At 45.0% G+C, this 72,089-nt stretch overlaps 1 protein-coding gene and 3 non-coding genes across 4 annotated transcripts; 1 reads left to right on the top strand and 3 right to left on the bottom strand.

Annotated features, from left to right (window-relative positions):
• Positions 1-2,294: 2,294 nt before the first annotated feature.
• Trnai-uau (transfer RNA isoleucine (anticodon UAU)) lies at positions 2,295-2,386 on the bottom strand. Its single transcript is given in 2 exon segments — positions 2,295-2,330; positions 2,349-2,386. It is a non-coding gene; the product is annotated as a tRNA-Ile (tRNA).
• Positions 2,387-5,583: 3,197 nt separating this feature from the next.
• Trnai-uau (transfer RNA isoleucine (anticodon UAU)) lies at positions 5,584-5,675 on the bottom strand. Its single transcript is given in 2 exon segments — positions 5,584-5,619; positions 5,638-5,675. It is a non-coding gene; the product is annotated as a tRNA-Ile (tRNA).
• A 9,684-nt stretch (positions 5,676-15,359) lies between these two features.
• Positions 15,360-15,451, top strand: Trnai-uau (transfer RNA isoleucine (anticodon UAU)). Its single transcript is given in 2 exon segments — positions 15,360-15,397; positions 15,416-15,451. It is a non-coding gene; the product is annotated as a tRNA-Ile (tRNA).
• Positions 15,452-26,080: 10,629 nt separating this feature from the next.
• LOC119402902 (uncharacterized) lies at positions 26,081-49,746 on the bottom strand. The gene is made up of 5 exons (XM_037669948.2): positions 49,529-49,746; positions 46,611-46,792; positions 40,927-41,015; positions 27,238-27,321; positions 26,081-26,386 (listed from the first exon to the last, which is right to left on the bottom strand). The coding sequence occupies exons 1-5, from the start codon at positions 49,676-49,678 to the stop codon at positions 26,235-26,237; spliced, it is 657 nt and encodes a 218-aa protein (XP_037525876.1). The 5' UTR covers positions 49,679-49,746; the 3' UTR covers positions 26,081-26,234.
• Positions 49,747-72,089: the final 22,343 nt, after the last annotated feature.

Below are 72,089 nucleotides of genomic sequence, written 5' to 3'. Positions count from 1 at the left end.
ATGGTAGTGACACCCGCATTGTGATTCGAACCACCGCCCTTTCAGTTACGAGCTAAACACGTTAGCCCCTTGGCTACTGGATCGGCACAACGAAGAGTGCTTACAAGTTGGCCTGTACGTTATTGCTACCGATTACCATATAATTTAATGCTAGGGCTAATAATAATTGTTGGTCTTTACATTCCAAGGCCACAACCTGATTATGAGAGTGAGTGACTGAAACAACTTTGTTGGGTCCGCAATAGAGACGAGTAGACTGTACGTCAACTGGCTAGACCCACTCGGGAACCATTAGGTTAAACCTGACGGCCCTCGGGCCCTCGCTGATTATGAGAGACATCGTAGTTGACGGCTCCAGAAATTTCTACCACCTGCATAAGATTCTCTAACGTGCTCCTAAATCTCAGCAACTGAACTTTCTAATAGAAGTTCAGTTGTTAGTATTCGCTTGTCCTGTAGCTTTCTTCGTCTCGACCGACGTTTTTTCGCGCTATTTTCATTTTTCATACGGGCCTCTAGCATTTTGCTTCCGTCAAAACGCAGCCGCTGTGGCCGGAATTCGATCCCGCGACCTGCGGTTAGTTGTTGAGCACCATATCCACTAGACCACCGCTGCGGGTAATGCTAGGATTGCGAGTCCAAGCCTCAGTACAAGTATCACTTAAATAAATATTTTGGTTTCATTACTTAATTCTGCAGCGCCGACAAACAAAGACTAGATGAAGAGACGAAAAATTCGTGAACACGGAGTGCCACTGCAGCCGACGTTTCGAGAAGCATACTTGTCTTCTTGAAGGCTGCCCTTTGAAAAGGCATTTGTAGCCTTGAAGACAAGTCGGCGTGTCGAAACGTCGGCTCCAGCAACAGCCCGTGTTCACGAATGTTTCAGCTTTTCAAGCTTCAGTATTTCCCCTGAACTTCTGCCTTTCTAAGGACAAGATGAGACGCATGAAAACAGGACGAGCGCTCACTTTCCACTACGTATTTCATCAGAAAATGCGACGTACACACGTTGTGGGAATGGCACCCCCCTCCGTCTTGCTTGAAAGTGCCACGGGGTGCGCACTAGCGATGCGCATGGCCCATCCTGTGCCCTTATAACGCGGCCGCTGCGCGCAGCCTCCTTTTTTGACTACCTTTAGCCTCACGTAGAACCCCGGAATCCAACGCGCCATTCTTTCGAAAAGGACAATGTAAGAAAAATACGCACACAGAAATTAGAGACCACTATTTTGAAAATCCGCGGTTTTCTCTCATTTTTCGCTCAGGTATTCAGGTGCTAGTTACTGTGCCTCATTCAACAGTGCAGTGGTTCACTTGGAACAGCGAAGAATAGCAACAGACCAATAGTACCGACGTGTACAGAGCTCAACTATTTCTACCGAGCCCGACATCACTGATAATCGTTTCTACGCAGTAAACACAAGTGCGGTAATGTTTCTGAAGAAAGTTCTCATTGCTACAGCAATAACCTCAACGACCAAGAAAGGACGAAGTATATATGGAGGACAACCATCGCTGATCGATCACGTGGCGCCCTGTATACAGGGTCTGTCCGTAAAGTGATGAGGCCGGGTCTAGTAAACAAAAATTATTCGTCCAATCTGTACATATTATTTCAATTCATCAATATATATATTTCCTTTGGCGTCGATGCGCCGAGTACAAGCCGATTCCGACGCTTTAAAGGCTCCTTGAAAGTCAGCTGCCGTCACCTGAGAGATTCTGTGACAGCGCTCTGGATGGCAGGAACAGCGTTGAAACGGACACATTTGTGGTTTCTCTTGAGATCTGGGAACAGAAAAAGATCTGCGGGCTCACATCAGGGCTGATGCCAGCTGATGATACAGCCCTGACGTGGGCCCGGCAGATTCAAACGGAAGTTTATCACGCGGAAGCTTGGAATTTTTAATATTGTGAGCGCAGCAAATCAGTGACTCTTCTTTGTCATCTCGACATATCATCGTCATTCGTGAAACTTCCTCATCTGTATATATCATCATCATTGTAGAACAGCTCGAGCTCGACTCGAATAAAGCGGTTCCTCATAAGTGGTGGAGGTGCTGGGTATAAGTAAAGTAGAGTTAGTTGCACGAGTGAACGTGAACTTAGGCACTACTTCCATATCGCTGACACCTCTTCCCCGCGATAAGATATCAGAGATGCACTAGACACGGCGAACGCGTATCGCGACCCTCCCATGGTGCTTCAGTCGCTCGCCACGCTGTGTTCCAACAGGCGGCCAACTGTGACCAACCTCATAAATAAATCTAAAAAATATATAAAAAAAGGCGTTCCCCAGGTGAGGCTCGAACTCACAACCCCGGCATAGCTCACGAGAACTGTCGTATAAGTACCGTGCGCTAACCAATTGCGCCACTGGGGAGGACGGCTGCGGTCCGTGGCACTTACACACCGCTTATCTGCAGCTCTACCTGTGTGGATGTTGTCCCCTTGGCGTCTTTTTTATATTTTAGCCGGATGTATAGGTAGTTTGCTGATAAATGCCACGTGTGTTCACTGTCCGCATGAAACATTCGCAACGTAGCAGCTGCGAATGCTTCAGCAGGAACTAGCATAATTTGGCCAATTTGGCTGCTTGTTCCGAGCGAGTCGCTTGCCGAGTTAAATATAGGTACTTGACTTTATTTATAGAGTGCACTAGATTATTACGAGACACTACATAAATGTATTTTGTCCAACAACCCGATTTTACGGACCTAGACAACTCTAGTCCTATTTTACCTGGTATTACGAAAGCGGAATGAAACGCTTCGAAAGCGATGTATGCTATACAGGGGCGTAGCCAGGGGGGGGGGGGGGGGGTTGGGGGAGGGTTCAAACCCCCCCCCCCGAAATTTTTCAATTTTGCTTGCGTATATAGGCACGCACACATACAAACGCACGCACGAACATACATAAAGTATGGTTGAACCCCCCCCCCCCCCGAAAAAAATTTCTGGCTACGCCCCTGATGCTATATAGCTTTCCTAATTACATAGGCTATAGCTATAGGTATTATAACAGCACCAGTACCCAGTTTTGTCCAAACAGGTCAAAATATCTCCAAACCGAAGTATGCTTACGTCACGAAGGCTATTTCCCAGATGAGGGAAATGTACCCACACCGTCATTTCTTAAAATGGAACGAAACCTTCCAAACTAATATATGATAGACTTTTCGAGGCTATAGACTTACGGCCAATCATGTAAATGCACCCATGCCTAATTTTAATGACACAGGAGGAAATATTCCAAAACTTAAATGTGCTAGTTTTCCCATGTCTATCCCTGAGGAGAGAAGTTCACGTATACCAATTAATTTTATTCTGCTTGACGAAACATGTGAGTTAGGAAAGCGTTTGGAATCTTTCGTTCTGTTTTATTAAATGTCCAAGTTCGACAAACTGCGGGCCGCTAATAAAAAGTCCGTGGGCCGCTCGTTTGAGACCCCGGCTTACGATTTAGTCTGAAAAATTGACCCGAAATTGATTTCATCCAAGTTCGACGAAAGTTTGAAAAATCGAAAAACACAAGATTTCCAAAAGATATAGGCTTACCATTTAGTCCGAAAATTTACCTAAAATCGATTTAACCGAAGTTCGACGAAACTTCGAAAAATTGCAAAATACATGATTTCCAAAGGCTTACTATTTGTTCCGAAAATTGATCCAAGATCAACTTTATCCAAGTTTGACGAAACTGAAAAATCGCAAAAAAATCAAAGATTTGCCAAAAGCTTACCATTTAGTCCGAAAACTGACCTAAAATCGAGTTAACACAAGTTCGACGGAACTGAAAATTCAGAAAATACAAGATTTAGTCCGAAAATGCACCCAAATTCAATTTAATCAGAACTCTAGGAAACATTGAAAAATAAAAAAAAATACTAATTTATATACAGACGCATACATGCAAACGCACGCACGAACATCGATTAAGCGTGGTTCAACTCAACCCACACCGAAAAAGTTTCTGGCTTTGCTACTGTTCTGCTGCTACCCGTATTTGTCGCTATAAAGCAAAGGCTGCATCCGCGCTCAAGGCGGTGAGCTGCTAAATGCAATAGCAATCGGAGCTTTTTTGTACATTATTTATCACTCTCACCATTCGTTCATTCTTTCCTCTATACATACACGATTAGGAATGGACAAGATAAACGCACACTGATATGCACCTATCACCGGCCAGAGTGCGCTGCGTACGCCGACACCTGCCGCCAGGGGCACCAAGAGGGACGACATTTTAAACGACCAGAGGCATCATTTTTGACGTTACAATTCGACACCACAGTGGAAGTTGCCAACCTTGTCAACTCCTGTTGATTCTGCGGCTACGGTAGCCTGTGTGATTGGTATCAAAATGCTTTCATTATATGTCACACAATATGGAGAAATTCGACAATGTCCGGAATAGTTATCCCCGAACAAGCGCTCACGCTTCGACGTTCGATTCAGTGTTACAAACCGAACTTTGTCAAGCTGAAGCTCGGAATTTTTCATGTTTCTAAGCAAACTATATCGCAAAGATGTTGAACTAGAGATAAGATTAATTTCTAAATATTCTCGATCCCATTCGTCGCTGTCGCACAGAGTTGCATGGATAGGCGTACGCAAGTTTTTCCATTGGGGAGGGGGTGGGAGAGCTAAGAATAACTGCAACCCCCCCCCCCCTCCCCTCAACCCACTCCTCCATATTGATCAGGTCCGAAAGACAAGTCTCGCGTTTGGTGCAAAAAGGACGCGGGAAGCGATGGCGTGCTCCTCACAGGGGCCTGCCATTCGTCCACGGCTCTCCAGGGGTAAATGTGAGGCGTGCAGTTCTTATATAGAATGCAATATCAGAGGTTCCTATCGTCGAAAACCTGCATGGCCGTAACCCGCCTCTTTAAACAATGACGGTACATGTTCGACTGCGAAAAGGTACTGGGCAAACTTAGCGTCCCGCTTCGACAATTAGGGGGGGGGCGACTCACTCGCACCCCCCCCCCCCTTGTGATCACGCCTATGCCTGCAAGAGTGCGCCCGCGGCGGGGCATAAACCAGGCGCTGCATGAACAAATTGGCCATCGGTGCGTGAGCGCCACCATCTTGCTTGAAAGGAAACAAAAACAAAGAAAAAGTAGCCGACGCGCGCAGTAGATCACGTGATTTTCTGCTGCCAATAGCGGGGCAGCATGCGCCCCAGGCATCGTGCGGCATATGTTTCAGACATGCGTGCCCGATATTGGTGTCATGTGTCCAGCATTCCAGCCCTGATGGTATATGGGCGACCAGTAGCGGCATCAGTCTAGGGTGCAGCCTTTTCTGTCTATATAGTGGTGCAGCTCTCCCACTCGTATAGAAAGGTTGAGCTCAACCGGAGTGCACGCATTCGGACACTACTTCTATAACGCCGGTACCTCTTCCCCGCGATAAGCTATCAGAGATACAGATGTAACGGCGAACGCTTATCTCGACCCTCCAATAGAGCTTCAGTCACTCGTCACGTTGTATTCCGACCGGCGGTCAGCTGTGAAAAGTTAGTGTTACGAGTCCCCCGCTTTGAGTATATAACCTCATAAATAAATTAAAAAGAAAGGCGTTCCCCAGGTGAGGCTCGAACTCACAACCCCGGCATAGCTCACGAGAACTGTCGTATAAGTACCGTGCGCTAACCAATTGCGCCACTGGGGAAGACAAATGCGCTGAATTGTACCTGGCTGAACATTCACGCCGCTTATCTGCAGTTCTGCGTGCGGGGCAGTTGCGTCTTTATTTTTTTTTATTTCAGCCTGATGCATAGATCGCTTTTGAGGAAATGCCGCGTTTGTTCGCTGTCCGCCTGAAATATTCGCTCTGGGTATGTCGCTTCCCGAGTTACATCTGTCTACCTGTCTTTTTTTATGGAGACACTACATAATTACGAGACGCTAAATAATTACATTGAGTTCAATGCATCAATTTTACGGATAAAAAAAAAAACGACGAGAATTTTCTAACAAGACTCAAGGCTCGATTACCGTCGTGGCACAATTGTCTTTTCTTAAAAAAGTGTTAAGTATAGCTGGCGCACCACGCGCAAGCACATTCATTATTATGAATGCACCATGAACCGCACCATGGCTCCCAGTCGGGATGCATGCTTGCTATGCTCCTGCCCGTTTTTCGGTAAGCAGCAGTTTTTCCACTGTGAAAATTGCTCTAAACGTGTTCATGCGAAGTGTGTAACCTGGCCTGATGAAGAGCTGCAACTTCTGAAGTCTGGATCGCGCTCGTTTTGCTGCAATTTATGTGATCTGAGCCGGGCTGCTGGTAAGCCTAACGAAGACAACTCGGCGGCGTGCAGCGATGAGCCCTGCAGCTCTCAAACCGGTTCCCTCTCCACGTGTGCCCCTCCGGGTGGTGACCTCGCCGGGCTGCGCCGCCTCCTCCTCGACGCGTTGGAGGGAATCTCGTTCCTCAGTGACGAGGTATCCCAACTACGCGAAGAAAACGAGCGCCTCCGTAAGGATCATTCCCGCGGTGTTGAACAACAAGCCCGTGTGGTCGCCTCCCTTCGTGCAGAGGTCCGCTTCCTGCGTGAGGAGCTGACGCGCCGCACGGCCGCCGTGTCAGTGAAGGCACCTGTGATCCCTCCAGAGCAGGTGACCGGTGGCCGATCTGTGACCTCCAAGCAACCTGCGTACTCTGAACAACCTCTGTCCAAAATTCTTTCATCTTCGAATTCGCCGCCATGTGACGTAGACACGTCCGAGCGTGTCAGTGTGATGCCTGCGACAGCCTCTTCTGCAGCGGTGACTGAGGGTGCAAGAAAGAAGAAACCCGCCTCGTTTGGAGCATTGAAGACATCCACTATATCTGTAGCTCAGCGGCCACAACGGCCCCAACGGCCAAAGGCCATTTTTGTTACGAAGCTGAGCCCGGACACCACTGCTGCTGACATCAAAAAACATATTGCTTGATTCGATATGTCTCCCATTTCCTGCCGGCGATTTCAAACAAGATTCCAGTCATATTCTTCATTCTATATCGAAGTTGACGAGGAAACGCTACAACGCCTGAATGACCCTTCGATGTGGCCCCTCGGATGCCTCTTCAAGCCATTTCGTGGGGAGCTGCGCGATGACATGCTTCATCCCTCTGAGCAAGTGACTGGAATCGAAAGTGCCGTGTAACGTAGACATATTCTACCAAAATGCTCGGGGTCTGCGTACCAAGACACTGGAGTTTTTTCTCTAATGTTCTTTCGTCTTCTTTTCTTATTATCGCTATTTCTGAAACCTGGCTCGGCACTGAAATTCCCTCATCGGACTTTTTTCCCCCGACCTACACCACCTTCCGCCGTGACCGAGATTTCAGTGAAACCAAACAGAAAGGCGGTGGCGTGCGGATTGCCATTGACAATTCACTGAAATCCGTTAGACGGAAAGACCTAGAAACTATCGAAGAATCGATCTGACTAGAAATCAACCTTGAGCGCCGTGAAAAATTGTTGATTGGATGCTTCTATTTACCGCCCAGCATTTCCCCTGCCTCGTTTCACGATGTCATGTCTTCTATTGAACTTGTGATATCTTCTCATAGTGGGCACAGAATTATTGTTCTTGGGGATTTCAATGCACCTGGAATTGACTGGAGCACGCTTACTTTTTCTCATTACAATCATTTCATAGAGAAAAAGTGCAGCCTGCTCTTGGACTTTCTGGCGTTTAATTCCCTAGTGCAACATAATTCATTCGTCAATTCCAGTGGCAACGTCTTAGACCTGTGTGTGTCAAACGATCAACCCCTTGAAGTTTCCCGCTCCAACATCTCTCTTGTACGTCCGGACAAATTCCACCCACCACTTAACGTAAGATTATCTGCATCAGCCGAAACAACGAGCTACAGCAGTTACGTAAACAAATCTCCAAGATTTGCGTTCAAGCGAAGTGATTACACGGGCCTCTATCATCACTTGTCCACCGTTGAGTGGTCACAGGTTACTGACAAACCTAATGTTGATGACCAGGTTGATCGGTTTACGGAGCTTGTACTGAGCAGCATGCTTAATTTTATTCCCCAGTATACACCTAAACAACGTAAATATCCCCACTGGTTCTCATCTGAACTTATCAGTGCACTGAAGCATAAAGATCACGCACACAGGAAATCTAAATGTTCTCCATACAGCGAGTGGAAGGAAGAGTTCAGCTTTTTTCGAACTCTCTCTAAACGCCTATATAAACGGGATCATAGTTCGTACATTCAATTCTTAGAAAAAAGCGCCTCTGACAGGCCGGCTGAGTTTTGGAAGTATGTACGTAAATGGTCTAGCAAAAGCGGAGAGTCCTTCAGACTACTAGACTCAAATGGGGTAGAAGTGCATGCCGTCGCTGACTGTTTTGCCACACATTTCTCATCCGTTTATAAGGCCTCAGACTCCAGCACTGATATCAGACAACAGCCCAAGGCAGTTAGCTCATCCAGTGCTTTGTCGCTGGATGAAAATCTTATCAGCGAATGCATTAAGCGCTTAAAACCATCCTTATGATGTGGCCCAGATGGCATCCCCTCCGCCATACTAAAAGCATATGGTACTATATTTGTCCCAGTACTGACTACGATATTTAATAACTGCCTGGACACTTCCACATTTCCTAGCATGTGGAAAACTGCTCGTGTTTTCCCGGTATTTAAGTCGGGCTCTAAGACAGATGTTTCTAATTATCGCCCGATTTCTCTACTATGTGCCACATCAAAGATCTTCGAACTGGCTCTTCACAAAATATTGTCTTTTAGTGTGAAAAACTCACTGATTCCAAATCAACATGGTTTTCTTGCTGGCCGCTCAACTACCACAAATCTTGCTAGTTTCATGACGCAGATCTCCACACCTATTTCTCAGAGAGGACAGGTTGACGTAATCTACTGTGACCTGAGCAAGGCTTTTGACGTAGTCAGCCACACACTGATTATGGTTAAACTTGCGAACTTTGACGTTGACTTGTCGATTGTGAATCTCTTGCACAGCTATCTGCTCAATAGATCTTGTTATGTTGCCGTAAATGGCCAAACGTCTTCTTTGTATAAAGTGACTAGTGGGGTCCCTCAAGGGGCGGTATTAGGCCCACTCCTATTTTACAGCGAAAGCTGTTATGAGATCATTTCACCGGCCGTTTTTGGCGCCGTAGTTGTCCGCCGCCGCCGCCGCCGGTGTCCGTAACCAGTATCGCTCGAAATAAGAAAAAAAAACTAATAAGAAAAAAATTCCAGGATGGAACGAGGTTCGAACCTGGGTCCTCTGCGTGGGAGCCCAGTATTCAACCTCTGAGCCATACCGGTGCTTGAAACTGCTTCGCTAAAAGGTCCTATACAGGCTTCATGTCGGGAAGGAACCACATTAGCATATGCAATATAGCGTGGTAGAAGAGTAAAATAAGCGCCAAGCGTAGCACAACGCGAATTCTGTAACCAGGCGTCACACAATGCGAATTGCGCAACGAGCAGGTTGTTGAATGCTTCCAACCCATTACAAAGGACCCTGCCATAATTCTTCATCATCAGGCACAGCATCAACAAAGTGCGCATAATGCCTTACATGGGTTTAGCAGGTACCAACGCTCTCCGTAGAATGACAAAAAATGGCAGAGTGCCTGCTGGCCTACTTCTCAAAAATTACAATTATTTATAGCGTAGTGGGTTCCTCGCAAGTGCACTTGGATTGGTTGCCAAGGAAGCCCATAAGCGCATGATACACTTCCTCTGTGTCTCAGTAAAATTAGAATGATTTATAGCGTAGTGGGTTCCTCGCAAGGGCACTTGTATTGGTTGCCAAGGAAGCCCATAAGCGTATGATCCATTTCCTCGGGGTCTCAGTAAAGTTCTTCGCTCCCTCCCCCCCCCCCCCCCCCCCGTCTCTTTCCCACGTCAACGTATGTTATACAGCATGACGGGAGAGGAAAATAGTGACCGGGCGTCACCCAATGCAAATTACATAACTGGTGGGCCGTTTAAAGCTTCCAATTCATTACAAAGGGCTGAGTCATAATTCTTCATTGTCATCAGTCGTCGCTTCAACAAAGTGCACATAATGCCTAACAGACGTGTAGCTGGTGCCTCGCTTCTCCGCAGAATGACGAATAATGGCTTAGTAGGTGCTTCCAAACTTCACAAAAATTGTGATTTATGGCGTAGTGGGTACCTTTCTAGTGTACTTGTATTGTAGCCCCAAGAGAGCTTAACGGGCTCTAGAAACGCCGCACTTCCAGCTTTCGCTGTGACTGTGCTGCGGTTTTAGCGCAGGCCTGGCGTTTTTAATTTACGTTAATGATGTTTCTTTTGCCATTCGTAATTCTTCTTTCCTCTTGTATGCCGATGACATCAAGATATTTAAGGAAATTCATTCAGTTAACGACTGTCGCTTGTTGCAGTCAGATTTGTGTTCTTTTTCCGAATGGTGCAACGGCAATAACCTTTCTCTAAATACCTCAAAGACAAAATTCATGTCTATCACTCGCAAAACATCTAGCGTGTCATTTCAATACTTTGTCAATTCTGTGCCGTTATGCAAGGTTTATGAAATCAGTGATCTTGGTGTTGTTGTTGACAGCGCGTTAAACTTTTCTTCTCACGTTAAGCGTGCTGCTATGCGGGGCCTTCGTTCTCTCGGATGTGTTTGTAGAATATCTCGAGAATTCAGGTCTCCCATGGCCCTACACAAATTGTACACGGCAATATGTCTTCCGCAACTTGAGTATGCGTCCGCGATATGGAATGGCATTGCTCAATCCAGCGGTAACACCATTGAACGAGTCCAGAAAAAATTCCTCAGCATATATAACCATCGCTTTGCTAAAAATGACTCTGGATCTCGTTCAAATACTGCTGAGTCATTATCACTGCCATCACTTCACTGCCGACGAAATCGTTCTGATCTCTTATTTCTCTACAAGCTAGTCCACGGTTTCATATCCTGCCCTGTACTTCTCAATCGTGTAAATTTTCGAATTCCGCGTAAGTTAACCAGAGAGAACAGACCGTTTCATGTACCCGCCTGCTTCTTCAAACACTCTACCGTTCACAGAATACAAAGTCTTTATAATATTAATTTTCTTGGTCTTGACGTTTTTCATAGTCCACATTCACTGTTTTTATCCGAGCTTTGCATTGTTTTGACATAGTATGGCACAGTGTACAAAGTCTTCCCTTCTCCGTCTTTCCGCATAGTTGTATATGTGCAATCTAATTTTTTATTCCCCTTTAATATTTCTCATATTGTCTTATTTTACTCCTCCCCTTTAGTGTTCATTTCTCTTTGTCTACGTGTTTTTGCTCTTTTTATTTCTGAAGACTGTCTGTATTGTATTGTTTATTTTTATTGATTTTATTTTTACGTGCGCCTGCACAAAGACCTCACGGTTGTTCCTGGGCACGTTAAATAAATGGTTGATTGATTGATTGATTATTAATATTATTATTATTATTATTATTCTTCTTATTATTATTATCACTGCCATCACTTCACTGCCGACGAAATCGCTCTGATCTCTTATTTCTTTACAAGCTAGTCCACGGTATCATATCCTGCCCTGTACTTCTCAATTGTGTAAATTTTCGAATTCCGCGTAAGTTAACAAGAGAGAACAGACCGTTTCATGTACCCGCCTGCTTCTTCCAACACTCTACCGTTCACAGAATACAAAGTCTCTATAATGGTAATTTTCTTGATCTTGACGTTTTTCATAGCCCACAATCATTGTTTTTATCCGAGCTTTGCACTGTTTTGACATAGTGTGGCACAATGTACAAAGTCTTCCCTTCTCAGTCTTTCCACATAGTTGTATATATGCAATCTAATTTTTTATGCCCCGTCAATATTTCTCGTGTTGTCTTATTTTACTCCTCCCCTTTTGTGTTCATTTCTCTTTGTCTACGTGTTTTTGCTCTTTTTATTTCTGAAAACTGTCTGTATTGTATTGTTTATTTTTATTGTTTTTTTTTGCGTGCGCCAGCACAAAGACCTTACGGTTGTTCCTGGGCACGTTAAATAAATCATTGATTGATTGATTGATTATTATTATTATTATTAATATTATTATTATTATTATTATTATTATTATTATTATTATTATTATAGACCTTTTTAAGCATCTCTCTGCCTCTGCCAACGTTAAATATTTCACAGTATACAAAGTGTTCATATTGCTTATTTTCGTGATCTGGATGTTTTCTAACGGGCTTCGTGCTGTTTTAATGCAGTGTCAGAGATTTTACAATTCCTTTTCTCCTTGTTTTGTCTTTCAGCTTGCCTTGAACTTTGTTGTATGTGACTTGTATTTATCATTGTCCTTTCATATTTCTTTTGTTGCGTTAGCCTATTTTACTTGTTGTCCTGACTTTTAAGCTTTTTAACACGAAAGTGTTTTATGCCGGGGTCCACCAAGTACATCCGTCACGGATATGACGTTAATAAAATGGACGCCAACAGGCGAGAAAGAAGAAAAGCCAAGAAAAAGATCCCCCGCTGGGAATCGAACCCACGATCTTGCGGCCGCGACGGCAAGCGCCCGACGCCCTACCGACTAAGCTAACTCGGTAGTTGCTGGACACGGCGCGAATGCGCCTTATATCTTTCCCACATTCTCTTTCGCACGGTGCTCTCTGTTGGCGGTGTAAGTAGGCGGCGCGGAGCGGGGCGGTGCCGCCGTCTGTGAGAGGTGAAAAGAAGTAATGCTTCACGATCGACACTTACTAGCGCTTACTCCGAGATTGCGCGCGATATCGAAGGTCATGGTTAGAGCGTCTCTATACCAGAGAGGTACACTGACCGCGCTGGCGTCGCCGAGGCACCCTTGACGCAGCTACGTTCGTTACGTTCTTTCTTTGCATTTCGCTTCGTGTTATCGTGCGTCGGCTCATCGGAGTAGTGCAGCTTCCACATGCACCAACGGGATTTCTTCGCCGACGACTGCTTCGATTGCGAGAGCACCGACTAACAAAACTGCTGCAATACGCGTCGCAGAAAGGACGCGATTTCGACGGGCGAATATCGTACCTTGGTGGAGCGAGACTAGCGCCTGCGAGACAGAGCACAGCGGGACGCACGCGTTTGCGGCTCAGGCTACGAACCTCTACCTCCCGTGTTCCAGAAGCGTAGTGTGTGGTAGTGTATGCATGAGCGCAGGCGTCAGTCACCCATTGCTAGAAAGCGCACACCGTGTCGTTTCTCTCCTTAGTTGACGACGCTTTGAAGAAGTGCATACCGGGTACCAATGTTGATTATGAGCTTGTCGATATCATCCTTACGCGGGATTCACGATTTGTTGCGTCCAAATATATGTTCACAACGTCAGCTACCACAACGGTTTAATCATGATCGTGGGCGTTAGTCGTCGCGACAGAGACATGCCGTCAACATGGGTGCATCCACGTCAAGACGGTGCTGTAGCTGCCAAACAGGAATAGACATTGTACAAGTTCTCATAGATCACTACAAAATAAGCACTGCTTCTGCGAAGACACGTTTCACTTTCGTGTTATACCGATTCCTATGACGGAGGGATCAGCCATGTTTTTTTTTATATATTTCTCTCCTTTGTTCGCGTTTTGTCCTTTAGAGTGTCTTTATTTTAACGTTTACGACTAGCTTTCTTTTGCGTGTGCCAAGCACAAGGACCTTACGTTTGTACTCGGCTGAATAAATGAGTGATTGCTTGATTATTCATGCTTTATTTAAAACGAGGAGTCAATTAGTAGTTTTCCCAACGCTATAGACTTGCTTCTTATTAGTGAATTGTACCCACGCTCTATTGTATTTACAATGAGAAGAAACAATCTGCCACCAAAAAAGGATAGCTTCCTAAGGCTTCCTTTGAGACCACTGGTCTCAAAGTCACCTCAGCTGGCGCGTAGTCACGAAACTCTCCCGATGGGCCAGGACAGTGAATAAGGCTGGATCCTGGTCAGGGGGGGGGGGGAGGTGAGTTTGAAAAAATGTCATTTATCATTGCCATTTGAAAGAAGACCTTTCCCACATCTCATATATGAGTCATTTGTCAAGGAGGTTTTAGGGCAGGTTTCTTGAAACATATCGATTATAGTCATCCTCCAGGATGACTATAATCTGGACTCTAATTCTGAAAAGCACGAGCTTTTGTTCCATGGTTATCTTTTAACACATGGTAACCGCATTTGTTGGCTCACGAAAAATTAGGCGTGGCTTTGCTATCGCAAATACAATGCCCAGCGGAGCTGAGGGGAAGCCTGAGCAAAGTTGTGCAAAGCTAGGCGAATGAAAGCAGAATCAAAGCTAAGCAAGGTTCCTCCTCTCCCTAGCCACACTCATTCGTTGCCGTGACACTCCATTGCTTCGCTATGCTTTATCTTTACTACGAAAAACTGCGTGGGGACCCTTTCTGCGTGGGGACCCTTTCCCTTGTGCTTATGCGAAGCTTTCCCTCACGCTGTACACGTGCCTACTCTCCCGATTTGGCGCTGCTGCGAACATCGCTGGGCGCGGACCAAGCCCATAACCTATTTTATTAAAATTGGAATAAACACTGGGAAACCAAAATATCAGGCTCCCCGAGGCGACAGGTTAACCATTGCTGGTAAGAAATACCCCCGTGTCTACTTTTAATAACACTGAACGAAACATTCTAAAAGCTTTCCTAGCGTACTGTACATGTTTCGTCAAACAGAATAAATTTAAATGGTACATGTGAACTTCTCTCCTCAGGGATAGACATGGGAAAACTGGCACATTTCGGTTTTGGAATCCTTCGTCCTGTGTCATTTAAATCCGGCATGGGTGCATTTATATAAAGAATCGCGAATCTGCAGCCTCGGGGAATCTAACACATTTTAGTTTGGGAAAGTGTTGTCCCACTTAAATAAAATTGGGTATGGGTACATTTTCCTCATTAGGGGGTAAGTCTGTAGCCTTCGTAACTCTAGCATACTTAGGTTTGGAGCTATTTCGTCCTACTTGAACAAAACTGGGCATGGGTGCTGTTATACTATACGTAGCTAGCCTATATGACTAGGAAAAGTAACATATTTCGCTTTCGGAAAGTTTCATCCCGCTTTCATAATATTAGGCAAAAAATGACCAGAGTTCGTTCGGTCTGTAAAATGGAGTTTTGGGCGAAATGTAATTATATAGTGCCTCGTAATTATCTGGTGGAGCTATAAAGTAGACAAATTTACCTCGGCGAAGCATGCGCAGCTGCTACCTTGCGAATGTTTTAGGAGGACAGCGCACAAACGTGGCATTTATTGGTAGTATACGCATAAGTCAGGCTGAAAGAAATAAAAGAAAGACAACTGAAGGACGCAACTTCCACGCAAGTAGAGCTGCAGATAAGCGCTATGCCTACAAAGCAGCGCATGCCGTCTTCCCTAGTGGCGCAATTGGTTAGCGCACGGTACTTATACGACAGTTCTCGTGAGCTATGCCGGGGTTGTGAGTTCGAGCCTCACCTGGGGAATGTCTTTTTTGTTAATTTTTTTTAAGATTTAATTATGAGGTTATGTACTGTGCGCCGTTGGTTGGTAATACAAACTTTTCACTGTTCGCCACCGGTCGGAACCGATCATGGCGACCGACTGTTTGAGGGTCGCCATAAGCGTCTGCCCTGATATGTGTATCTGATCGCTTATCGCGAGAAATCGCGCGATATACCTCTCACACACAAGTGTTCTCTTTATAAGACACAACATTGCGCCGGTAAAGTCCATCTTTAACTATAACCTATGTCGCCAATATAAATCTACTTTAATGAAAAAAATAGCACTCTACAAACTCTAGCAGGATTACAGGCCACCTTAATAAAGTACAATATACGCAAACCAGAGAAATGACAAATTAGGAAATGTCGCACTAATTACGGTAAACAAATGCTTCGGTACACGCTACCAGCATTAATAAACAGAATTAGCAAAGAGCACCTTCTTAACATCACAGAAACCTTTTTAACACAACATTGCGAAGCCGGAAAACTCTGATTTCTAAAGGATATAGGCTGGAAGACTATAGAATTTTCAAAGACTGTAGGCGGAAAATTGTCGCAAAATCGATTTTATTCACGTTCAACACAACTTTGAAAAAGTGAAATGTGCAAGGTTTGCAAGGTTTAACCCGAAAATTGACCCAATATCGATTTCATCGAAGTTCGACGAAACTTTGAAAAATCGAAATGTACAAGATTTATAAAGGTTATAGGCTTGTCATTTAGCCAGAAAATGCACCCAAGATGAATTTCAACGAAATACGACTAAAGTTAAAGCACAACAGGGCCCATATTCACAAAAACGTCTTACACTAAGCATTTTCGTAAGATAATATTCCAGCCAATCACGATGCAGGACATATTATTAGCGAAGCCGGTTGACCAATGGGAAAACGCACTTACGAAAAAGAAGTTTTGTGAATTCGACCCTACATGGTTAGAATTTCTGGAGCCCTCCACAACGGTGTGCCTCATATCGGGGTTTCGGCACGTAAAACGCCACATATTATTATTAAAATTCGACGAAACTGAAAAATAAAGAAAAAATGGCTAAAAACTCGCACTAAGCCGCGCAATGCTCGATACGCAGCGAAGCTGATCGGTCTTATGCTTATTTATTGCTGTATCTAGGCAGAACTTGGTTGTAGCGAGGTTAAACTTGGCTTGAACTTGGCTGTAGCGAGGTTGAACTTGGCTTGAACTTGGCTGCAACGTTGTTGAACGTTTGCTCTAACTTAAGGATTCTGTACTGCCCCCTGCCGTGTGTCAGCCTTCTGATGTTCACAAAGGGGATCCGCGGCGAAACCATACGCTCCTCGACCTCGTTTAAGCGAGGGAAGTGCGCAGGCTTCGGCGAATACTTGAACCCATTGCTGACGCTGAACTGTGGCACTCTCCCTCGAAGGATGGTTTCGCGGCAAGTTCTGCAGAGCCGCACATCTTCCAGCTCGGTCGGAGCGACGGGGAAGAGCTCCTGCAGCGCACGCAAGCCATGGCAGTGCCTAAGAGCGGACAAGTTTGTGTTGAACCAAAAAAGTTGGCATACTTGACAAGAATGACCAAATTGCAACGAAGGGAACTCACGCTGAAACCTTGCGTCGGTGTCACCGGTAGAATCGCGGGCTCGCTCCGCTTCTCGGTAGGCTGGATCTCGCCGTCGAGCACGTTTATAAGAAGCATTCACCTCGCGTATGCTAGCCCTGTAATCGAGATGTTGCCGACGCTGCCTCTTCTGTTCTCATGTTCAGGCCTTCCAATTCCCAGTCATTCTACTGTATTCCGGATCTGCTCGGTGCCGTCGATTTCATTCTCGCGTAGCGCCAAGCCTTGCATCTTTGTTCGTTTGTTTGTTCCTCCAACACTATGGCACATACCCACTCTAGCGGATTGGCCAAGAAATCGTAGTTTAAGATTTAGTAATTTTAAGAATGTTGAATGATACAAAAAAGCAAATAAAATAATATATTAGGTATTATATCAAATAAATACCGTAATAACTGTGCGATTTCGCTAGTAGACCCGAAAGCCTTATTAACCTGATCAGAACAATTTCGAATAAAGTTGTTGGATTTTAACGCATTTTTGAACTCCTTTGCAAATATTTGTTGAATTCAAGATTAAAATGGTGTTTAGTAGCATGAGTAAAATTACACACCGCACCAAAGGCATCCCTGTGGCAATGTCCTAAACTTGAGGCACCGAAACTTAGCACAATTTCTGCAGTGAAGCTTAAGCCTATCCATGAAAGAGGAGAAATGAAAAGTCGTTTTCTAATAACTGAATATCTGCGACATGACAAAAATAATGTTGCTGTATTTTCTATTTCTTCCCGGAATTGACAGGGGGGCGATAACATCAGACCAGTCCGGTGTAAATACTATAGATTTATGGGGGGACACGGCATCGAAGTCTGGTGATCGTAATTTATGATTGTTGAGATTGACTTCAAAGAGAGTTCCACGGGAATTTTAGGTGCTGATTCCATCTTATCTGTGCGAATTGCTAGTTTTATATATATGGTTGCTAGAACACACAGTAATTTTCAGTGCTTAAGCTCACGCGGAACCAACGAGCGTAACATCTTTAGGGCTCGTGATTTGCGTGAAGCTGTAAGAGCTGTGCATACAGAAAAAGAAATTTGTTATTATGACCGCACTGTTCTCGTCCGTCGGGAGGTTTCGCAGCGCCATGATGATAGCCATGACATCAGCTTCAAAATCAAAAACAGCAGTGAAATCTGGCAGCCTCACGGCGAATGACCATCGAAGCGACTGGGAGACAATACCTACACCTCCCCTTTCATCATTCACGGAAGCATCTGTGGCTATTATGTTATCGGTTCGGGCACGTACAAGGTAATCTTGTAACTTGTTCTTTGAGAATTTGCGAAATTAAAATTTAGAATATGGAGGAAAAATCTTATCGTATTCTATCCTAATATTCCTATTTGAGCTATTTCTTACAAGTATCTCTCTAATGTTCACATTTATAGTTTCCGTTTTCTTTTGTACAAAAATTATCTGGGGTGTGTGAAACCATTGCCAATAAGCGAGAAAGGGGGAGTCTGGGTCACTGATAAAGATATATCCAGATCTTCTTACCGGTAAGCTATAAAATTTCAGAAATGTTTGTGCAGTTAGTATGCGGAATAGACAAAGCAAAGCAGTGTTGGCAGGCGCGCTTTCTGATAAATAACATTATTAGCTGCAAACCTAGGAAGCCCCAGACACAAGCCCAGAGCTTCTCGCTCGAAGAGAACCAGAGGCTTAGTTTTATAAGCAGGAGCGCCCGAGAATAGTATGCATCCGAAGTCCAGTATTGGGCGCATATACGTACATCTTGTATAACATTATCATGGCGTCCCTACTAACACCATATTTTCGAATACTCATTCTGCGCAATAACCCTAAAGCCCATTGCGTCTTGGCTCCTGTGTACTATATGTGTGGACTCCAGCTGAGGTTTTCATTGTAGATAATGCCCAAATATTTGAAAGAGTCTACTTGTGGAATGGGTTCCTGCTTATACGCTATACAGACTGAAATTGAAGCTGTTAGTCGAAACACCAATGGTGCACTCTTGCTTTCGTTTAATGACATTGAAATCGACTGAAGCCATATTTCCAGCATATTCATGTATATTTGTAATTTTCGCTGTAACGCGTAAATGTCGCTGTCAGCCGTGAAGAATGCGATAGCATCTGCATAAATATAGGCATAGACGTCCTGGCAAGTTGGCATGGAACTCATTAATATATTAAATGATATTGGACATAGAACTGCTCTTCGAAGAACTACGTGATTCTGTTTAAATTTAGATGAAGAGCAGCCATCTTTGACGCAATAAAATTCTCTTGATTTGAATAATTCTGCTTAACACGCAGTCATATATTGTGGGAAATTTAAACTCTGTAGATTGTTCAGTAAAATAGAATGCTCAACGCTGTTATGTTCTTTAGCAATGACAAGTGTCACAAGTGCAGCGTATTGTCTTCGTTTTCTAGCAAGCTGTATGCGGCTCTCTAAGTCTGCATGTGCACATCATATTGAGCAATCAGTGCGATAGCCTACTTGATTTGGTTTTAATATTGAATTATCTTCCATCCAGCTAGTTACTCTGCCACGCAGAACCCTCTCTATGAGCTCGGTCATGTTAGAAGTCAGAGATACAGAATATTTTCTATGCTATAAGCTGAACCTTGTTTCTTAGGTACCGGCATTGCCTTCGTTATTTTCCAGTCATAATGAATCCAGGCATGGTTTAAAGAATAATTTATGACGTTAAGGATGTCGGAAGTATATAAATTGAATAGAATTTTGATTATAGGCATTTTAATTCCATCGAGGCCGGGAGCTGAGGAGGGTAATTGTCTAATCACGTGGGACCATTGTAACCATTCAGCCATTATAAATCCATCGTTATTGTAGTTTTGGCAATTGTTTGCCATAGTAGATGCGAATCTACTCTCCAAGCCTTTAGCAGTTAGCTCTAGAGGTTTAGTCATTTCCTCTGATGAGAAAATTTCATATTCCATATTTATGGGGATGGCAGGATTTTCCAAGTTCTCATATATCGAAACAGTGCTTTCTTATTTGTAGCTTTCTAGAGGAAATCATGTCTGCTGTGATACTCTTCTTTAGCTTGGGCGACGGTGCGTTTAAAACTAGCTGCAATAAATTTATAATCTGACCAATCTTGGGGGGACTGATTATGTCATCGATGCCTGTCGTCGTCGATGACCTCGTGAACAATCATCATTCCACTCATTTTTAGGCTCTTTAATATTTGCATTTAACTTCATAGCGTTGGTTTCGTTACTCTCTTCAGAGTGAGAAGGCAAAACTGATTTTAGGTCATTCTTAAATTTATTACAATTTACAAAGACTCGGACGCGAGAACATGGTGGAATTGTCCGGCAAGAAATCTTAAAACTTATGGGAAAGTGGTCACTGTTTGTGGCACAGTCCGGCCCTGCCGAGGAAGAGCTAGAAATAGCCGAACTTACAAAACGTAGATCTAAGGCTGAACGAGACCGATTGCGAATAAATTTGGGAGTTCTAGCATTGAGGCACGGTAGATTGTTGTCTATTGACCACTACCACAAGCGTTTGCCACACTGATCGATTCTAAAACCACAACTCGCATGATGTGAGTTAAAATCTCCGACTACAACTTTTCCTTACAACATGAGCTTACAGCCATATCCAAACGTCGCGTGTCTTGTACACCCTCAGGAAAGTATAAGTGAACTAAGGAGAAAGGTAAGCAACCTGGTAAAGTAATGACTACTGCAAAAATTTCACATTCAGGAGACAGTATATTTGCACTGAATTGTCGCCTTTAGACTAATTCTGCTATTAATAAAGAATGCTAAACCTCCACCTCTCGGTGGACAGTATAGGCGGAAACATCGGTAGCTGTTAAAATGAAAAGAATTATGTACGGAAAGCCATGTCTCTTGCAATGCAATAATATCTTGGTCGACTTTAGAAGACAAATACAGTAAATATGTTATTGCAGAGTGAATTGATCGACAGTTCCAATGCAGAATTTTGAGTTACCCTATAATTTCGAGAGAAATGATTCGGCGCCTGCCTCATATAAAATACTTTACTTTAGAAAATATTTCTTTGAGAGGCTGTCGTTGTCCTTCAGGTATTTTTTTCTTTGAATGTTGCGGTAAGCTCGCTTGCTTTGACAGGGTATCTAGAACGTTTGAGCGATCTAGGGTACAAGTCCATTTCGTCCGAACCCTGTGCTTCTTCATTTCTGTCTTCACTTTTTCGAAGAATGGTAAGTTGGGCGAATTGTTAATGATCCATTATGTGGCTGCGCAAAAAACGGACGGTAACACAAGAGGAGAGGAAAGCACAAACAGGCGCAGACTATCAACTGAAGCTTTATTGCAAGAACAAGGCAATATAAAGGGCAGGATAAAAAGCAAGAAATGGCAAAGGGGGAGGAGAAAAAGCCAAGAGGGAAGCCGAGTCGATCGCGCGCTCCAACCGGTTTTACAAGCATCCGTAATCAGGGTCTTTCGTTTTGTAGATGACTATTGCTTTTTTTTTTCGTAAGGGAACTCAAGATATGTCGGCAAGTATTCTTAAGAGTTTTGAGCAGTTTGGTCTTTGCCTAAAGTTTACTTCCGAATGCTTAAAGGACCATTGCATCCAATTTTTGGATCGACAGCTGCAGTTCTCGACCACGCATGTCTGTTGGTTCTACGTCCCTAGGTCTGTCAAACCTGTGTTGAACTACTAATCGGGCCATACCCAACTGGTAAAAGATGTCATTGCACTCTCTTGCTTCAGTTCTGCGCTGAAGAAATCCTACGCTCATTTAGTTGAAACCAGTTTTTCTGGGCAAAAACTGAGTCAAGCTGGCATCCCACGAGATGTATTGGTAAGGGTTTGCGAGAAGTTGATCAAGAAGATCAAAAAAGATCCCGTTGATGGTTGCAACTTGGCAGAGAAGGCGCAGCGCAAAACAAATTTGTCGTTCTTCCATATGTGCATGGTTTTACGCACCGCCTAAAAAAAGGTCGCATCACGATATGACGTCTAAGCGGTAATTCCTGCCAGGAACAAGCTATCCACTTTATGTGCCAAAGTAGACCGACGTGTGGCGAATCGACAAATTGTGCAGCAGGATAAGTGCAATGTTAGTCATGTTCATAACTATGTATCATGTATCACCAGTGTTGTCTACTCCATACCTCTGTCTTGCAATCGTGTATACGTGGGCCAAACGGGACGATGTCCAAATGTTAGACTTAGGGAACATTATAATTCTCTGAAAGGCCACTCTGGCCTTCATTTAGCAGCGCATTGTAAGAAATGTGGCTGCTTACCGCTCTTCAGTGACACTTCTGTATTGTTCCGCCACAAAAATCAAAGAGCGCGTGAACTAGCTGAGGCCGCGCACATTCATAAGCAGTCTGAGTCAGCTGCGTGAGTGTTCCCTCTGTTGCTATACATGAAAAAGAGTTAAGTTATCTTGGTCCGGTATGACGAGCATGCTATAGTTACCTACATCCTTTCAAAGAATGGTCATAGCACCAGCACTTTACACACTGGAGAGGTCGAGGTGATAGCGGTTCAACTCTGTAAATAAGAGGCCACGCCTTAATTTCAGTTGGACGACTCGACCCGGCAAATATTACGCTTACGGACTCAGTTGGGACCTTATTCTTATTACGACACGTCCACAACTATACACTAAAATCGCATCAGCCTCGGCAAACATCTCTAATACTTCAGATGGAGTCATGTTAACATCAACGTCACGAGCAAAGCCTTTCACACGTGCTAGGTGAGGTGGAATAAATGCGCTCACCGGAGTGTTAGCGAACACCGAGCAATTTAGCAGAGCTTGTATGCATAGCTGGTCTGACAAAAAGAAGAGAATACCACCCCTGCCAAACTGGCGGACCTCCGTGATACTTTGAAAGTGAGCTGTAGCGGATGGCAGTTCATAGTCTGCTTGTGCCCTCTTGTACGACTTCATCGTGACCTTTCCTGCTGCAAGAGTGCGTCGCCTACAGTGCTGGCGGTACCGTGAGTGACGTCCGACGGGCTTCATAGACTCTGAGTGAGACAGTGAGGACGCGCCGATTACTCGCGTCTGCGTAGGTTTGGAACTTTAAGGAGAAATGCTTGTGTGAAGAGTAATTGTATTGTTTGGCCGTCGAGAATATATGTAGTCGTTACCATTGCGTCGTTGATAAATGTTTTCTTGTCCCTGACTTGGCTGTCTGTGTCTTGTGGCCCAGAACCACTACAGTTGGTGAGCCTGCTAGGATGGCTAACATCTGAAGCAATTACTGAAATGCAGCCTCAGACATGGAAAAGGAAAAAAATGTTTCCACTTGGCCGGCATTTGCCTTGAGAATGCCGAGCTCAGAGAGTGGGCAGCAGAAGTGTAAGTTCAGGCTCGTGATGAATGCGCTAAAGAACGCGAGGTCACGAAAGCGAACGCAGAGAGGCAACAGAAGCTACTAGAGCAGCAGCAGAAAGTACAGGAGCTGGAGATGAAGATCCTAGAGCTGAAGCTTCGATTTCAGGAAAGCAACAGCAGGTTATAGTTAACTGAGGCTGATGAACAAGGAGGATCTAGCATGAGCATCCGAGTTATAATGGAGGTCTGCAGTCCTCATAAACTGATAGCGCCCTTGAATGAAGTACGGGATAATTTCGACGCGTACCTGCAGGGATTTAAACGTGTCGCAACATGTCAAGAGCGGCCCCGCGAGAAATTGGTACAGTACTTTCAGGACGTTCGTTGTTTTCATACACTTGTTTTTAAGGTACTTGATAGGCTGTGTATATATTGGCTTTGCGTCTAAAATAGGTCCTAAAAATTTATGCTCTGTTTTAACAGACCGACGCTGACCCGTCATATCAATATCGGAATCAGGGTGCAGGCCTCTCTTTCTAGAGAAAAGTGCGCGCGTGCTCTTTTGTGGATTTAGTCTGAACCCATTCTCTTCAGCCCAGTTGGAGACTTTGTTGAGACCTAGCTGACCCTGACGCTCACAAATTGTCAGGGAGCAGGATTTAAATCCTATGTTGAGTAAAATACGTTACGTGGGATGCACATACGTAATGGGAATTCATTTTCACAATAAAATGAGTACAACTGAGCATTTCATCTTGTGGCATCCGGTTTCCTGCACAAACTGTTTTGATAAAGCATTGCCCACTCGAACATGAAATGTGCGATTCGACAGGTAACTTTCTATCACACTTAAGATGTTACCACGTACACCCAAGTGTGGGAGGTCTATTCCGAACCGTCATGTGGTATCGTAAGCCTTTTCCATATCAAGGAATGCAGACAAAAATAACTGCTTGTGGACAAAGGCTTCATGAATCTGTGTCTTAATGCGTATTAAAAGCTCAGTCGTGGATCGACACTCTCTAAACCCGCACTGGTATGGGTCGAACGTTCTGTTCGATTCAAGGAAATGTAGCAACCGGCGGTTTATCACTTTTTCCAACACTTTGCATAGGCAGCTTGTTAGCGCTATATGCTGGTAACTCGAAACTAAAGACAGATCCTGACCTTGTTTCATAATAGGAATAATAATTGCCTCTTTCCAGGCAGGGGGAACCGCGCCGGAAAACCATACAGCGTTATGCAGGGAGAGTATTCTGCGTTTCAGGGGGCAAGTGTTTCAAAATTTATATAACATGCGATCACAGCCCGGGGCAGATTCGTTGCAAGAGTTTAGTGCTGCCAGCAGCTCAGCTAAGGAGAATGGTTGGTTGTATGTCTCGTTTTTTCCTCATTTACGTTCTAATTTCTGTTCCTCTATCCTTGCGTTATATCGTTTGAACGTTTCAGAGTAATGTGATGAGCTGGACACATGCTGGTTTGCCGTCGTTCGCCTGCTACAATAAGAACGTCTTTGTAAATGGGAAAATCAGCGCAAAATGAGACGAACCACAAGCGAAGGAACACACAGGATGAACGCGAGCCAGTTGGAGCTTTCGCGATGAAGTTCGAAGATGCAGCAGGTGTTAGCGCGCCCTCAATTAATCTAACAGACAATAGGTGTTGCTATCTCCGCACCTAATCTGTTTTGACTGAACAATATTGTGCCGCTAGACGCATGCGCCTCTATAGAAGCACTGATAATGTCCCTTCCCTCGTATGCCCTATTCCGATGTATGTTTGCGTGTTTTCACAATAAACCCAGCACTTGGCAGTCAGCACTAATCCTGTGCGAATCTTGTCCGTGTTAAGCTTGCTGTTTTTAACTATGGACGCAGGACAAGCACTGTCTTCGTGTGCTGCCTTGACGCCGTACATTCGCAGTTTTCCTTTGCCACTGTGCTATTGCGTCCGCCAGCGCTGGAAGGCTAGAATTACAACTTGAGAACGTGGACAGTGCCGACAGCGGCGGCGGCCTGGCGCAACGCCGAGATCGTCCACTCGCCTTGCAGTGCTAGCGGTGAATGCGCAAGCGAGCTGAAGCTTGAGGAACCTCGCGAGGGGGAGCCCTCACATCCGGCTTCAAAAGTGTGACGTAACGGTCTCTTCTAAGCTCCCTTTCCTCCATCGGTCAATCTTTCCAATGCGCATTTGCCGGAATGCGCTTTGGCGCAGCTTGCACGTAACCGCTGGAAGGGCTTCGTCTGCCGCTGCTGCTACGCGAACCACTCTAGCCCAGGCTCTGTGCCACCGACGCCATAGCCTTGCTGAGATGTCATATGGCATTACGGAGTATCGCATTCGTAGAAGTTTTTAGATATTCTGTTTGCTGTGCACGGTGACATGCGCGTTCCTATTACAATGTGGAATAAACGTGGTTTCATTCATTCATTCATTCATTCATTCATATTCATTCATTCATTCATTCATTCATTCATTCATTCATTCATTCATTCATTCATGTGCGTTTTTACGAGTACAGTGTAACGCAGCTTCTTGTTTTCATAACACTCGGAAAGGCATGTAATGTTTCTCGATCATGTACCATGTGGATAAATACGCGAAAACAACGATTTGCTAGAGCTCGAAATCTTCCCTGTGAGTACTTGTAAAAGCAATTGAAAGGAGCCCACGGAGCCGATTGAGAACTACTTATTACACTATTTCCTGAGATAACACGATTTATTTGAAAGTATGCTACTTCTAAATCATTTCCCCAGCTTACAAAGTCTTCAGCACTTTATTTTTTCCCTTGGAGAGCCTCTTCCCGTCTTAGAAAAAAAAATATTTGAAACTATTGATTTTCAGCCTTTGTTGTGTCCTTAGGTTATTGTCCTTGGTAAGAACTGCAATTCCACATGTATGACTTGTAGATGATTGCTGAGGGGCAATGGGTATCGTAGTCTTCCTGACAGGATACTGGAGGATATGTGCCGTTAGGAAGGTCTCCGCGAATATACATCGCACACATCATCGGAGCTGCATTGAAAGGGTTGGTGTGAGCAGACATGCAGATCATTAACAAAATTGTCTTATTCGTCAAAACCCGAGCTCATTCGGGTCCAACAATCATCAAACTGTGAATGCCGTGCTACCAAAGAAAACACGCATAATTTATCAACACAGCAATTATCATGACATTCTGTTTTCTTTTGTTTAAAGAAATTCTCAGATCAAATGAAGCCGATTACCAAGCCACACTAACACAGCGCAATACCTTAGCTAGAAAGAATATGCGGTCAAATAAAATTTTAGCGCTATTCATTGTGTCTCTAGTGCTCGTTCTTCGAGCGCATGGGTTGCAAGTTTTCTAGTAGCCTTAGGAACCATGTGATCTTAGGCAACGCGCCAGCGCTTAAGTGTCATTGTTCCTTATTAACCTTGACATCTGTTTTACCAGCAGGTTAAGTTGTATCTGTATGAAAATGTTATTATAGGTTCGCATCTGTACCTGCAACTTATTCTTTCTTTGTCGAAACTGAAATTCTAGGAGGCAAAACTTACGGCACACTGCAAAGTTTAATGAAGGCTTCAGCAATAGAATCTTGGCATTCGCCGCAGCCCATAGTTGAGCCCCGACATCGGGGCTCTTGAAAGCGGATAGCCACTTGTCTTCATTGAATTGGTCCGTGCCCCGTAACGAGGGGCAACGCCAGAGCATGTGGTCTATGCTAGCGAATTCGTTGCAGTGCCAGAGGGCCCACGATGCGGCGGTTGGGCTTGGCCTGACTGTCCCAACGTGGGAGCGGCCCGCTGCGCGTTGAGTCGTGCACCTCAGGACTTACAATAAAGTTTCGCATCCATCCATCCATTCGCCGCAGAGTACTTACCATTTGAAGTCCTATCTTTGATAGTAACAACGCTGCAGTTGTATGTATCTGGTTGATTATAGCGCAACTGCACGTCCCAGTTGCCTGAAATAAATATAGGTATATATATATAACCAAGCAACTATACAAACTAAATTGATGAATGGGTAAAATGTTTGACATACTTTTAAAAAAAATCACAGGATATCCACGGAGTGAATGATGATGAGTGGGCGAAGCTGCGGAGGTTCATCGGTAAACCGTGAATCTTCCGTGAATTCTGCCCAGTACATCATCACCGACGTGAGATCGGGCGCGTTTATACTAAAGGTTCGATGAGTTATGACGACTTGCAGCGCACTTTAATTTTACATGTACGCTGTGAATTTTCATTGTTTAGAAAACCATTGCTTAGAAAACATCTGGCGTCTTTCGTTAAGCAGCTGGCGTCTTTTCGTTTTGCTTTAGAAACACCTGGCGTTCTTTCGTTTTGCTTTTACAAAACATCTGGCGTCTTTTGTTGGTTTATTTCATCAATCAACGGCGCGTTGAACAAAATTTTTATTGTTTAATCACGCACAGGAGAAATCTCACCAGGCACTACCTTGGAGGTAAAGAATGGCTGCTAATGGGAATGAGAGACAGAAGAAGTCGGCTTTTAGCTAACGCTGCGAATTTTTTATTGTTCAACGACGCACAGGAAAAATCTCCCACCGGCACCACCTTGCAGGTCAAAGCGTAAGACTGGTTACATACTACGCTACGAGGGACGAACGGGTGCCGCTATAAGGAGCTTCGCCCCTAAAAGTTTTGTAAAATGTTAGTAACTGCAAGTAAATAGGTATTACCTGCAGCGGTTACTAACTTTCTCGGACCGTTACTAACTTTTTGCTACCTGTTTACTACCTACGTTAGTACAAAATTTGTAACTGCGAGCGAATAGGTACTAGCTGCAGCGGTTACTTTTTCTTGTATCATTACTAACATTTGCTACCCATTTACTACCTACGTCACCTAACACTTCGTAGCTGCAACCTCTACTAACTTTTAAATGCGAAACATTTCTTAGCGAACCTCAGGCACTTTGGCCGTTTCTATCTACGTATCTATCTATCTATCTATCTATCTATCTAGCCGCCTACGTCTGGGCGCTCTCCTGGTCGTCTCCATAACTTGTAATATACCAAAATTGGCATAGCAGGGGATCATTGTATGACGAACACGATTCGCTGGTCGTGACATGAATAACGCAAAATACCTGTCGCGTACGTCATGAAACCATTTCTCTCAGCCACGTGTGGCACATACCCGTAAACCAAAGTTAATATTATGCGGTTATGTGCCACAGGTGATACAGAGTCTCAACCGACACAGTAACAGCGAACACACACATTGACACGCAAGGAAAGTGATAATAATAATAATTGTGGGGTTTTATGTGCGAAAGCGACGATATGATATGAGAGGCGCCGTAGCGAAAGGCTCCGCAAATTTTGACCATCTGGTATTCTTTAAGGCGTACCGAGATCGCACATAACACGGGCATTCAGCATTTTGCCTCCATCGAATTGCGACCGCCGCGGCCGGGATCGAACCCGAGACATTCGGGTCAGCAGCCGAGCGCCTTAACCGCTACACCACCGCGGCGCACGCAAGAAAAGTGAAGAAACTAAGGACATAACACCCCTGGAAGACGCTAAACTACCACACACTCGTCCACGTGGCCCGCAACGGGCACCACGTGGATTACGCAAAAACCGCGTCAATGCTTCCTACAATAAATATGCTGAGAGTACCAGGCCTGTCATCATTACCGGTGACTTCAACATTGATTTATGAAGACCCAACAACGCTGGGTCCGTATAGTGCGTGAAACACGGATTGGACGTGGAGAGGGCACCAGAAGACCTCGCTGTCACGTCCACAACAGGAGGCATCATAGATCATTTCATCGTAAGAGGCATCCAGGATTTCCACCAGCTGCACTACACCTCGCACTTCACTACACTTCATAGCAGCTATCACGAACGGATCCGATTAACAAGTCCCGTTCAGCTGCTGGCGCTGACTGATCACGGTGATGATGACCTTGTTCAAGAACTGTAAAGAACCCTTTCTACACATACACATGGGTTCGTGAAACGTGCGTGCGTTCTCCGTCATAAAGGAAAAATATAAGCATAACAACTGTAACTGTGACTGTAACGTACGAGCAGTGCGCCTGCGCGTGCCACTCGGCCATGTATTTATCTAGGGAAGCTTTCCTGAATGAAGCTTAGTTGCGAGTAACGCCTGTCCTGTGCATCTGCGTTCCTTCTTAGTCATGTTCGGATTCGCGCTATCCGGTATTGAAGAATACAAGCACTACATATCAGCTTACCGCGTGTGGTGTTGGTAACACCCATGTTGCTCTTGCCATCGTTACGCAACTGTAAACAACTCGTTATATAATGCATATGCGACTCTTCAACATTTGAGTGTGCGTATACCACTTCCATATTTCTCTAGCGTCATTCCGTAACGTTTCGCTGAATATGAAAAATTACGCCACAGTCACCATCTCGCGCATGCTTCGCATAAAATCGATTCCCACGGTACGTGGCATCTGCCAAATTTTTTGTTACCTGTTGCTAGCTACGTTAGTTCACAGTAACTGCAAGCAAATAGGTAGCAACTTCAGCGGTTACTACCGTTGTTGGACCATTACTAACTTTTTGCTACACGGTGGTTAAATACTTAAGGTGGTGTGAGACTTCGTTTAGCAAAACAAAACAAAAAAAAATTTATTTTGAGATTTTGCAATCTGATAGGGAATTTCTTTAGTTTTTAGAAAATTTATCACACTTGGGTACTCGTGGTTTCAAAAATAATTCTTGGTACTTTTTCTTCGACACGACGTGCGTTTTTCTAGAAACAACATTTTCGGAGGTTGTGTGCCTTTTTCTCGGGAACTATCGGGTGGAAGCAAACAAAGATTCCCACACGGGTAAACTCGTGGCGCTTACATAACTGGAACTAGGATCGGCAGCCTAGGTGCATTCGTATTTTTTAGTATAAAAAAACCTTTCATAAGTGGCAATATTCATACAATGACAAACCTAAAAAAAACATAAATCTAATTTTTGCTGTACGTTCAAAATTTTAGTTGCACTTCTGTAAAACGTTGGTAGCAACCAGTGTACAGAATTTCATTGTTCTTCAAGTACTACATTGTAAGAAAAAAAGTCCATATTAGAAAAACTAACAAAACAAAATAAAAACACTAAATACAATTTAAAACTATTTGAGCTCCAATGCAACCTGCGGCTATCTTTAAAATTCCTTGCCAATTTTAGAATCATAGCTTTTATTGCCACTGCTGTAAAGCCACATTTTGAAACTCACTTTCGAAGTCTCAGCCCCCCCCCCCCCCCCACACACACACCCTTACCCCTCCACTAAGTGTGTGAAATTATAACTGGAATCCTCTCAACATTTTCTCACCGCCCTCGCCGACACCGGTGCCACTTTTAAGCGGCAACTGGCGAAGAAAATCTCCATGCATCAAGCAAAGGACCACAGTGTACTACCATGTCTCGGCCGCTGTATATAATGTCTGGTTGTGGCATTTTCATGGAAAATAGACATGACATATTGTTTCTTTTGCAATACGGTTGATTAACAGTCTTATGCTACGTACCCGAGCACACATAATGAGGTAGTAGAGTATCAAAATGCAGGTGAATATTTGTAATTATTCATTCTGAAACACAGGTGCTTACCTGTACTAGATGTGTTCCCCGAAGGTACGCCTATAAATACTTCTGGAGGCACTTAAGAAGTACGTGTCGCGCAGTGAAGTTGCGTACGCGTGCTCTTCTCACTCATGACGCTCCATGCATAAGTATCCGAGTTTTTGTCACTATGCTGATCTTGTGACTTTCACTGTTAGTAGCAATATTAGTAGTGGTAGCAAGGTTAACACGTTTGGGACGGTTACAACCTTTGCATCTTACAGCCTTTCTTTTACTACCTATAGTTAATAATAGTGATTGTTGGAGTTTGACGTCCCAAAACCACGATATGATTATGAGAGACGCCGTAGTGGATGGCTCCGAAAACCACGATATGATTATGAGAAACGCGTAGTGGATGGCACCTGGGGTTCTTTAACATGCACCTAAATCTAAGTACATGGGCCTCAAGCATTTTCGCCTCCATCGGAAATTCCGCTGCCACGGCCAGGATGCGATCCCATGACCTTCGGGTCAGCAATCTAGCATCATAACCATTAGACTAACATGGCGGGTCTACTACCTATAGTTAGTACGGTTAGGGTAGTAACTGTTTCTGATTGCTTGCCGTCACTCACTGCTGGGTAGCGATATACGTGACAAGCAGTTACTGCCCGCAGTTTGCAAGTACTACTACATTTTTTTTAAAGGGACACTAAAGAGAAACAATAAATTGGTTTATATTGATAAAGAGTGCTCGGAGAACTCTTGTGTAGTTTATTTCACCACCATAGGTTTATTAGTAGAGGAGAAAACCAAATTCAAAGTTTCATTTTTAAATTTCGCGCCGAACTTTGTAATTCGTGACGTAAATGTCTTCAGTGAGCATTTAACGTATTTTGGGGCCACTGTATCGACGAAATTTCCACAAACTCGTTATGTCAAGTCTCTGGCCCCCTCAGAGGACAATGTACTTCGAATTAACCGATTAGGAACTACGTAGGCCCAAGCAGGCGCCGTCAAAAATATGTGACGTCCCGGCAAATAGTGCGGGATTTCCAAGGTGGCGTCGCCACCTGTATTTTCTTTCTGTGCGTTTTCTCGCTTATTAAGCGTCTTCGCGCAGAAAGCGTGGTGTTTTTGGTATCGTGGAAGACTACTTTACTAATGCGAGAAAAATCATTTTGCTCTTTAGTGTCCCTTTAAGAGAAGCAGCACTCAGTTAAATTTGAGGAAAGGTTGTGATACCGATGAGTCGCACATTGTTGGTCATACTGGGGTTCGTTATGGTATTGGCGTTTTATGAAAAAACTCCAGGTCTACCAACCTATATTTTTGAAATATACTAGAAATGCGCCACATCAGTTAGTGTTGCAGTAGCGCCCTCTCTCATCGGCCATGCGGAGTGATGGGAAGGTGAGTCGTTCCCACCTGTTTATTCTTTATTCAATCAATCATCAGTCATTTACAGAGTACAGTGTATACTGTACATTCATCACACACGTAAGATTTACGAAGGTGTTTAACACTTCACCTCTCTAGAGAGAGCAAACGTCATCGTTTACAAGCTGCATGAGAGGCAAGCGTGTCGCGCAAGTTTATTTTTAGTCTCCAAGTACAACAGTAGCGAGAAAAAAAAGTTCGCATCTTGCCCTACTGGCGCAAGCCTGAAACCACCAGCGGTGCTAGGTTTCAACCTAGCTAAGTTTTGTTAGTAATGACAAGCATTCGCTATAGATGCTAAGTTTTTGCTAGTAGTACTAAGTATATGGCTAGGCTCTGCTAGGTATGTCACTTGACTACCTGTTACGTGATGTTGTGATTTTAGTCACGTGATTAGCTGTTACGTTGTTAATGGCGGGAACATGTCGCGTGACTAGCTATTACGCAATGCTGCGCCATTTTAGTCACGTGACTAGATGTTGCGTGATGTTAAGTGATTTTTAGTCACACGAGCAGTTACGCGATGTTACACGATTCTAATCAAGTGACTAGTTACGTGATTTTTAGTCGCGTGACTATTTACTACGTGATGTTACGTGATTTTTAGTCGCGTGACCAGTTGTTGCGTATTGTTACACGATTTCAGTCCCGTGGCTAGTCGTAACATGATGTTACGTGATTTTTAGTCATCTAACAAACTCGCGCATCGTAGTTTTTGTGTTCCACGCCGGTCAAATCGGCGCAAGTGTTCTGGGAGAAAAGCAGAAGTTGAAGAGGACGAAGCGTTAAGTCACGCGTTAAGTCAAATTAAACGGGTTAAGTCGAGCAAATTTGAAGACCAATATCATGAAGAGCGAACTTTTCAAGAATGCCGTAGACTTCATCGGAAGAGTTTTTGATGGAAGTACAAGTAGCACGAAAGAGGAATCGGTAAAACGCATATCCGAGCTGATGAAGCCATACGACGTCATTCTCTTCGTGTATTCTTGGGATTTGCTGGACATTTCAGAGCTTCTATAAAGGACTACGCCATAAAGACGAAGTGCCTGAGATTGCTAACACAAAAGGACAATCCTTTCGCGCGGACACAAGAGTGCGAGAAAACATATCAGGAGCTCGCCAAGACAATTTCGTCAGCCCATGTTTTAACAATTCTGGATTTTACCAAGACGCTTGAACTGAACACAGATGATTCACATTACGGGACAGGCACCGTGTTATACCAAAGACACGAGAGCCAGCCTGCCAAAAAATAGCTTAAAGTGATTGGGTACTATTCGTATACATTCACCAAGGCCGACATCAGTTACCCGACAACTGAGAAGAAGGAATAGCTGTGGTCATGGCTCTTAAATATATCAGAACGTACCTAAACGGAAGACATTTCAAGCTATTCACGGAAAACCAAGCCTTGACCTATATACTGAGCCTATCGGAACCCAATGGAAGGCTCGCTAGGTGGGTCAGTGCGATACAGCAATTTACGTTCGATGTTGCTCGCAGGCCAGGAACCAAGCTACCAGACGCAGATGTGATGCGAAGGCTGATTGTATCGGGAAACTCAGAGAAATGTGTCAACCAACTTCTCTGGGATGGTACAGAAGAAATACCTTGGCGGCAAATGATTTTTTTGTCTTTTACTTTTTTCAGATTAACCTAATAATTACTACAAATATTATCCCCTATACTTTCCTTGGCTTTCTTGTCTGCTAGTTCTAATTAATGTTGTGTCTGTCAAAGGAAAACGAGCCTTAAAATGCCACGTCCTTCGTTCATTCATTGCAAGGGTCTCGTTCTGCCAGACTGGATGCCTTCAGGTAGAATGCAAGAGATTATTGGTCACCTGTGAGCTCGTAAAAAGATCACGCGCTTCGTGACGCCAGCAGGCAGAAAAAGTGTTACACACTCGCCGTCCTCGCTACTAACGGCGCTGACTAACATTCATAGGTTTAAATATACATACAAACCCCTTAAAGTGGACGGGAGGATGAGCGCCAGCTGCCGTAGCTCAATGGTAGAGCATCGGACGCGTTCTTCTAAGGTCTCAGGTTCGGTCCCTGCCGGCAGCAAGTTATCTTTTCGTCCACTTTACTTTCTTCACATTTACATCACAATTACTACAAATAACATCCCCTATACTTGCCTTGGCTTTCTTCTTTGTTAGTTCTTATTAACCCTTTCCCTACTGAGTTTTTTTGGCCGGAAATGATATAAAAATACCGATCTTTTTACTAGCCCATTTGATTCTACGTGTCTTGAAGCACCTCAAAAGTTATTCAAAGGCATTTTATTCCCAAGACAAACTCAAAATATTTTTTTGAAAATGTGCAGAGGATGGGCTTCACTGCACGGCACCACCAAAAATGTCCTAACCTCTCCGCTCTTCGATGCAGAAAATGTCTCTCTGAGATTTAAAAAATAAAGCCCGTGAAAACAAACCTTGGACTCAAAGAGAACTCCAATTCATTTCACGAAACTTCGGCGAACAAGGATCTTTTTTCTTCTGAACGGAGCTGTTGCGGCATGCGCGCACCGCTCAAGCACAGAGGAGGACGCCATTTTCTAATTCAGTTTACATGAATCAAGTCCTTTCTCTAGCTCCCAAATACTTGTTTCATGGTGAACGAGCCCAGCTCGTCCTCGGTAGGAGCGGTAGAAATTGTGTGGAACAGCTCAGCTCGTCTTCGGTAAGGAAAGAATTAAAGTTTTTTGTCGAGAACGATAAAGCACATTCCGCTTTCACCTGGTCGGGCTTGTTACGATCAGCTTTGGAGTGCGAGGTGGCCGGCGCCATGATGCGCGCTGATGTCAGTCGCGCTTGTCACTCAAAGTTTCCCCTTAGGCCGGTTCTTGGAGGAAGGCACGGAGCGCGGCATGCTTCGGGAGCTTACGCCCGCGTGGGCTGGCAGGCATGAATCCTGCAGCCGCAGACGGGTTCTGACTGGAACAAAAGGGAGGCCTCGGACGACTCTTTCCACCGGGTGCAGTCGGCATGTGACAGCGCCTACCTTGAGTTTCCCAACAAACCTCTGCATTCCAATTCCGAACGCAGACATGAAATAATGTGCGAGTTCGGCGCAGCCGTCCGTTACCCCTCGAGGTCAGCGACACTTCCCCCCCCCCCTCTACCCTTTCGGACTCTCATCCTATCATGTGACTCATTCCCTCCGTTCTGGAGGCCGGACGCCAGGATGGCGGGTCACCGGATTGGCGGGAGCTGCGGACACCGCTTTTGAGTGCCTCATGGTTGTCTGACTTGAGGCTTTATAAGCCGAAGACTTGTAAAAACCTCTCTCTCTCTCTCTCTCTTGATATCTCTCATCATGCTTCTGTGTAAATAAACCTCTGTTCTCTCTAGTACGAACCGTCTTCCTCTCTGAAAAAGATGGACTAACGGGCACTCCGGCGGGGGCCAGCTACCATTGACGTGACCCGCCGACCCCGAGTGCAGCAGTCTGATAAAAGCGTTGGGATGCTGCGGACCCGAGTCGTAACAAATTGGTGGCAGCAGTGGGATGCCGCTAACCCCTGGTCGTAACAGGCTCCATGGTGGAAAATAAAGCGGACAACACTCTAAGAAAAAAAAAAGAGTATGCGTGACTCTTTTCGGAGAGTTCTGACTTGCCACGTATAGGACTCTAATTAGTCACGGTCACTCTCTTGGTGGGTCAGGGTCGGCTCGCTCTAGGAGAGTCCCCTGACCCTCTAGGAAGAGTGGAAAGACTCTCATCCGAAGGATCACGTTACCACTTATAGGGAGTCAGACGACTCTTGCCGGCAACACTCCTACGCGGGTCAAGTGAGCCACACCGAAGCGTCAAGCGACTCCACAAGTATTTTAAGCTACTCCTTTGACCCTTGCTCTACTTTTGCGCGACTACTGTTGAAAATAGTGGAGTATTCATTTTAAGCAAGTGCAATCATACTTGCCGTTCTGCCGAGCGACTTCAAAAAAAGAATAGTTCAATTTTAGCATTATTTTAATAAAACTCGTCAAAACAACACATATTTTCTAGCAAAGTTATATAGAAAACGCGAAAATATGGTCAGTGATTTCCAATTAAGAAGTTAAGGTACTCCTCATTTACATGCTTGTATGAGTATAGCAAACTAAAATCTGTGACTGTGATATGCACCGTGTGCTAAATAAACAGCAGAAATTGGCATCATGTTTCCATATTTATTCTTATGATTAAAATAAATGAGGAAGCGGTGACGGCTGGAGACATCAGACTTGTGGCTTGCTAGGTTGTCGCTCCTGTTCAGCGTGAGCACCATGAAAAACGGTATCTGAAAATAACAACGTGATATTATGATGAGAAAATGAAATTGCAGTAAAGGTTTGCAAAACCTACACAATAAGTGGTTCACACAGGCATAATAAAGGCTAACAACAAAACAACAAATGCAAACAGGCATGGTCAGGAACCAAGTTTTTTGACGTCGAGATCAGACATGTCATATGCTAGAATTACCGCACATAGCTCCCACAATCACGCACACTCACTCGATACTGTAATAACGCCCAACGTCACCGCAGTGTATGCAAATCACGAAAACAGCAAACAGAAACGAGGGAAGAGTGCACGGCCGCGGCCGCACCAACGCGCGCCGTCGAAAGTCTAGAGCTTTTTCACTTTACTGGTGAAGCGTGTCCAACTTGAATGACTACCGCGTACGTTCTGGAAGCACCGTACTATATCTGCACCTCAAACTACCGTCTTTAAGCCAACAAAAACCATTATATATGGTGCGTCTGAGCGTTCTGTACACAGGCATTTTTTTTTTTCACGTTCCCACGCGCCGAAGCACGCTACACATTCAAGGTCGATGGAAATGTTATGAAGTAGACTAAAGTGCATCTCAAAACGACATTTGCACATTCAGTAGCGCAGGCACAACGTGCGATCAGCAAAAAATGACCCTTGATAATTGTTTGCATCGCTCACTAAGGGAGCTTGCACAGCAACGCGCATAGCGGTGGCAACTCGTTAACTGACAGCTTTAGTTGGGCATCCGCAACAGCCCCGCGGACACAGGCTGCTGTTGGAAATGGCTGGCAGATAACTTCCGCAGAGCTGCTGCAGACGCCCAGCTAAAGTTGTATAATTAGTACCTACAAAAGCAGTACACTCACCGTTAACTGACGCCCGTTGTTCCTGTCCGCAGCTCCAGGAATATTCCGTCTTCCAAGCGTCACCGCGTCATTCGTGCACGGAGCCGGCGTCAACACCACCGAAGATGCGCATGAACAGACACACAACCCGCGCAACCAACACGCAACCCATTCCAATAGACGAGGAGACAGAGAGGAAAACAGAAGCGGCACGCCACCCCGGCGCCGTTGTGGCGCGTTGCCTCGCCCTCGCCTCAGTCGTCGAGCCAACGCGCCACAACGGCGCCAAAGGGCAAGCGCGCGATATGTATGGCGTATACGGCGGCGCCGCCAATCGAAACGCGCTTCAGGAGAGTCCCGTGACTCCAGTCGAATTGCGAACTCTCTTTCTCTGCCTGTACCTTCCAAAAAGGGTCAAATGGACACCCGAAGAGAGTCACGCGGCCGTGACCCTCTTTTGACTCTTTTTTTATCTTAGAGTGAATGAGCAAAACCAGAATCAAGTGGTTTAGAGAAAACACGGAAGAGCAAACATTCACCGTCAGCAATAAAACTGCAATTCCCGCCCCCAGCTGACCAATAAACTGTCACGTGTTGTATCATCATCATCATCATTAAAATCATCATCATCATCATCCTCATCCTGTCTACGCCCACTGCAGGGCAAATGCATCTACCATGGTCCGCCAATCAACCCGGTCCTGTGCTTTCTGCTGCCACGTTATACCTACAAACTTCTTAATCTCATCTACCCACCTATACTCGGGGACAACTTTCTGTGGCAATGAAGGGAACGCTACGGGGGTGGAGCGTCTGCACATGTACTGCTACGCGAAGTAGTCCGGTTTGGCGCGCGTCTCGTAACGCCGTGGAAAGTGATGGCTAGCGTTGCATTTCGACGCAAACTGTGCTTAGCGTCTAAGGTACGGGTAAAAGGCGCGACTTTTTCAAGAACGCAAAAGTGCAAAGTGACAACGTATTAGGTAACAGAAATACAAATATCTCGCTTGTGTGCGCTGCGTTCCGTCTGAAAAAGCTACATGTATAAAATGAAGGAGTATTTTATATATCTCACGCAGAAAATACGGACGAAATTGTGGGACTATATTCATTAGCGGTAGGATACGTGCATTGTGGCTCTGTAGCTTTCCCTCCATTGCCACAGAAAGTCGTCCACGAGTATAATTTTCTGTCTCCCCCTCACGCGTTTGCCATCTATTCGAATCCAGTCAGTTACCCTTAATGGCCACCGGTTATTCTGCCGACGTGCTACGTGTCCGGCCCATATCCATTTCTTCTTCTTGATTTCAACTATGATATCCTTAACCCCCGTTTGTTCCCTAACCCACTCTGCTCTCTTCCTGTCTCTTAAGGTTACACCTACCATTTTCCATTCCATCGCTCACTGCGTCGTCGTCAATTTAAGTTGAACCCACTTTGTAAGTCTCCAGGTTTCTGCTCCGAAGGTAAGTACCGGTGGGATGCAGCTGTTATATACCTTCCTCTTGAGGGATAGTGGTAGACTACCATTCATGATTTGATAATGCTTGCCGAATGAGCCCCATCCCATCCTTATTCTTCTAGTTATTTCACTCTCATGGTTCGGCTCCGCGGTTACTACCTGTCCTAAGTAGACGTACTCCTTTACAATTTCCAGTGTCTCGCCACCTATCGCAAAGCGCTGTTCTTTGCCAAGATTTTTTCACATTACTTTAGTTTTATGCATATTAATTTTCAGACCTACTCTTTTACTTTCCTATCCAGTTCAGTAATCATGAGCTGTAATTCGTCTCCCGCGTTACTCATCAATGCAATGTTATCAGCGAATCGCAGGTTACTGAGATACTCTCTATTAACTCTTATCCCTAATTCTTCCCAATCTGAAAACCTGAAAACCTCCTGTAAGCACGCAGTGAAGAGCATTCGAGAGATCTTATCTCCCTGCCGTACGCCCTTCTTTATTGGGATTATGTCGCTTTCTTTATGGAGGACTAAAGTGGCTGTGGATCCGCTGTGTCCTTGTCCGCTGTGTCCTTGTCCTCTCACTCGTCTGTTGCCTGTTTTTTGCGCTGAACTACGCTATATCCGCTGTAAATTTCTTCCATTATGTTTATATAGGCTTCGTCGATGCCCTGATTCCGCAGTGCCTTCATGACTGCTGATGTCTCCACGGAATCAAATGCCTTCTCGTAATCTATGAAGGCTATGTATAGGGGTTGGTTGTATTCAGCGCATTTCTCTATCACCTTATTGATAGTATGAATATGGTCTATTGTTGAGAAGCCTGTACGAAATCCTGCCTGGTCCTTTGGTTGATTGAACTCTAATGTCGTATTAATTCTGTTAGAAATTACTTTTGTAAATAGCTTGTATACAACGGACAGTAAGCTGATGGGCCTGTAATTTTTCAGTTCCTTGACGTCCCCTTTCTTATGGGTCAAGATGATGTTGGCATTCTTCCAAAATTCTGCAATGTGTATACGTGTTGTACACGTATAAAAAAAAAATTCAACTATGATTTTATCTTCCCGCAAAATGAAGGCTTCCAGAGGAACTATATTTTTGTGCAGACACACTCATCGGAGCATGGGTCCAAGCGTTGCTTGTAGGCGCAAGCGGTCGGCGCAATGTCACGTTGATGCAGCGACACCATTGGCTGGAATGGGGTCCTTTGACAGCGGAAAGGCGCTTTTTCCTGAATTGTAGCCACGTAAAGCAAATGGCCAGCACCACCTATAGCATTGCTTTTTCATAATACCCACGGTCAAACGGCGTCGTAATGTTCAATTAATTAATTTGTATAATCAAGCTCCAGAATCTGTTAGATTATTTATTCCTAGTTTGACGCAGCATAGAGTGGGCCCCATTGTTGTTCTCATTCGAGGAGCGCAAACGCTGTCAAAACGCAATTCCGTATGCAATTACCACACGAAACTAATTTTTACGATGTTTATTGCACTAATTATACGGGGTAGTTACTCCAGTTTAGAAAGTTCCGAAGCGTCAGCGACTTTCATAGTTAGATGTTTCCAACAGGGCATGCCTCTGTGGTGAGGCAAGGTTTTGCACATCGGTGCCGATATTCATGAAAATAACTTGGGCGACAATTGTTAGCAAGAGAAAATTTCGATGCATTTTCGATGGAGGCGAAAATGTTTGAGGCCCGTGTACTTAGATTTAGGTGCACGTTAAAGAACCCCAGGTGGTCGAAATTTCCGGAGCCCTCCACTACGGCGTCTCTCATAATCATATCGTGGTTTTGGGACGTTAAACCCCAGATATTATTAGAAAATTTCAGTCAACCCTTATCATGTGTATAACATTAATGAAGCCAGCTGGCCAATGTCAAGATAAGGGTATGCGAACTAAAGCTTTGTGGACTCAGCCGCAGATTTAAAGCTGAACGAAGGGATAAGGGCTATGTTGAAGTGTGCTTACCTGTGGAACCAGCTGTAATATTAGTCACGTTCATTTCAGTAGGAGGTTCAGCACTGGTCACGAAATTGCCCATATAAGATTCGTTTGTCCTAAAATACGAACGAGCAACATAATTTATTGGCAATAAAATGGTCTACCATAGGATATCATCCTGAGTGCACTGTCGAAGAAAAATTTAGTTCAAAGCGATGCCATAACTTCGTTGTCATGGGTATTCAAATGTATCAAGTAAAATAATTAGAACGTGAATAACTAGGACAAAAGAAGATGCACATAGGGGAATCACTGAACCGTTCCATCAGCCCACTGGTGTGAGGCTGGTAACTGGAGGTCGCCTTATGCATGTTGTTAAATAAATGTCTTTCTACGTTCACTATGTATCTCATATTTTTGCGCAACTGTGGCAAGCTCAGATATTTGAGATCTATTTCACTGCGCGTTGGATAGCGCGTAATCAGCGCTAAGATGCTCAAAGAAGCTGTTAAGGTCAAGTACTCTATATCATAAAATAACTCCTAAACATTGCGGCACGGGGCGAAGCGGCGACCATCAACCTCGAATCTTTCAAGTTGTAGTGCACTGTGTGGCCGGTAAGTACCCAACTGACGTAGCTATTTGCTTTACACTGTGTCCCTAAGCTTGGACACCAAACTATTCGTGATGACTTGTCACCTTTTCCAAGAGCCACATTCAAGGTTTCGGAGCTGTAGGCATAGCGAGAGTGGTGTATTGGGTGAACGTGGCCTTTAAGAGCCGCGGGTGCTAGCACATCTTGAAGGCTACACACTACCAATGTTTGATTGTTTCTCATATCTCTAGATGGCGCCAATGGTACAATAAATTAACACGGTGTCCTGGGTCACTATCCAGCCCCCCTACCAGCCCGGCTTCCCCATTCCCACTCCCATTTAAAATGAATAAAGTTCATTCCCTCTCCTCCTCGTATATAGATTTTGCTGTGATTATAGATACTTAGAGGGGCCCTGCCAAACTTTTCAAAGTAATCATCGAATGGCTTCATTAGAGGAGTTTACTGCCACACGAATCATCTTCCGCAAAAACTTTTAAACTCCGTCGAGTACGAGCGGGGTTACAGGAATTTGACGCACGGTTTAAGCGCTTTCTCTCTCTCTCTCTTTGTACCAGCGAGAGCGCTGAAAGCTACGCAGGGGGGGGGGGTGATTACAAGGGGGCAAGAAGCTACGTAAGTACCTCAGCGCGCGTCATGACCTTGAGCACATTCTCTTCTTTTAGATGCGAAGCATCCTATGACAGAGTTCAATCCGGTGGTGAGGGTGGTGATGGTGGTGTGCGGCGTGACCACTCTTACTGCGCATGCGCAAACCCTTTCCGCACAACTCCTCTCCACCTCTCCACTCCCTCCTCTCGCGTGCCTCATTCTCTCCTGCGCAACGCCGCGATGAGCGCCAGCGCATGCGCGCCCCCTATCTCTCCTCTCCTACGCTCCCCCCTCTCGCGCGCCTGTCGACCGCGTCCCCCGCTCGCCCTGTGAGAATTGACCGCCAGGCTAGAGGGAAGACGCGACGCGCGTAGCGTTCCTCTTCGCGTTCCACGATGCGAGGTCGGTAGCATGCCCAACGAACGCCAAAGGAACGCGATCGTGAAAATGCTCCGGCTTCGCATCGCCCCATGGTCCACTTTAGCGGGAGATGGTGTACTATTTTTTTGTAGCGGTAGCTACACTGGCCTAGCCGAGCCAGTTTCGCGTGGCTCCTCAAGAGCCGTGCTGCGCATGCTCGAGGATCAGTGTCACACAGCTGGCGCATCGGAGACGGCACCTCCCGCGCACCCTTCCGCTGCCGCGCGCGACTCGCTGCCGCCGGTCTGCGCTTTCCAGAGGAGTGACGTCGTAGCCGTGGTAGACGTACTGGGGCCAGCGCGCGCGCAGCTATTCGCCTTCGCTGTGCAGTCGCTGTCTGACACTGCGCTGGAGCTGCTTGATAGCGCCTCTGACTGGCGTTTGCCAGTGTGGTTTAACCATGGAGAAAGAGAGCGCAAATGCTGCTCAACGGCGCAGAAGAGCGGAGAAACTTAACTCATCGAATCCCGAAGTAGTTCCCTGGCAAAATAAATATACATGTGCCACATAATATGTACACCATGTGCGTGTCATTGGAGCTGCAGTAAGCATGATAATCAAGCTAATCCTAGACAATCAGGGAAGCTAAGAAAAATCAGCTGAACCTTTGATAACGCTACGTTATCATGGCATAGCCGAGTTAACCCTTTCAGCCCTGGATGCTTTATTTTGGCCAGAGACAGTTTCTCTGCGTATTTTCCTAATAGTTAGGACCTCAGAAGACCAAAGACGAAAAATTGAGCCAGTGGTCCAAGTATTTATGGATTAATTAGCATGAAATCAAATTAGGTCATCAGGGCTCAGTGGTTGTGAAATTAGGAAAATGGCTTCCTTATTTCTGCTACTCACTAGAGTACACAAAATGTGAACCACGTCTCATTTTTCAGTGTGATACTCCTTGAAACAACTTCTGTACGACGTCCCGAAAACGGCGCTTAGCCGCCTCACCTGACCCGCCTAGGCGTCACCCATGACTTCGGTCAAGATTTTTCTTCTTTGTGACGCCCAGCTCCGCAAACATGTCGCAACTTTGGTGTCAATCACAGTGGGGATTACTGAAGAAGTATTTCCCCAAGAATGAGCAGTTTTGGTTTCATTTCCGAGGTGCTAGGGGAACTTTTGTGTGGTGTCGTCAACTGACGACGCCAGGTCCGAAAGGGCTAAGCCACTGCAACATTTTTTTCTCCGAACGCGCGGCTTACTTTGACTGTGATCGCGAGCGAGCGCGCGGGCACGTCGCGCCATCCCGTGGAGGCCGCGGTAACTATACGGCACACGATGCACAGACCAGCCAATGGTCGTGGACATTGTGTTTAAGGCGCGGCCCTTTGGGTTTGCGGCATCATTTGTCGCGAGAATAGCAGGCGATTTATAGCTGAAATTGAGATTTAATTGCAAATTCCAGGCCGTGTGTGGCGCTATGATGTTTGGCTCACGTGTTCTCCAACTATCCATCGGCAGCGTTTTCTGACCATGCTGAAAAAGTGTTGCGAACAGCCACTTCACCGCAATCGATGTTCTCTTTTTCGAATTGAATGATGAGGAGTATTTGTTCCATGTTGTCTTGTTGGCAAAAGCGCAATGTGGCCAACAAGTATCTCGGTATGCAATACCACACGTACTGAGAGCTCGATGTCGTGACATCGAGGAATACCAGAGGTTGAAACGAGTGGCGAGACAGCAGTTTGTTCATTTCTTAAGGACGCTGGCGATGCTTTGCAAGCTCGTTTTCTTTCGAACTTGCGTCCGCGTAATCCTCGATGGTGATGTTCCACACCGCGGGGAACTGCTCCACGAGATGCAATATGAAAAAAAAAACGAGTTCACAAGTTTTTTCTGGCTCAATAAGCTTTCAGGCCTGCGTTGCGTCGCGGCCGTATACACTTCTGCATCTTTAATTTCAATAAGGTCGAAGTCACAAGTGGAGTGTGATATGCCCTTGTGAACATGCACTCTACCCATTTTAAAATTGTGACTAGCACCATCGCCAACGAATCTGCTTTGCTGGTAGCTATTTCATGCGTACATCTACTCTAGAGGACGGGAACGCCAGACTTTTCTTTTAAATTCCGATTCCGATTTATTGTTTTGAATAAAGTAGTTCAATGATTACAAATATACAGGTGAGGGTCCCAAAGTAAAATAATTATAGTGGGACTCTCGGGTAATTGTTCAGACATTGATATTAATAACTAACGCAGCAAATTAACTCAATTATCAGTAAAAGCAGACCATATTAGACATAATTTTCAGTTCAGGTCAGTTAAATATGAAAAAGCACAGCGAAATGAAAGCCAAGTTACAATTGAGAGAAAAAAAAGTCGATGGTAAAACAGCAAGGGTATGAGTACAATTATTGCAGGTAGTGACGCCTAACGTCATTTATAAAGACTGAAAGGGAAACACAAGATTTAATAGCTGAAGGTAAATCATTCTAAAGCGAAACTGCAGTGAATGTAGATGTTTTTTGCCGCAATTAGTAAGAGCCATCGGTAACAAAAAATTGGCATTAGCTGTTATAACTCATGTGCTATAAACAGAATCGTGAATTTCTTATGAAGCAACTTGTGGAATAAGACGACTATTTTAAACTCTAACAAATAATTAGCAGGCAACATATTATAACAGTGGAGTAGCACAGAGCCATTGGATTATATGAAACTGGAAGTGACAATGCGTATCGACTTATTTTGGATATGTTGAATTTATCACAAGTGACAAGCGTACGCGTTTCCCCACGAAACAATACTGTAGTTATTATGACAATGAATGAAAGCAAAGTACAACGTTTTCAGAGCCTCAGGATAAAAAAAAAAGGCCAGCTTTGATCAATGCGCGAATGCCAAACGAAGTCTTCTGCTTGAGATGGTGGAAGTCACAGAGAATTGAAAGGTTAGGGTCAATGTGTATGCCAAGCGTATGTCGGCAATAAACGGTGGAGCTCACTCAGACTTACTCAAGAAATATATTTTGCGCTTAGGGCTCACTCCGATTCAGACTCACCAATATTTTCCTCAACCAGATTTACTCGAACTCAGGCTCACTAAAAGTTTCCTCAACCGGACTCACTCGGACTCAAACTCACAGCCCGAGCTGAGTCTGAATGAGTTTACCGACCTGTGATGCCAAGAAAAGTAACATCATCGCAAGCGGGAATAGAATGAGTGTCAAGTTTTAGTTGAGGAATAAATTTTAAGGGCCTATGAAGAGTCTTCAACAACATATATTTCGTTTTTAGAGGATTAACAAATAAATATCATTGCCACACCAATTCATAATGTTACTCAATGCACTATATAACTTTGAGCAGCAGTAATAGATTCATCGGATGGAGCTATGATAATGTTATCTGCGTAAAAACGCAATAATCGCTATTGGAGGAGTTAAAAAATCCGGAAGATTAACATATAAAATGGAAAGCGAATGACCTATAACTGGGCCCTGTGCTACACACTTGTTAATGCATTTAGTTGACGAGAATGTATGTGCTACGTGTGCTGTATTTTGTCGGTCAAGTAAGTAATTTTTTTAAGAATGTTATCGCAGGACCGGTTATACCATAACACTCAGGTTCATTTAACAGCACGTGATGGTTAACCGTGTCAAAAGCTTTAGCCAAATCTAGAAATACACATCCTGCTGAATTTCCTGAATCGATGTTTTTAAATGTAGTAAGTTAGAGACAGCAGAGAGACATCTGTGGAACTTCCAGGGCGGAAAATCAAAATTGGTTATTCTTTAGCAACTGAAAACTTTATTAAGTAGTTATTAAGATGCTTAACGCATAATTTCGCAATGAGTTTACTAAGGCAGGAAAGAATTGCAATTGGTCGGTAATTAGTAACTATTTGTTTGCACCTTTTTTAACTCCTGCTGCATGTCTCCTGAACTATTTCGGTGCGTCTCATTTTGTTCCCATTTGTGAGTAGTTCATATTTTTCTCCGGACTCGTTTTAAGTAAAGTAAAAACGAGTCTGTTGCCTGGCGGTTTCCAAACTTTAAATTTAGTGCACCAGACTGATGCGCCGTATTAAACTCAATGGAGCTACGTACAGAACATTACTATACGTACGAACTTATTTACCATTTGTGATCCGAAGTTAGGAATGAGTTCGTGAAATTGTATTGCATAGTTGTTAGAGCAGTTTTCCTTATGTGTTCGCAGGCTCCCGTGTCGACAATGCAGCTCTCTACCGTCCGATTACACTCCTCGGAGCCGTTCACACTCCAGCAGTACAAGTAGAGGGGTTCAGTAGTGTTCAGTACCTGCGACAGAAAGTACGCCAGCAGTACTAAATATTCAGACCGCACGCATAATACCACTCCGAAATGTAACTTCCAATAAATAATAATAATTGTTGGGGTTTAACATCCCAAAACCAAGATTTATGAGAGACGCCGTATTGGAGGGCTCCTAAAATTTCGACCACCTCGGGTTATTTAACGTGCACCTAAATCTAACCACACGGGCATCAAGCATTTCCGCCTCCATCGAAAATGTGGCCGCCGTGGTCGGGATTCGAACCCTCAACCAGCAGTCGAGCAGCATGACCACTAGACCACAGTGGCGGGTAACTTCCAGTAAATAGTAGAGCAAGGCGCGCGTACCGAAATTTAAAAAAAAGTCATTTCATTGTTTATGTTTTTCTAGTTGCGTGGTAGTCTTGCTTTCACAGCCACGGAGAATGGCGTATGTTTCTGAGGACGCAGCGTAAGCTGTACGCTTGCTCATCCGTTTAGTTCAACACTAAACAGATTCTCGGCGGCTTGTGGCAATGACCACTTTAGAAATAGCGACCATCTGAAGGCTCAGCTTGAGAAAAGCAGATGACAACCACTGTCATTATACACTTGAAATTCACCGTCGACAATTCAAGGCAGCAAGACACATTTGATGTATTGTAGCACTTGCTAACAACTTAAAAAAAAAAACGTCAATCAGTCAAGGTACATAGCGATAGAGAGCGATAGATTGTCATTCCTTCCTGTGTGCGGCGTCTTGCTTTTCGCGCTGCTTACTTCCATGGATCTATACCAACTGGTCCAGCTACGTATGCACTTCATCGATAGAAAAAGAAGGGTAAGTGCAAGCAGGATAACGAACACGTGCTCGTTTGGTTAGTAACACTCCAGAAGGGGGACAGGGGGATAATAGATAGGATAAAGGAGCAAAAAAAGAGTACGAGAAATAACGAATGGACAGCTAGCGTGAACACACAGAACACGAGCGCGCGCTAATAGTTCACAAACGCTTGTAATGTCCAGTCGACATTGGGAAGCGCAATAAGGCTTTTGGGTCTTCTGCTTTCAGGCATCAGATATACGCAATATTGCGCCTTTCGTGTTTTTTTTTTCTTCTCGCAAGTGCCGCTTTATATATGCTGTATGAAAAAATAAACGTTCCTTTGTTGGTAAACGCCGTTATATGTTCCTTTTACGAGTGGAGCTGCTGTAGGGTTTGACCTAACGACAGACGAGTCACGCTCCGTCTACAGCACATACAAACGCACGGGTGGGCATAGGTAAAGCATAGTTGAAGCCCCGCCAAAAAAAAAAAATATTTCCGGCTACGCTATTTCCGCAGGTAATATTAACACATTGTTGGTTCCCTTGTACCTTTTATTACTGTGAGCCCGAACGGAGATTTGTGGCTACCAGTGGTACTCAAAACAGTCCTCTGCAGTGCCCACATTGTCGGCTGTGCACGACTGCCGGGCTGAGGGGCATCAGCATCGGCTTTATGATCGGAGGTCCTAGACGAAAAACACAGTTGCATATGCACAAAAATATAATTCACTAATGCAGTCGACGTACTAATAGCGCTAGAAAACTAAGAGATGGGCACTTCATGCGGTCTCTATCTTTTTATCGTTGCTAATATGTCATTTAAACTATCATGGCTTTCTGCTAATGCGTGCCGGTCATGGGAAAAGCGACGCGCGAGGCTGCCAACAAAATGTATTTTCTATCGTATGCCAAGAAAAAAGTTTACTCGCTTCTAAACGCACGTCGTACTCTACGCTCTTCATTTGTGCGACGCATTTTCCGAATATTTCCGATGGACCGACGGCACTGTAGAGTTCTTTTCTCACGCAGTAAACGTGATTAGCGCCGTGCGAGTCGCCACTGCGACGCGAACTACTTCGTTTGAAGTATTCCTGAACATCTGCTATTCGTCCGTAGCCGCAAAAAAGCTAACGCGGCTCGTTTTGCGTTGCCATTTTCTCGCACCGACGTTCATCGCACGCTACTCTCAGCTACGCGCCAGGAAGGGAACAGGGACAAAATGCGCGAAGTGGCCGCATTGGCGCTGCGCACTCGGAGAGCGGTGGCGTCAACTGAGCGCACGAGGCCTATAGTGCCTATAACGCCATACGAATTTGAGCGAACTACACTGCACGCATTGGAGTACACAGCACAGTATCATGGCCGCAAACAAGGGTCATAGCACCGACACAACTAAAAAGAAATAAAATATCGAGAAAACCAAAGATCAGGTGCGCGAAGACGTTCGTGCGCTTATTTTTGTCGAGATGTCTCGAGCATCATCACGTGACTCTGCTCCACCAATAGGGATGTGTATAGATCTAATTGTCTCTGCTCATTGGATTACTCAAACGGAAAGACAAAAGAATGTCACTGTCGTTAGTTTGTACAGGTGGCTTAGTGACAGCAGTATCGGCTTGAGTAGCGGAGTTCAGCCGACGTTTATTGTTTCGCATGGTGGCGTTTCTGTAGCAGTATCTTGTATCTTAAGATAAACGATGCATTATTGAATGTATCGGAAATATAGATGCTCGTTTAACGAGGCGTATCGCTATACAGATACAAGATACCCAAAGAGTATCTAAGATAGTATCCAAGATACATGTATCTTCGACACTGTTGCGAATGCACGACGTTTTAGACAAGGAGCAAGAAAAAGATCAAATACATCAGGATTGCACTTGGATATATCGTATCTGGACCAGGACTTCAATTTCTGAAATGCGCAGCGCTTACCATTAGAAAATTGTTCTCGCCACGTCCTTTTGCCAGGTCCCCAGTTCCAGGTTTGCCTTGGCTGTTGCATTCCACATAGCAGAAAAAGCATGAAGCGAGAAAGAATGCGAAGGATATACGATGTACTACTTTAGTAGCGAAGAAGTTCATTTTAATATTGCAACGCCTGTTGTTTTTCACAGCGGTTCGTGACAGGGAACGAGCGCTGCTGTCTCGATAGGCTGTGTCCCTATCGTTTGAGTCCGTCATATATATACACGTTGAAATCAATATGCAGGGCTGCCAGATCTTAATCTCTCTACGTCAGCGCGTTCTTAATGAGTCAAAGTCTGATGACTTGTTAAGTGATTGTGTTTTGGCAGAATGCAGATCATCCAGTTTGATGCTGAGAATGTAAGCAAGAGGAATTTATTCTGTGAACTCTTGAAATTCTCACTGATGTCGCACACGAGGTGTACACTTCTGCGTAGTGGGAAATGGCCGAAGCATTTAACACAGAAGGAGACCAATGACATTAAGAGAAAAACAGGGGGATGGTGCTTAACTTTTTATTTGAAATATTAAAGGCGATACTCGCTATTTCTAACACTCTAGGAAGGGTGATGCCTACCGATCATCAAGATTATTTCGCGGGGAAATTCTTGTGATTGTCGGTTGTTTCACACGCAATATTTGTCATCCTGGTTTTGTTATTGCTTTTACGAGCTGAATAGAACTCAAGCAGCCTTCACTGCATTTGATTCAGCAGGTTGACTGAGAGAACATGACAATAAGACGCAAAGTGCGCCGTGCACTGTGCGGGCGGTTGAGTAGACGGTGCGCCACAACGACATAAACCAAGATGGTCTGGCGTTGAAGCGACAACGCGCAGGTGGGTAACTGCTGCGGGTATCAGCCATGACGGCGGGCAGCCTTGTTCATGGGAGTGAGGTCCATAATATAGGGCACATGTCACGTACTCGGGCGGCTCTAATCCTGAGTTGCTCCTGCTTGCTGGCGCGCCTCGTCCCTTTCTCTTTTTTTCTCTTCCTTGCGATTCTGTGCTCCTTTACCACTTTCTCAGTGCAGGATAGCGAACCGGAAAATTTTCTTCTGGCCCCCCCCCCTGCCTTTCACATAGCCTTTCTCTCTCTATCAAGCGTTTCAAGAAGGAGAGCACATGTCCGCGGTTTTCCCAAAAGAACTGCATGCGCACAGGCAAACACGCGATCCTGGAAATTTTGCCCTGTCGGTACGATCGGACACTTATTAGGAGACTCTGACAAGCCCAACTAAAACTCGTTGCGGTTCACGTTGCTGTGTTTTTCGTAAAACGATCGCGCAAGGCGAACAGCTGCAGCTGCCTATTCGAAATTGCTTTGGGTATGCTGCTCCCGCTAAACTGCGGTGGCTTCTTCATACCCATTCGTATTTACAGAAATATGTGAATGTATTCAACAAGTGGGCCAGGCAGCAGCACTACCGGCGGTATTCTCAGTAATCCCTTCTGCTTCGTTCTTCAGGTTGGTGATAAGCGGCCATCGCGTTGTTTTCGTAGTGACAACCCTTATTTGTTGCTGCTGCCTTGCCAACACTTTGCACTAAATGCTGTTACTTATATTTTCACCCTAGCACAAAGTTTATTTCTTTGTGGCGACATTGAAACAAACCCCGGTCCTGCCAAAGTGACACGTTGCGTGAGTTACTGTCTGGACTACAAAAAATAACGGAAACCATGGCATCTATGCAATCTTCTCATGAGAAGATAGAAAAGAAATTATCAGCAGTAAGCGACAGAATGGAGGCAATGGAGAAACAGCTGCCGAGTGTTGCCACATTGGGCGACAAGATTAAAGACTTAGAAGACAAGATGTCACACCTTGATAGACACTACGTGGCGCTTAGAGACAAAGTTGATGACTTAGAAAATAGGAGCCGCCGAAATAACCTAACCATCCATGGTCTTTATGAACCCAAAAACGAGACACATGAAGAATTGGAGAAGAAATTTAATAAGGACATTGTAGAAGAAAAGCAGGAACCTAAAGCAGTCAGCATTGAGCGAGCTCTTGGGATAGGCCGCAATATGAAAAATAAAGATCGTCTAATTGTAACAAAGTGTATGGATTAAGAGAAAAGCTGTGAATTTTAGAAGTTTCGTATAAATTTAAGGACACTTCATTGTCTATTGCGGATTTCGCAACATGTCAGTGAGCAGCGAATGATGCTTTTGAAAACTGCTCAAGACGAAAAGGAAAAAGAGGCTAAAGTTAAGCTTATCCATGATAAGCTAAGCATAAATTGCGTTATGTACGGCTGGGACAGTGACAAGAAATGCCGCTTTAGGTTGAAAAGTGATAGACGGGTTTGACAAAAGCAAAATGATGATCGGTTCTTGAAACTTTCTAACGTCAATGGTAGGAGCGTAGTCAAGAAAAGCACCGAGCTTGAGGGGCTAATTATTGCTAGCGATCCTGATATTGCCGTAATGACTGAGACATGGCTCAGTGATGAAATCTACGATAGCGAATTCCTTCCATCAGGATACCGAGTTTACAGGAAGGACGGTGGTAGCAGGGGGGGGGGGAGGTGGAGTTTGTACAATCTACAAAAGTGCGCTTAACGTATTCTTGATGCCTGATGTTGCCAACATTGCGTGTTTATTCTGCAAAGCCTTAAGTATAATATATAGCAGCCTTAGGTATATTGTTGGCGCCATGTACAGACCCCCTAACTCTGATGCTTCTGCCATGGATGTGTTGAAGGATTATTTACGTGACCATGTCAAACGTGATGATCGGATAATCCTATCTGGTTATCTCAATTTGGCTGATATTGACTGGCTAACAATGTCCCCCAAAATTCGTAATGACAAGGTAGGAGAGGCAATGTTTGATATTGCTTTAGCTTTAGACCTTACTCAAGTTGTTGAATGCTTCACAAGAATTCAGGATAGCAGTAAGTCTCTCTTCGACCTTTTCTTCGTAAGCGGCAACATTTTCGAGAATGCCACATCTCAAATCATTCCAGGAATTTCCGATCATCAGGCCATCCTTCTTAGCCTTAGAAATGTTAAAGTCGACAAAGCTAACGAAGCTTTGCGTTTTCGAAACTTTTCCAGAGCCGTTGGCGAAGCTATCATAGATGTGCTTTCGTTTCATCTAGATAGTTTCTCTTGCAGTGATACGCATGTTCACAATCTTCGGGCTTCTTTTACGAAACTTGTGCATGAATGCATTGAACAATTTGTGCTATTGATACGCAAGAAAAACAAACGCGTGAATGCTTGGATAAGTCGTTCTACCTTACATTTGCAGAGAAAATTAAAGAGGTTAAAAAAAGAACGTCGTTCTGTAGGCGACTGCCTGAACCTAACCCAAAATTTCAGATTTATCTCAAAGTTAAAACATAAGTAGCAGCTGACGTAGACAAATATTTTTCAATTTCATTACCCAGTTTCATTACTAGTTCGGCGCAGAAGTTTTGGCAAGCAATTTCCCCATCCTCAACTGATGTGGACGCTTTTACCATTAATGGTGTCCAATTACTGATGCCACAAAATTAATATGCATTCAATAGGCAGTCTCAGTCCTGCTTTACTAATGACGATGGGAAATTGCCTCATTTTGTGTCAACATTACCGCCGATGCCTGACATTGCCGTAAGTGAACAGGGAATTTTCAACATGCTCTTGAAACTTGATATAAAAAATCTAGTGGTGCTGACGAAATACCCAATGCTTTTCTCAAAAGGTACGCTGAATGGGTTGCGAAATATCTGAGCAATATTTTTACAAAATCGTTAAAAGAAGGAAATGTGGCAATTGATTTGAGGACAGCCGAAGTGAAAACCACTTCACAAAAAGGGAAAGAAAGATGAAATTAGTAAATATAGGCCAATATCATTATTGTGAATGGTTTGTAAATTGCTCGAGCATATAGTTCATAATCAGATTTCGGAATTTCTAACTGCTCATAATGCTCTATCCGAGTCTCAACATGGATTCAGAAAATGCTATTCTACTTATCCCCGATTAGTTCAGACCGTTCACAATTTTGCATTGGCAATTAATAAAGGTGTGCCGACTGACGCAATTGTTACGGATTTTTGAAAGGAATTTGATAAGATTTCTCACAAAAAATTAATTTTCAAACTAGACAACATGCTCAAAAACAAGCAGTTAACTAAATGGATTTTATCTTAACTTCAAAACCGGCAGCAGTTCGTTGTATATAAAGATAAATGCTCTGAAAGGTCTTCTGTGGAATTTGGCGTGATCGGTACTTGGACCGCTTCTTTTTCTTTTATATCTCAGTGGTATTGTTACCGTGCGACATGGGCACTCCGAAGATAAAGAAGACGAGTAAACGTGAAGCGCTTGCGCGTGGGGCTCATCAGGCATATTGTCTGGCTGCCGATTCACTGGCGTAAATATCTAATAAATCGGCATCTCGCCTCCGTCACAATATTGTGAACGACATACCCGTTAACACAAAACTCTATGCAGATAGCTGCGTTATTTACTCCGAGGTAGAAAACTCTAATGACCAAATAAAGCTAAATGCCGCATTTCAAAAAGTGAAATCTTGGTGCGACACTTGGCAGATGCCCATAACCTTTGAAAAAAAAAAACTAATGATGTGCGTTTCACACAAAGAAGAACCCCACTTGTTCCAATATTGCTGTAACAATATATTCCTTGCTGAGGTACAGTACTACAAGTATCTAGGGGTTTACATTACCAACAACCTGACGTGGAATAATCATATCGATTATGTTGCAGCTTGTGCTAATACAAGTCTTTCATTTCTAAGGAGAGCTCTCAAGCACTCCACTCCCACTGTGCGCTTGCTGGCGTACAAATAAACAGTTCTACCCACTCTAGATTATGCAGACGTTTATGGGATCTTTTTACGTTGACTAATACAAAGAAGATTGAAAAAATACTAAGAAAGGCAGCCCGCTTTATATGCAAAAGTCATGCTCGCACATTTGTTAATGCACTGCTAGCGAGAGCAAGTCGTCCACCAATAACTGAAAAAAAAAAACAAATTTCTCGTCTTAAATTTTTATATCAGCTAATTAGAAAGCGCTATAAGATAGACACTAGCAAATTATTGTCTTTCTCCTCTAGGTATCCGACAAGGCATCGCCATAATCTCTCTGTTACGCCCTTTCAAATACGCAATAATTGTTTCACGTTTTTTCCCGAGAACAGTCAGGGAATTTAACAACCTTATTAACGACGTTGTCTTTCTTACAGCCAACGCTTGAAATCGTTGCCTCGTGTCTAACTGCATAATATATATATATATATATATATATATATATATATATATATATATATATATATATATATATATATATATATATATATATATACCGGGTGTCCCAGCTATCTTTAGCCAAGGGTTAAATATACAATATTAGAGGCAGGCGAGTGAAATCAGTTGCAAATTGCTGACAGCCACCTTGCGCACTACAGACAATTTTTTTGTTTTTAATTAACTAATTTGTTAATTAGCACGATTTAACTAAATTGCTAAATATTGATTTAGGCAAGAAATGCTGCTTTCAAAGTTCGAGAGCGTCTTCAGAAACCCCAGTTGCATTATTTGCGATAAAGAAACTCTCATGTATACCACTTTTTTCAAGCTGCAAAGAAAGTCCGCGAGATACAAAAAGAACCACGTGACTAGCGCATTCGCCCGCCGCGAGAATGCTGCCCTCAGCCGTGGTTTGAGCGAACGAAATCAGCTGCGGCCGCGGCTCGGCGGCACCGTTGCAGCGGTAGGCCGATAAGTCGACGGTGGTTTTTTTGGCCCACGTCAGCCAATTGGCGCGCGTGACGGTGCAAGTTGTAGCGAGCGCGGGCCAAGAAACGACCTTTAACTCACCGGCCAAACTGTTAGCTTATCAAATATGCGTCCGGCCCAAGTTAGAATACGCATGCTCTGCTTGGGGCCCACATCAAACTAACCTTACTAAAGCTCTTGAAGCAGTACAAAACGGCGCAGCTCGCTACATCTGTTCAGATTATTCTTTCCACAGTAGTGTTACAAAACTAAAATCCAAAGCACATCTTGATAACTTGGAACTAAGACGGCCTTCGATCTAGGTTGTGCCTTTTTCATACGTTTTACCATTCCTCTCCCAGCACTTCATTAATCTTGCCTGCTCCTCATCCGTCGTGCCGCACGAATTACACCAAAGCGGCCTACCCACCAGCGGCACAGACCGCTTCCCACCTACGCCTCTTCTTTGTAAACACAGCAAGACACTGGAACGCACTAACCAGAGATGCTGTGCTCCAATCCAACCCGCAAGCCTTCAAGTTGTTCATCAAATCATTGTCAACACATAACAGCCCATCCCTCATGTAAAACCCCAAGCTGGGGTATTTGAAGTAATAATAAATAAATAATAATAATAAATAAGTATACCGGGTGTCCCAGCTATCTTTAGCCAAGGGTTAAAAAATACACTATTAGAGGAAGGCGAGTGAAATCACTTGCAAATTGCTGACAGCCATCTTGCGCACTACGGACAATTTTTTTGTTTTGTAATTACCTAATTTGTTAATTAGGATTATTTAACTAATTTGCTAAATATGACCACTTTAGGCAAGAAATGCTGCTTGCAAAGTTCGAGAGCGTCTTAAGAAACCCCAACTGCAATATTTGCGATAAAGAAAGTCTCACGTATACCATTTTTTCCAAGCTGAAAAAAAAGCCCGCGAAATACAAAAAGAACCAGGTGACTAGCGCATTCGCCCGCCGCGAGAATGCTGCCCTCAGCCGTGGTTTGAGCGAACGAAATCAGCTGCAGCCGCGGCTCGGCGGCACCGTTGCAGCGGTAGGCCGATAGGTGGACGGTGGTTTTTTTGGCCCACGTCAGCCAGTTGGCGCGCGTGACGGTGCAAGTTGTAGCGAGCGCGGGCCAAAAAAATCACCGTCGACTTATCGGCCTACCGCTGGAAGTGCCGCCGAGTCGCGGCCGCAGCTGATTTCGTTCGCTCAAACCACGGCTGAGGGCAGCATTCTCGCGGCGGGCGAATGCGCTATACTCGGGGACAACTTATCTTGACAGTGGAGCGAAGGCTACGGGGGCGGGGCTTCCGTACATTCGTGTTGCTCCGCAAGTAGTACGGCAGCTTGCGGCTGATTTCCGTTTTGCTCGCTCACATCGTTAACGCGTTTAGAAAATTATATACATGAAAAATATGAATGGGAGAAAGATTTCGATTGTTCAGTGTACAATTTAGTGTCCTATTATGAGTATGTTCTTCTTGGAGAACTAAACAGATAGCTTGCGGCCGCACAGTGGCCCACTACGTCATGGACGCCATGTTTACTTTGGAATGGGCATGCTGAAAAGGTGGTGCTGTCTAAGGAATGGAAAGAAAAGGAAGGCATTCTTGCAAACTGAACAATATATCTGTATTTTACCTTCGACTTTCTGCAACTATTTCAGTCTCATAATAAATAAAGCAGTATTTATTTCAGCAAAGAAAATGAGAAAATTATGAGTAAGGTTAAGTACTATTTGTTGGCACGGTAGCAGGCACGCGTTTCGGTTCTGTAGCTTCCACAGTGCTGTCAAGAAAAGTTGTCGCCGAGTTAGGGTGGCTAGAATGGGGAGGTGTGAAAAGCGAGCCGTGTTTCCCTTGCCCGAAGGTGCCGCGTTGCGCGATCCCTCCGCTAGGTCGAGATATAGCGCGACAGTCGGAGGCGCTGCCTGCTCGCATGGGGGATGGGGGAGACGGCAGTGTAAGCCGCTTGCGGCCGAAGCTTGTCAGCTTCGTTGGTGTGCACGTGCTTTTACGAGTTCCCTGTGTTAGTGTTCCTTTGGAGGAATGACGTGTACAAAAAAAGAAGAAACTCAGCGACCATCTTAACGGATTCGTGCAAACGCACGGAGACAAAGAAGATATACACAAGGACCGTGTTTTGTGCCAGGCGCTGCAATTCGGTGTGCAGAACATGTGCGGAAAAAGTGTCACTTTTCCGTGCGCCGGCATGCAGACAGATTAGCAGTTTGGAAGAGGGCAATCCCAAAGGCCGACAGAGCGATACAGCGAGAATTCGGCCATCTGTGAAAAAACATTTTGGCACAAGGTAAATGTACTGAACCCGTTCAAGTGCTGAAAAGGTTTTTTGCGTGCGTCTGTGACAAGCACGGGCAATTGATAAATGAAATAACCTGAACATTTTATTTTCTTTTTGTTTTATTTTATTTATTATACTTTCATCGACTATAAAGAGCAACGCAGCGATGCTCACCTTGTGTATTTAATAACGGGCTACGCAGTTACAAAGCGCGTTCTGCTATCGGGCTGCACAAACTGCAAAAATGCGTGCAACGTGCTAATAGAAAGCACTGCATGACAGCTGCAAAGTCAGATAACTAGCAAATGGGATATTTGAGGGCTGCTGTATCCATCAAAGCTACTATACAACTTGACACAGATATTATATGTAAAGCAGGCTGACACTAATTGTGTTCAGCACAGTGCACTTGCATTCAAAGATAGTAGGCAGCTTGTTGCAGCTCTGTAAAGAGCGTGTTGCAGAAATTGGCTACGTCGAACATGTGAAGAATGGACAATATCAGTGGTCAAATTCTTTTGCATCACTATCGAGGGTTCATTTTCCTTTGAAGGGGCTCAACCAGGCATAAAGCGAGGACAAATTAAAAAAAAAATTGAATACATGCGCATCACCTACAAGAGTATACCCACCGGTGTATTGCTCAGAAAATGATGCTAATTAAATTTTGTTGAAGCCATGAAACTAATTGCTGTCTCAATTTCTATTCAACTTTGAGCATACTGGCTCCGTGACGGCGCGACCTCGAGTGTAATGCAAATTCAGCATTGAGTAAATGGCAAGGAACAAATGGACAAGGCAAGGCGCACTCTCGAGGTATATTTAGTAGTACGAGTAACTATAATGTATCAAAGGTTATCGCGTGATAATGTTAGAAAACGTCGTCAAAGATATAACGCTCCTGCAGGAAGAAGCTTTCTCTTTTACTCCGTAAATGTCATCTTATGAAGATGAAGATAATTTTGCCTTCATCAAACATGTAAACATTCGTTCATTCGAAATAACACTTCATCGAAGAATGGTTTGATTATGGAGGCACGAATTATGCCTGGTTGTTGGCGGCCGAAAGCTTCGCACTAATGCCGTGATCCTTGAGTGAGTAAAAATGTTTATGTTGATAAAGCTCTTTCACTGGCGAAAATCTAGCACCGACACGAGTGCATGGTCGTTGGCAGGGGGCATTTCTCCCGCCTCCCTGGAGCCACACCAGCGTTCCCCCACTCCACCATACGCGATGCAGCACGGGTTTGCACCCCCGAAGACAAAATCCTGCCGACGCCGACGCGCGAGTGCATTACAACAGCGCAAGCTGGCAGCGCCTCCGACTACAGCGCCACCGCTGCGGGATCGCGAATGGGGGCCAACTTAGAGCGGCCGGTTTTCACACCTCCCAATTCTAGCCACCCTAGCCGAGTATAGACCTTTTCACAGGAGCAGCCTCGAACCAGTCAGCTGCAGGGGTAGAGGGTATGCTCTCAGTGTTGCCATCGTGCTTTGGGCTGCGCCACTGCCGTGTTTGTGTTGCTTTGGGTGCGCGTTTGTGTGACTGTGTTGTGCGCCCTTCTTCGATACGAAGTGACTATCATGGCAGAAAATTTACTGCATTCACATAGCAAGTCATCTGGCCATCACTGTGTCGTGTGCGAGTGAACGAACAAGCAGCAGAAGAGCAATATTTTAGGTGCAATCGTGTGTCCGCAGCATAGTACGCCACGCGATGAGTGCAAGTGTGGCATGTTCGCGCTGCATCATTTTCCTTCGTCGCCAGAATTGCGGCAGCTGTGGGTGGCTTCAGTAAATCGGAAGAACTTCCGCGTGTCGCCATCGTCACGCCTCTCTTCCCGGTATTTCGTTGGCGGCAAGAAAACCGACGAGAACAACGTTCCCGTGCAGTATCCTGGATAGGAAGGTACGCAAGCCACTGATGACTCACCTAGTAACTCGTAAGAATGTTACGGATTCGTGCTTCATATCGTCCATAATACAGCGGCCGACACGGCTGCAAACTCCGCCTTGTCCGGTTACGCATGTGCAGCCTGCGCGCGCCGTACTTCACCTCGCGGCAACCCACGCGCGATGGGGCCTACTGTTCACGACTTGCGACGGTGTCACATTCCCCTTCACCACCACGACTTTTTCCTTCACATTGTGCACCAGTGACTCACCGACCCAGCCAGACTGCACGTAGTTCTGCGACTTCAGTACCTCGTAGTTGCACACCTGGCAAAGACCCACACATTCGCTTCAACTATCTTCAACAATATATTAACAATGTTCACTCGCCGTGTTTCTGGCCACTCACACGGGTCCTCGACCTAGTCTTCGACGTCGTTGGGGTGAATGTAGGTCAAGGTATCTGTGAAGAAGAATTGCGCGGTGTTTACAGTTTACAGCTGACAAACTTATGCGCCGTGAACGAGTATGCGCGGAGGTTGAAACTGATTAATGATCCGTAGACGTTTAGTACGCCAATAAAGGAAATCGGTAGACAGCTGCAAGAACATTCTAGTTACAGATTATTAACATTTCACGCCGTGATCGACCTACTACGCTTGCTGCTGCTGGTACCGATGACGAAGCACTGCCATTCGCAGACGCGGAGCTCGTTCTTGCGTTGCAAGCGCGAATGCGCGCCGCTGAACGGTTCAGACAGCGACGATATCAAACAAAAGAGTCTAAAGAAACGAAAAATCAGCAAACACAGGCTTTCGCAGAGATCTCACACCAATGGATAGCGTGCCGGTTCGAGTACGCGCAGCCCAAGATGGCGATTTCGCCAATCTTGCACGTTAGGCGGCGCGCATTTCAATATGGCGCCCCCCTGGCATGAGAATTTGAAAAGGTGTATAGTCACGTGGTTCTTTTTGTATTTCTCGGGATTCCTTTGCAGCTTGGAAGAAATGGTATACGTGAGACTTTCTTTATCGCAAATAATGCCTTTGGCGTTTCTGAAGACGCTCTCGAACTATGCAAGCCGCATTTCTTGCCTGCATTTAATATTTAGCAATTTAATTAAATAACCCTAATTAACAAATTAGTTAATTACCAAACAATAAATGGTCGGTAGTGTGCAAGGTGACTGTCAGTAATTTGCAAGTGATTTCACTCGCCTGCCTCTTACATTGTACTTTTAAACCCTTGGCTAAAGATAGCTAACACCCATGTTTTTCCAATACTTGCGTATGTGAGTCTGTTTCTGTTATATTTACTATCCTGTACATTTTGAATTGTATTTTGTCACCATGGTTGATCACGTGTTCGTGAATATTGTATATCAGTTTTTCCTTTTTTTTTGCAATTCTGAGAACTGTACTTTGCTTCCGTATTTTTGTTCTTGTTTGCCTAGGAATACTCGTGATTGTAATTTCCACCCTGCTATAACCCCTCATGTGGGATTGCAGTATCTATAAATAAATAAATAAATAAATAAATAAATAAATAAATAAATAAATAAATAAATAAATAAATAAACACCTATATGGTTCTGTGAGCCACGAATAGAGTATGACGGCGCGCATTGCCTAAATATGCTCCAACACCATGTCGTCGGAACTCCGCACTCTTGCAGCAAATAAAGCTATGAATCATTCATCGGCCTTTATTGGCTGTTAAAGGAGTGACATCGGTAGCCTCGCCGGGTGACCGTGATCGAAAAAAAAAATCCAGCGCTAATATCGTTCTTATGTAGCTATTAGTGTAATTCTAAATCCCGCGCTAAATCCAGCTCCATTATTGTGAAACGCGAGAAAGTGCGTAGCACAGGCATCCAGCGATTCCCGTTCGTAGAGTTCCCATTGCTGCGTTTACCAAACCGTCGATGACGACAGTGTTTGAGGTATGTATGTCGGGTTCTTTCGACACCAGTGGAATGTTGTTAGGGAGACTCGGAAACTCGGTGTGACATGCGTGCTACTTTTTGCTGCGCTTTATCGACTTCCTGCTTGTTACGGCACTTGAGATATGTGTCGCCTGCAGCGGGTTACGTCAGGTTGTTTCGGCCATGAGATGTAGCGACGAAACGCACCGGAGAAGCTCCAGTGGGAGGGGCAATCGCGCGCCTGGCGAGGCGGTGGCGCCCTCTCTTCGGAATCTTCGAAACAAACTATTGTCCTTTTCATTTATTTGATTCTTGGAAGAAGTCTAAGAGGGGGCTAAAGTGGTTGCTTGGGCGAGTTGGTACGACACAATGGAGGACAACAGCGCGAAAGACGAAAGACCAGGCAGAGAAGGGCACATACAACAGCGCTGACTTACAACAAAAGTTTATTCGTCAAACCACGCATTATATACCTGCGCAGTTGAAAACGAAAAGAAGAAACAAAGCATGACAAGTCGAAGATAAGAACTAACAAAACCATCACCATGCGTGACGCATGGGTGACTGTGATGATGTGGATTGTGTGGCCCGTGACGGGGCAACGGGGCGAAGAGGGAACGGCAGTTCTGCTCTGCGGCACGCCTTGGAGGAGAAGACGACGAAAAGGAAACGCGAGCGGGGCGTGCGACTCGAGCAGTTGGAGCGCGACACGGTTGGAACGGCAGCCGCTGGTCGGTGGTTCGGGTCGCGACATCGCTCAACCAGGCGTCCGGCAGCCTTGCGGACCTGGTGAGCCTGGCTTCCTGCTTCGGGCTGCGTCACTCAACCAGGCGTCCGGCAGCCATGTGGACCTGGTGAGCCTGTTTCCAGCTCTGTGCCCGGTGCTGACACGGAGACCGGCAGCCTAGTCTGTTCCTGGCCTGAGGTCCTGGGGCCCGAGTGGTGTGACGAGGTGGCCGCGGCTCATGTTGGCGACGGGCAGTTAACCTGCACTGCAGTGGCCTGGTGATCTACCGGCCTGCAGTGCCACCATCACCACCACCACCACCTCGCCACGGTCAAGGCAGCGTGACTGTTGACTGCACAAGGAATACCGGTGACGACCGACCTCGCCGCAGCGGCAACAGGCATAACGGCGAGTAGGACAGTTTGTGTGCCGAGGCGCGTAGGACGTTTAAAATGTACATAAGGAATGCTGTAGTGTGTTGTGTGTAAATCGTCAGTTATCGGTTGTGTTAAAGTCTGTGTTGTGTGTACAGAATCACCTGACTGCCGGTGGAATTATTTCGGATCCTGGGCCCACAATACACCATCACAAACTTGGCTCGCCAAGTTCGGTAGTCACCGGTGTTCCTTGTGCAGTCAACAGTCACGCTGCCTTGACCGTGGCGAGGTGGTGGTGGTGGTGATGGTGGCACTGCAGGCCGGTAGATCACCAGGCCACTGCAGTGCAGGTTAACTGCCCGTCGCCAACATGAGCCGCGGCCACCGCGTGACACCACTCGGGCCCCAGGACCTCAGGCCAGGAACAGACTAGGCTGCCGGTCTCCGTGTCAGCACCGGGCACAGAGCGGGAAACAGGCTCACCAGGTCCACATGGCTGCCGGACGCCTGGTTGAGTGACGCAGCCCGAAGCAGGAAGCCAGGCTCACCAGGTCCGCAAGGCTGCCAGACGCCTGGTTGAGCGATGTCGCGACCCGAACCACCGACCAGCGGCTGCCGTTCCAACCGTGTCGCGCTCCAACTGCTCGAGCCGCACGCCCCGCTCGCGTTTCCTTTTCGTCGTCTTCTCCTCCAAGGCGTGCCGCAGAGCAGAACTGCCGTTCCCTCTTCGCCCCGTCACGGGCCACACAATCCACATCATCACAGTGACGTATCCGTGAGCAGACTTCAGTTCCCTTGTCAGAAATGGAGGTTGTTTTCCTATCAGAATGACTGCTCGCGCAATGAGCTTGCTTTTTGGTGATGGTTCTGTTAGTTTTTACCTTCGACTTGTCATATTTTGTTTATTTTCGTTTTCAACTGCGCAGGTATATAGTACATGGTTTGACGAATAAACTTTTGTTGTAAGTCAGCGCTGTTGTATGCGTCTTTCTCTGCCTGGTCTTCCGTCGTTCGCGCTCTTTCCCTCCAATAAGAGGGACTGTGTACAATGATAATACGCCGCGTGACTTGGTCACAGGCTTCGGTGCACAGTGCGTGTGACATCAAAATCTATTACGTGTGGCAGCTCATCCAGCTGTGCACGCAGTGCTACATACATGCATGTCCAGAACAAGAGTTCGCAGTGTTTTTTACAGTCTATAAAGTTATCCGGTTCACACGGGCAAATCTAATGCACTGATTTGCATACATGCAAATAATACCTGGTTGACTTGGACGCTTCTAATGCAATTAGAGCTTACGATCTCAAGCGCCTAAATACTGTTACGTGGAAAGTGCAACAATACCGCAAGTACACGCAACAATACCATTAAAGTGTCGGTCTCACATGGCTTGATTTAATGGCACTAAGGGCGCGATGATGAAGTTGCGTAATAAACATATTAGGTTCGTGTTGCCTTGAATGCGCAACTTTCGCCAAATTCTACGCCATTAAACTCATTTTATAGAAATAACAAGCGTTTTCATGTACACTAAATTGCCTTACTCGCTATCACGGTGGAAAAAATACGTTGGTGAGCGAACGACGCGAAGGGAGCGCTTGTTGGGGAGAGACGGTTATGTTCTCGTTTTCCGCATGCCGAGAGATGGCGCGCCGGACTGAGAACCGTGGCGGGCTGCTGGCAAATTCCGCGAAGCACATCCGGCACGTGGGCGATGGTTTCCAAATCTGAAAAAAAAAACGAGTTATCGAGCGATATCGACCACCCGACACGTCGTTCGAACGGCCTGTTTCGTCGCTCATAGCGTCGCTCGTCGCTGTGCAGTGCATTTTCGCGCATATGGGGTTTGGCCTTCTCTGTCCACCTGCTACGTTAGCCGTGCAGTGCACGCACTTTTCCTTGTTGCTGCCGTTGCTTTTTGAGCTCGTTTTTGAAAATGTCATAGTGGTCAAGTGTTTTTTCGCTGCGGAAGAATGGGCAAGTGCTTTGTGCCCTTTTGCAAAAGTGGCTACACATCTTGCAAAAAGAAGTACGCGCTTTTCACGCCGCCAGCTAACAAAGAAAGGTTTCGGGCGAAGAGGCGTACCATACCACGAAAATACCGCGTGCTGGAAAGGACAGATCGTGCGTGCGAAAGACATTTCGCTGAACGTGATAAGAGTGAATGTGATAAGAGGGTGCTATTTCTTCTACTAAATACTTCAGGCACCGTTACATTCGTCATATTCGCTATATGCACACTGGTTAACGGGAAGAGCTTTAACAGTAGGCGCAGGCTACGGCCGCTGTACACCCTGTGACGTTGCGTCCGCATGAACGGGCCGTAGAGTGCCTCGATGCGCGCGGTTGTCAAGGCAGCTTACCGGGTCGAAGTTGGTAGCGCCGTCTCTCAGGCTTCTTGCGAAGCAGAACACTGTCGCGCAACGGGTAGTCTTGGCGTTCGCTCACCTAAAGTATTTCTTGCAGCGTGGTCGCTATGGAAACGAAATACGCTTAAGCGTGATGCACATTTCCAGTTTCGATGCCGGTGGCATTCTCGTTACTTTTAGATGCGAAGCATCTTATGGTGGAGTTCAATCCGGTGTGCGGTGTGACCATCCTTACTGCGCATGCGCAAACCCTCCCCACACACCACTTCTCCACTCCCTTCCTCTCCCTCTCCACTCGGACTCCTCGTTTAGATAAAAGGCTCGCGTTAGGTCGTACACACGCTCAGTCACTGCGCCGGCTGCACCGGTGTCAGGAGTTCGAACATGAACGTCGGCGCCAGTTGCAGTTATACCTTAACGCCTGCCGAGATCGCGGAGCAGCGGAAGGCTCGACGCACCGAAGCGCAACGTAAACGTCGGCAAGCGGACCCCGAGCTACGGGCAAGGGAGCCTAGCGCAAACGACAACATCGGTGGGAAACTGCCACGGATGAAACGCGGGCTCGACATGCCGAAACGCTGCTTCGCATCGCCTCATGGCCCCCCTTAGCGGGAAATGGTGCAATTTTATAGCGAAAGCTGTTATGAGATCATTTCAACGGCCGTTTTTGGTGGCGTAGTTGTCCGCCGCCGCCGCCGCCGCCGCCGGTGTACGTAACCACTATCGCTCGAAATAAGAAAAAAAAAACTAAATAAGAAAAAAATTCCAGGATGGAACGGGGTTCGAACCTGGGTCCTCTGCGTGGGAGCCCAGTGTTGTACCTCAGAGCCATGCCGGGGCTTGGAACTGCCTTGCAAAACGACGCTATACAGGCCTCATGTCCAGAAGGAACCACATTAACATATGTAATTTAGTGTGGTAGAAGAGTGAAATAACAACCACGCACCACACAACGCGAATTCTGTAACCAGGCGTCACACAATGCGATTTGCGCAACGAGTGGGCTGTTGGATGCTTCCAACCCACTACAAGGGGCTCTGCAATAATTCTTCATCGTCATCAGGCACAACACCAACAAAGTGCGCATGATGCCTTACATGTTTTTAGCGGGTACCACGGCTCTCCGTTGAATGACGAAAAATGGCATATTCGCTGCTGCCCTACTTCACAGAAATTATGATGACTTATAGCGTAGTGGGTTCCTCGCAAGTGCACTTGCATTGGTTGCCAAGGAAGCCCATAAGCCCATCATCCATTTCCTCAGGGTCTCAATAAAGTTCTTCCCCCTTCTCCCTGTCTCTCTTTCTCACGTCAATGTATGTTATATTGCATGGTGGGAGAGTTAAATAGCAACCGGGCGTCACACAATGCGAATTACGTAACTGGTGAGCCGTTTAAACCTTCCAACCCATTACGAAGGGCTGAGCCACAATTCTTCATCGCCATCAGTCGTCACGTAAACAAAGTGCACATAATGCCTTACATATGTGTAGCTGGAACCTCGCTTCTGCGCACAATGACGAATAATCGCGTTGTAGGTGCTTCTCAATTTCACAAATATTGTGATTTATGGCATAGTGGGGACCTTGCTAGTGTACTTGTATTAGTAGCCCCAAGAGAGTTTAGAACGGGCTCTAGAAATGCCGCTCTTCCAGCTTTCGCTGTGACTGTGCTGCGCTTTCCGCGCAGGCCTGGCATTTTTTCTTAAACCTTTTATATTATAGAGAACACGAATGGTGTCTTCACGGAGAATCTTTGCTTTCCTTTAAATAGTCAATAATATGGGCTCTCTTTGCCGACAAACATTCCTTCTAATCACAAATGGGCTCTACGAAACACGAAAAGAGAATGGAGGCACTCATTCGACGGCAAACGTGCCATCGGTAAAATGCCATTTCGATTCAAGGTATTACCGATTAGCACCACTGTTGAAGTGCAAACGGGGTATAAAATAATTCAAATTGGCAGGACCGCATCAGGTGAACTATCGATCCTGAAAAACGAAAAAAAAAACGAGAGAAAGGTAGTTGAATTTCGCCCTTCCAGATACATATGGTGCGAGTCTTCTTTTTCTTGCCCTATGACAATGCGTTAAGTTTGCTAAATATGCAAGCTTTCTCATAAATGTTTCACTATTGGAACTCTGCGCCCATGTCTCGACAGGGCAAACATAACAATGAAAAACATCGAGGAACGAACTCTCAACTCATTCCAACCGCAGCCAGAAATCTTTCTCAGATACGTCTCAACGACGGTCATTTGAGCGTCAAGAGATCCTAAGTCACAATTATTCTCTCATCTAAATTTATCAAACGAGTATTCAGTTCACCCTTGAAACAGAAGACTCCCTATCGTTACTGGGTGTTCTCATAAGCTGAAATAACACTGTGCAAACACACCTAGACAAGCCGATATTTTCAGTTCACTTCAGACCACCCGAAGATCCGCAATACATCAGTAGTAATGACTAATGTGAAGAGCCGGAGCGCACTGCAGCACACAACTTGAAAAAAAAGAAAAGAAGAAAAACACGATATATTCAGTAAAACCGTGAAAAATGGCTTCTCATAATCTTTTATTCAGAAAGCAGTTCACTTCCAAAAACCCAACGACGCAAGCTGAAAGTGTGCAAGCGACACGTGACCGGGAGAAAAAACGACCGGCTGCAATTCCATACATCCACTGGTTGTCGTAGCTAAAGAAAAACGACCGCCAGGTAACACTGAGGTCGTATTCTCAACCCCTTAAGCTAATCAGTCAATGTAGAAAAACAAAACTAGAGATGAAAAGTGCTCCGAGCGGGCAGGCAAAACACAGAAATAAGTTTGTTGAATGTAAGGCTTTGTCATCTAAGCATCCCCTTAACGTGCAGGAAGTGTTACGTCGGACAATCAGGGAGGTACATCAATGATAGGTTGCATGAACAACAGAATAAGGTTTGCAATATCGTACCTGATGGTTTCCTCGCGCTACATTGTAATCAGCATGAATCTTCCACTCTTTTTGAGTCGACCAAAATAACAAGTACTAGCAAATGGGAACAAGACTTGTAGTATAGAAGCTGAACAGACTTCTGCGCTAGGAGATAGGCGTATCAGCAAGCCGTCGTTGGCACTGTCGGACAAAGAATTAGAATATCTGAGCGTGCCTTGAGATTTCACGGCATTTTTGGTTTTGTTCACCATGATCACGTGGCTGTGACTCGTGAGGCGAGTGCGTGAATGTACCCTGGTTTCCGAAAACACGATTGTTGGGAGTTCGCGCACTATGTGTCTATGCGTTCCTACATTTGTCCTGTCTTTTATGCGCGCTACGAGGAAACGAGCTATAGTGCTCAGAGCTATAGAGCTATAGTGCTCGGTACAGTTCGCGAAATGTTTTTGTCTAAGTACTCTGCTATCGCACTGAAATAACTTTGTAACGAATATCGCAAATTAAACCATAAGGCCTTGCTTACAATAGCCTTTTCGAAAATAAAGATGCTTCATCAGACCAGCCAATTTACTGTTTTGACGTACGAGACCCCCGCAATTTTTGTAGATTGCTTCAATTTTCATACTTCATTTGTCTACGTTATTTTAGATATGTTTCCTTTTGTGCTCCCACTTTTGTTTTCTATCTGTGTCTTCTGCGGATTTTAGCCGGAGTGTGACTGAGACGCGGTGACACAAAATGTACGCATATACCCTTTACTAAAGAATGCCTGGCGATCACCGCCAGCACACGTACTTAACGTAGATTCTGCATCGTAGTCATGGAACGCCGAATTCCAAAGGAGGAAAAACAACAACACGCATCTCCACGAAGTGAATCATGACGAGTGGGCGAAGCTCTGGGTATCGTATGGGTGAGTGACCGTATGTTACCCGAGCGTTGCCCCATATAATGTAACCTGTGTGACATAAAGTGACACAAAGTGACATAAAGTGACATAAAGTGACATAAAGAGTCGGCGACAAAGCTAGATCCTATAAGGTCAATAATCTCTGCGCTGAAGTCACCGACTAGCACAAAGGGTTTGTGCTTGTAGGTGTTCTAGGTCCTAAGGTCCATAATGTGTACTTGAAGTCGCCGACTAGTATAAACGGTTTGCGCTTGTAGGTGTTTTGTATTGTTTTGTCACAATTATGATTGCTATTACTCTATTGTTAAACCTGATGTTTTGATTTGACACGGTGCTGTGCCGTGAGCACAGACGCCAAACGGACGGACAAGCATCGGCCTTGAGGTGCTTCTCCCCTAAAACCCCAGCTTTTTGAGCCACGGGCAGGGTGTCGGAACGAAATGTTTTTCGTTTCGGTTTTAGTTTCGTTCCACCGCAGAACGTTCCGTTCCGTTTCTGTTCCGGAACAAAGAAAAATGTTCCGTAAATGTTCGTAACGGTTCTTTTTTGTATGTAAAAATTTGAAGTTTAGGTAATCATAAAGAACATTTGATTTGTGGTGTAGTTACTTTCCCTCCTCTTAAGAAAGTGGGAAAGGGGTAAAAAATGTTATTTCCACGTTCTTCAGAGAAGCGGAAGGAACTGCACCACGAATTCCTACAAACTAGCACAGACCAGTATATCCTTCAAAGTCATAGTATTTATTTTCTCAAAAGTCAGTTGCGATTCTTTTAGCAGGCTCAATGCTTTGTGCCAAGGGAGTGAGCCCAATCTCAGAAGCAGCATGTCATTAAGTGTACTCTCTGATGTGCGAGACCGCTGTTCTGATAAAAAAAAACGCCAGGCCTGCGCGGAACACGCCGCACAGTCATAGCGAAAGCTGGAAGAGCGGCCTTTCTAGAGCCCGTTGTAGACCCTCTTGCGGCAAGTAATACAAGTATATATGCAAGGTGCCCACTACGCAATAAATCACCGCAATGCTTCTGAAGTATCGAAGCAGCCACAAGCCATTTCTCGTCATTCTTCGGGGAATCGTGGCACCCGCTACACATCTGTAAGGCATTATGTGCACTTTGTGTTGTGGCTGATGACGATGAAGAATTATGGCTGAGCTCTTTATAACGGTTTAGAAGCATTCAACGACCGACTCCTTGCGCAATTCGCATTATGTGACGCCAGGTTGTTATTTTAATCTTCTGCCACGCTATATTACATATGTTAACACGATTCCTTGCCCGACATCACGCCTTTATAGTTTTTTTGGGAAGGAGTTTGCGTCGCACTGTGGTGGAATACTCGACTGCCCCGCACAGGGCGCGGGTTAAAATCCCATCCGATACTAGAAATTTGTTTCTCATTTGATTTTAAATTTGGAGCATTTCTTAGCGAACCCAAGGCAGTTTGAGCCTATCTATCTATCTATCTATCTATCTATCTATCTATCTATCTATCTATCTATCTATCTATCTATCTATCTATCTATCTATCTATCTATCTATCTATCTATCTATCTATCTATCTATCTATCTATCTATCTATCTATCTATCTATCTATCTATCTATCTATCTATCTATCTATCTATCTATCTATCTATCTATCTATCTATCTATCTATCTATCCGCCTACGTGTGGCTGCTCTCGATCGTGATCGACTCCTTAGCTAGGTGCAGACCAATGTTGGCATGGGAGGGTAAGAGGGTATGGCGAATATGACTGTCTGGTCATGACATGAGTAAAGTGAAAATCCTGTTGCGTACACCGTCAAACCCTTTCCCCCAGACACGTGTGGCACATACCCGTATACCACGGCCAACGGTAAGCGGGTATGCGCCAAAGGTGATTGACAGTTTATATCTTCCCAGGAACAGCGAGAACAAAATGTGGTACGCGCTAATACTGCACCCTGAGATATGCATAACTGCTCACGTTGCATGACCTCAGTTGTTCCGGATTGCCAAGTTTTCTCGTGAACCGAAAAACGATCTAAAATTTTTCGGTTTCACTCCGGAACGAAATATAAAACGTTTCGGTTACGTCTTCGTTCCGGTCAAAAATATTGTTTCTTTTTTCGTTTTTGGTTTTCGTTCCGATTCGACACACTGGCCAAGGGTATCTCTAAGGAAAGCATCAAAACAGGGCAGGGAACAGTACATTAGTCAGCAATGCATGTCAGCTACAGTTTTGAGCCGTTACTGCCCAGTTGTCCATCGCTCATACGGTATATCGCCATTCTTTGGTAATCAAAGGACAACGAACAAATGGTTTTTATAAGCACAGCATCAGCCGAATCTCCAAACACTAGTTAAGACAATTGCCCAAGGTTTCTGTCGCATGCCAGATGTCGCGTGAGAACACGCTGTCTCCGCGATGGTCCACACACCGGAGCGCTTGACACAGCTCCAGCATCAGGCGTCACTGGTACTGGTGGCCGCTGCGGTTGCTGCTGAGACTGCGATGTGCTGTCCCCGGAGGTGTAGTCACTATCTTCACCAAGTGCTCGCCTAAATGCTTCTTTCCTAGAGCGGAATGTTGGGTGAGTTGGTGTTTTGACACTAAATTCATCGTAAACAACGCCACGTGACCACATACCAGAAGAAGACTAAGACAGGCGCATCTGTTCGTCTTGCTTTCTGGTATGCGGTCTCGTTTCGCTGTTTACGATGAATGCAACGCTTCTTTCGTGGCAGCGAATTCCTTTGGGTGTCACGCAGATGATTCCCATTTTCTAGAACGGCGTTGTAGGACCTGGGTTCCAACATCTCGTGAAATATTCGAATATTTGGTGAAAATTATCGACTTTATTCTGTATTTTCACATTTCATGAGGTCTTTACGAAATATATAGACCTGGTACTAAGGCTTGAACTTGCTGCCTTATACGTGAACGTGTCATTTACATGGCGTGAATACTTTCTAGTAAGTGGTCGGCCCAACGCTTTTGCAATTGGCATTTCACAAATCTATGATACGGGAGAGATGGAGAGTAGCGAAAAAGTAAAAAAAAGAAACAGCATATAAAATGAAGATGAAGACATTATATATATAATTTGAGATATGCACACATCTAAAATAGTTCTCAGCTTTTTTCTCTTATAAACAACTCTGCGCATAAGGTAAAGAGGTTTTTTTTTCACAGAATAAGTCGTTCTGGGACGTTGAACCCCATGCACTAAGAATTTGACCTTTTTAAAAGTTCGCATACTTTATAGCATATAGTCGGAATAGTAAAGAAAGGGCAATCGTGCGACGCCTTGACAATGATATATGGTGTTTCTTTCTAAAGAGGTCGCTGATGGACT

Source organism: Rhipicephalus sanguineus, chromosome 8, assembly GCF_013339695.2.
Source record: "Rhipicephalus sanguineus isolate Rsan-2018 chromosome 8, BIME_Rsan_1.4, whole genome shotgun sequence".
NCBI classification, from domain to species: Eukaryota; Metazoa; Arthropoda; class Arachnida; order Ixodida; family Ixodidae; genus Rhipicephalus; species Rhipicephalus sanguineus.
Note: the sequence above shows the minus strand (reverse complement) of the source record. Positions and strands in the feature narration are given on the sequence as shown.

Coding starts and splice junctions, on each gene's coding strand:
- LOC119402902 (XM_037669948.2), bottom strand. CDS start 49,678: ATGAACTTCTTCGCTACTAAAGTAGTACATCGTATATCCTTCGCATTC. Junction 46,793..49,528: donor GCGAGAACAATTTTCTAATG/GTAAGCGCTGCG, acceptor TTTCTGTCGCAG/GTACTGAACACTACTGAACC. Junction 41,016..46,610: donor CTAACTTCGGATCACAAATG/GTAAATAAGTTC, acceptor TTCGTATTTTAG/GACAAACGAATCTTATATGG.